The following is a 60948-nucleotide window of genomic DNA, read 5'->3' on the forward strand; positions in this document are numbered from 1 at the left end:
ACCTCAAGAAGTCTTCAACCCATCAAAGAGGGTTTTATTCTGTCTTTAGAAGGCCTCAAGAGGTCTTTGGTGTATATAGGTGACCTCAGGAAGTCTTATGTTGTCTCTAAAATACCTCAAGAAGTCTTCAACGCCTCAAGGGGGGTCTTATTTTATTTTTAGAAGACCTTTATGGAAGGTGTCAAGAGATCTTCTCTTGCCTATAAAAGACCACAAGAGGTTTTACGTTGTCTTTAGAAGACCTGAGGCTGTATTTGTTTGGTCTATAGAAGTCCTCAAGATGTCTTCTGTAGTGTGCAGAAGACCTCACGTGGTCTTGTGTTTTCTCAAGAAGATCTGAAGAAGTTTTCAATCCATCAACGGGTCTTATTTTGCTTTTAGAAGACTTCAAAAGGTCTTTGGTGTATATAGGTGACCTCAGGAGGTCTTCTGTTGTCTCTAGAACACCTCAAGAAGTCTTCTATTGTCTATAGAATACTTTAAAAGGTCTTCTGTTGTCTGTAAAAGACCGTAGGTGGTCTTCTGTTGTCTATAGAAGATTTCAAGAGGTCTGCTCAACAGGTCTTCTGTTGTTTATAGAACACCTCAAGAGATCTTCTGTTGTCTATAGAAGACCACAAGAGGTATTCTCTTAACATCTCGAGATCTCTTCTGTTGTCTCTAAAGACCTCAAAATGCCTTCTATTGTCTATAGGAGACCTCAAGAGGTCTTCTAATCAAACATAGAATTTTCGATTTGCATAGCATATTATGTATGGTGTATACACCATCTACGCATATCAATGTTTACTGGGAACGTATTTTAAAATCTCCAGTGGTTTGTAGAAAATTACTTATGCGATGCTAATCTCACTTTGTAATTTTAAATCCCTTATTAGCTTTTTGATACAAAAAACCCACCAACATAAACTGTACGATTTGCTTACTTATTCTAAATACCAATTTAAATAAAAAACAATACCCAATACAATAATTTCACAGAAAATTCCCTTTTGAATCCCATGGAAAAAATACTCTCCTTCCATACCCTGCGTGTGCGTATTTTTTGTTGCTGTAATCGTAAGCCAGAAAACGATTAACATAAAACTGTTTGGGGATTATACAGCTATTACTGGAATTAAGGCAACAAATCGTTTGTTCATTCATTTTGCTACCCTTAAATGTTGTTGTTGCTGCCTGCCCTGCCACTGCTGCTGTTCTAAACATTTATTCATCACACACAAGTATGTATTATTGTTATGACTTTTTGTTGTTGTTACTGCTGCTGTTTTCTTTCTTCTTTATTATGAAAATCCTGCTAAAAGGATTTATTGTGGTGTTCAAGCTACTACAGCTCTGGCAATAAGAATGGCTTAACGTAAATGTATTTGTTCTCTACTCATGCCACAACAACAACATCATCTCATTTTATTACTTTTACAATATTGTTGTTCTCTTTATTTTCTTTACTTCATTTTATTGGTTAGAGAGGAGACAAGTGTGACGGGCGGTGGGGGCTTAACTAAATGTTAATCTTTTACCCATTCTACTTCTTTTTATGCTACTTCTTCTTCTTTTATATGACTCTTGTTAATAACTAATTTACACTTACTTTTGAGGTTTCTCTCCATTATTGTGCTATGTGAGTGTGTCACTGAGAGATTATGGCATGGAGGAGAAGACAATTAAATGGAGAATTAGACATTTATGGTATGTTGAACTGTGTGTGACATATCAACATATCTATCCGACATATAATGAGAGTGAGAGAGTGTGTTAAAATGACATTTTTGAAGAAAATACGTTTTGAAGGAAAGCTTTTAATTGTCAACATTTTGTTACACCTTGTGCTAATGGTGTTTGTTTTTTTTTCTAAGTGTATCAAAAAGTAGTGCATACTTTTTGGCGTTATTGAATTTATGTTAATCATGATGCAATAACAAGGTGTCTCCCTAAGCCCAGCTGATGTCTTCTTTTGCTGTCAAAATACATTTTTGTTTTAAAAAATATTAAAAAATATTTCAGTTCAACCAAAATTATACTTCCACAGCTTCTTTATTTGAATTGTGCCAATAATATTTCTTAGTTTTATCCTTTTTTGTGCATTCCTCGCTGCAAAAACTTTTGACATCAAGAGAAGACAAAGGCCTGAATTTGCTTTCTGGATAACCTTACTAACTGAACCGTGTTTAGTATTTAGTAATTTAAAACTCGATAACACAAAGAATGGAAAATTAAATGCCATTAAAAATGATTAATTCCGAGTATCACTTTTTAAGGTTGCAATGAATTGTTGCAAATCTCCACTTTTTTGACTTCCACTTACCACTGTGAAAAGGCAATTTGGTCTTTGCTCTCGAAGAATAAAACAATAGACCTTTTCATAGAAGGCCATATGGAAAATCAATTGGTATTCTTATGGAAAATTTTATAAAAGACAATGTGGGTCTCTTTAAAGAAGAAAAGCATTCTTTTAGAAGACCAATAACTCGTCTGCTAGAAGATTAATAACACTGTGAACACAAATTTTGAGGCAGAGATAATTCCTTTTGTAGATGAAAGCCCTTGGTGTGTATATTAAGAACCCCGAAGGACAAATCCGCCGTGAGTCGAACTTCCGCGTTATGGCGTGATGAAGTTTTTGCTAGAGACCCTGTAAGCCATCAGGAATTGGCGTTATATCTTTGTTCGCTGTTACTTTAGCTTATTTTTGAGATGACATGCCTTCAGTCAAATCGAATGAGGATTATTTTCGTAGAGCACTTCGACTTTCTAACTCGATTCCTTCAATGTCCTTTTCGTCCTTTATTTTAAGATCCACTATAAAAGTACCACAATATGATGTTTTTCAGCTTCGAAATGTTCTGTAAAAATGACGCTCAGAAAATTTTAGGTACGGTTCTCATTGACAACTAATCGATTTTGTCGCGTTTTCGTGGAAGCGAGTTAGAAGGTCTAAGTTTTCTACTAAAATAATCCTCATTCGATTTGACTGAAGACATGTCATCTCAAAAATAAGCTAAAGTAACAGTGAACAAAGATATAACGATAATTCCTGATGGCTTTACGGGTCTCTGGCATAAACTTCATCACGCCATAACGCGGAAGTTCGACTCACGGCGGATCTGTCCTTCGGGGTTCTTAATATACTCACCAAGGCCTTTCTTCCCCAAGAGGAATTTTCCGTGCCCCAGGCTTTCACCTCCACTTTGTGAATATCACTACTAGGGCAGGGTTTTGAAACATTCGGGCCATTATCGAGAAAAGTTTTGAGAATAAAAATACAGTGTTGTAACAAAAACTGCTAAAAACTTTACTGCGAGAGGTGTATAAAAGAGTTACCCTAAATATTGAGATATTTCGGTCTTCTAAAGACAATTGAGGACCCTCTGAGGTCTCCTAAATATATACAACGTAAGACCTCTTGAGATCATTTACAGACAACAAAAGGCCTCTTAATGTCCTCCATAAACAATAAAAACCACTTGAAGTCGTCAACAGACAAAAGAAGAGCTATTGAGTTCCTCTTTATACAACAGAAGACCTATTTACGTCTCCTAAAAACAAAAGACCCTTTGAGACTTAATTTGGAACAACACAAGACTCCTGGACGTCTTCAATTGATAACAGAAGACACAACCAAGACCTCTTGGGGTGTCAGTGGACAGCTGAAGACCTCTTGAGGTCGCCTATATACAACAGAAGACCTCTTTATGCCTCCTAAAGACATAAGGCCCCTTGGAATCTAATTTGGGACAACACAAGACCTCTTAAAGTAGTCAATAGATAATAGAAGACCTCTTGGGGTCTTTTAAAGACAAAAATAAGACCCCTTAGATATTCTATAGACAATAGAAGGCCTTCTGAGGTCCTCTACGTCCCGGTCCACACTAGCGTGAATTTCATTAAAAAATTTCATGAAATTAGGCGTTCTTAAATCGAATTCCCCACTACAGCAATTTTATGATTTTACTCTACTATAGATGTCGATCTAGAGACGCATAATTTCATGTAATTTTGCAATGAAATCACTCTAGTGTGGACCGGGACTACATACAGGCATCTTATGGTATTATAAAGAAAACATAACGCCTCTTGAGGTCGTCTATATACAACAGAAGACTTCTTGGTGTCTTCCAAAGACAAAAGAAGACCCCTTGAGATCTAATTCGGGACAACACAATATCTCTTGAATTCTTCTATAAAAAACAGAAGACAGCTTAAAGTCTTCTATAGATAACAGAAGACCCATTGAGGTCTTTTATAGATAATATAAAACCTACCGAGGTCTTCTATATACAACAAACAGCTCTTGAGGACTTTTAAATATAACAAAGACCTCTTGAGGACGTCAACAGACAACTGAAGACCTCTTGGGCGGCAATAGATAATTTACGAATTCTTGAGGTCGTCTACATTCAACAGTACACCTCCTGAGGTCGTCCATATACAACAGTAAACCTCTTGAAGTAGTCTATATTGAACAGAAGACCTCTTGAGGTCGTGTATATTGAACAGAAGACCTCTTGAGGTCGTCTATATTCAACAGAAGACATCCTTATGTCTTCCAATGACAAAATAATACTCCTTGAGGTAGAAGACGTCGTCAATTGAAGACCTCTTGAGGTCGTCTATATACAATAGAAGACCTCTTGAGGTCGTCTATATACAATAGAAGACCTCTTGAGGTCGTCCATATACAATAGAAGACCTCTTTATATCTCATAAAGACAAAAGAAGACCCCTTGAGGTCTTTTACAGACAACAGAAAATCTTCTAAATTCGTCTATATAAAACGAAAAAGACAACATACGACCTCTTGAGGTCGCCTATATTCAACAGAAGACCTCTTTATATCTCTTCAAGACAAAAGAAGCCCTTTTTGAGGTCTTCTATAGACAGTAAAAGACCTTTTGATATATTCTATATACAACACAGGACCTCCGCGGCCTTCTATAGACAACACGAGACCTCTTAAAGTGTTACACAGGCAACATAAGACCTTTTGAGGTCTCCTAAGGGCAATACAAGACCTCTGGAGGTATTCTAGAGATAAAATAGGCCTCTAGAGGTCTGCTATAGACAAGAGAAGAGCTCTTAACGTCTTGAGATATTCTAGAGACAACAGAAGATACCTTGAGGTCTTCTAGTGACCTCAGAATATCTTTTGAGGTCGACTATATACAACAGAAGACCTCCTTATGTCTCATAAAGACAAACGAGGACCCCTAGAGATCTTCTGTATGCAATAAAAGACCTCTGAAGTCTCTATAGACAGCACGAGACCTCTTGAAGTCTGCCAAAGCTAACATAAGACCTATTGTGGTCTTCTATAGCCAACAGAAGTCCTCTTAAGGGCTTTGTAGACAGTTTCTATAGACAATTGAAGACCTCTTGAGGTCTTTTTAAGCAACTTAAGACCTCTTGAGTTCGCCTCTTTATGTCTTCTAAAGGCAAAAGAAGACACCTTGAAGTCTTCTATGGACAACAGAAGATCTCTTGATGTCTTCTAAATACAACATAACACCTCTTAAGGACTTTGCAGACAGTTTCTATAGAGAACTGAAGACTTCTTGAGGTCTCTTTAGGCAACTGAAGACCTCTTAAGGTCGTCTCTTTATGTCTCCTAAATGCAAAAGAAGACACCTTGAAGTCTTCTATGGACAACAAAAGATATCTTGAGGTCTTCTATAGACAAATTAAGACCTTTTGGAACTGATTCTAATTTTGAGAGTCACTCCTATCCATAGTTACAGCATCCACCAGCCATTTCAGTTGGTATTCGTGGTCTTTCTTTAGTGTTTTGGCATCATTAGTGTTTTTTCAAGGAAGCATGGACATGCCCACGAAAAAAATACATCGTTGTAAGCAGAATCACAAGGACTACCTTCTTTCAAAAATGTCAAAACAAACCTCGAACGATGCTTAAACTACTCTTCACTGAAAATTTTGAACTTTTGTGAGGGAATGCCCTCCTTATAGAATACAATACAAGGACAATAGGTCAATTTATAGACGAATGAGAAGTTAACCTTATGGTTTTTCTATGGAGATATCCATTATTGCAATCTTAATAGATGTACATTGGGCTGTCTACAAGGGAGAAGATATGTCGTTCATTAGTTGATAACCATTTTATGCTCCTCTACTATACAGTAGATGTCCATTATGGGAGTCTACTATAGACTAGACGTTAATTATATGGGAATCTAACATAGAGTAGATGTTCATTAAAGGCTTCTAATATAGAGTAGATGTTTATTATGTACACCTTCTTTAAAGTAGATGTCCATTAAGGGCATCTAATATAGATTAGATGTTTATTATGTACACCTTCTTTAAAGTAGATGACTATTGTGGGCATTTGCTGTAGAGCGAATGTCCTTTATGGACTTCTACAAAAAAAAATAGATGTCCACAATGCTCTTCTATTAGGGATTAGAAGATCATTTTAATCTTTTAATCTTATACTACTATTCAAATGTTCATAGAATATATTCCTCAATTTATATTTCCCCTTTGTTTGTATACCAAAATGTGTTGCATACTTTTAGGCAAATGATGAAATTTTATTTAAATTACATGAATATTTGAGGCAATATTAAGAATTTCATCAAGAAATTCACTATCAAATCATGAATTAATAATATTGCGATTAAATATAAAATTCAAATTTAATATTATTATTAATATTAATATAATTATGTGTGTGTTTGTTTGTTAATTTTCACATTTGTTATTCTTTTGAAGAGTATTTAACAAAATTTCAATGACTTTTAAATGACACATAACATGATGCCATTGATTATGGAAGAGAACCAAGGTGGACTACTTCAACTCCCCTACTCCTTCTCACCATCCTCTTCGGCACGTAATATTGTTTGTGGTTGTAATTTGTGGCTACATTATAATGCAAAGGCCCAACCTGGAATATTTGGATCGCTCCTACACTTGACCATGCATGAAAAATAATTGAGTTGTAATAATTTATTTATTATTGCATAGAAATAAATGTGTGAGGCGGAGTGTGTCCGTCCGTGTGGCAATGGTTGTGTTGACTAGAATATTTACAAAAATTATAAATAATGGTGGTCCATATTATTATATCACAAACACAAATCTGATGATAGAGGCTATGATGGGCTGTTGTGGTATGATTACTATTTCAATAACATTTAATATTCCTCATGTGTTTGTGTGTGTGTGTTTACATACATATGTTTATAACATTTTTGGCTTGCATCCAATCCATCTAATAATATTTTTAATTAATTTAATGCAATTACAAACCAATATCATCATCCTCTCATAATCATATGGATATTGTGAATGGATGTGGATGGTCACTCACTCACACACTCGCTCGTTCGTTCGGCATTGGACATCATCCTATCAATTTATAATCATTTTGATAACCGCAACAAATACAATAATTACTAAATGCCAATATAAATATGTAGGGAAAATTATCAACACACACATACACCCACTGCCACATGTATGAATATATGCTTTTATTCCCCCGAGGCAATGTTGTTGTTTATGTTGTTCTACCTCCATTTAATATGGACACTTACATGAGGATTTAACTAAAACTCAAACATCAATAGCTTGCTGCTTATGCTCCAATGCGTATGGAATTAATAGTATCCCAAGGAGACGACCAAACATGAATTTGCCACCCAGCAGCCTATTGCCTACCATTACCATTTTCCTGCAAAAGCTAACCTTAATCAGTTACAAATATGCAAAGATTACCGCCTGAACATGCAGCAAACCCTTGTTGTGCTTCTTCTTTTACTCTTTCTCAGCCAAAACAATGGTCGTTCAATCCCTTTAACATTGCCTCGAGAGTTTAGGAAACCACAAAATAGTCCATATGAGTTTCATAGCAGCAATTACAGGCAGGCTGGCAGGCAGTTGCGTATACATTGACGCACAAGAAATACCTGGTCACTTGCCTCAATATCTGCTGCTTAAATTTGCCGGGCTGGCCCTGGCATATCTAATTTCTAACCACTTTTATGAACGTATATACTTGAACCATCAGCAGTAGCAGCAGCCAACTCTGTGCCTGATGACACTTTCCAACACAATATGTGGTGGTGGTAATGGTGGTGTATGTTTACAAGTAAAGCAAACCGAAAAATATCCTGCCACCACACAACAAACCACCCACCTCCTCCCTTAGGCACATGGTGGCAAACCAAGCAATGCAAAATCGCCACCCAATCCAGAAAGTAACCTGCCCTGCCTACTATTGAGTAGTAATTATTAATGGATGAATTGCAAAACCATTGACCACGTCCAACCAAACAAGAAGAGAAAGTGAGGGAGGAGGGAATACGTGTGGAATACAAATTTAGACAGTGGGTATATATAGGAAAGATATTGGGACGTAAATCAATGGAAAATATTGTGAAAGGTTCACTACGGTGGTCCAGAGGGACATTTTTAAAGATATATGGACATGTGCAACAGAGTAGATGTCCATTATGGGCGTCTATCACGGAGTAGATTTCCACTGTAGGCATCTACTATGGAGTAGATGTACATTATGGTATTTTACTACGGAGTAGATGTCCATTATGGGAATATACTATGGTGTAGATGTTCAAATTGGATATCTACTATGGAGTATATGCCCATATTGGTCATCTACTATGAAATAGATGTTTATCTTGAACATCTACTATGTGGCGTAGATGTCCATCAGGAGCATTTACTATGGAGAAGATGCCCATCTTGAGCATCTACTATGGAGTAGATGTCCATATTGGGGATCAACTGTGGAGTAGATGTCCATTTCAGGTATCTACTGTAGAGTAGATGCTCATATTGGGCATCTACTGTAGAGTTGATGTTCATATGGGACATCTACTATGAAATAGATGTCCATATTGAGCATCTACTATAGAGTAGATGTCCATTTCGGGTATCTACTGTAGAGTAGATGCTCATATTGGGCATCTACTGTAGAGTAGATGTTCATATTGGACATCTACTGTAGAGTAGATGTTCATATTGAGCATCTACTATAGAGTAGATGTTCATATTGAGCATCTACTATAGAGTAGATGTCCATTTCGGGTATCTACTGTAGAGTAGATGCTAATATTGGGCATCTACTGTATAGTTGATGTTCATGTGGGATGTCCATCTTGAGCATCTACTATAGAGTAGATGTACATATTGAGGATCTACAGTGGAGTAGACGTCCATTGGGGGTATGTACTATGGAGTAAATGTCCATATTGGGCATCTATTATGGAGTAGGTGTCCATCAGGAGCATTTACTATGGAGTAGATGTACATCTTGAGCATCTACTATGGAATAGATATCCATATTGGGCATCTACAGTGTACTATATATTCATGTTGAGCATCATCTATGCAGTAAATGTCCATCTGCTATGGAGTAAATGTCAACCTTTTGCATCTACTATGAAGTAGATGTCCATATTTGGGCATCTAGTGTGGAGCAGTTGACTGCTTTGTGGTCATCTACAATGGAACAGATGTCTCTCACGGGTCATTTACCACATTTACTTGTTTACATATTGCCAAAAAATGTCAACAATTACCACCAACATAACATGCCTTGGCTTCCCAAACCCCCACCTTCCGCCTCCCCCTACAACTCTTACTAAGGATTCACATTCACAAACCCACAGTTCAAAGGATTATTTACGCTTATGTGTCTCTTGTTCTGTTTTGTGTAAACTAAAACTATGTTTAAATGGTGGCATATGGTTAAGTGATGATGGACAGAAGATATCTATGCCAATCTACGTAAACATGGAAGGGCAGCGACTTGTTTGAACAACCCTTAAGTTGCAACTTAACTAAAATCCACTTACCCTGTCTCAAAACACTTGAAACATTTACTAAATATTATCTCTCTGCTTCCTTCTCTCTTTACAGTGCCACCCAAAACAGCACAGAAACGGCCAGCCACAAGTCCAGCACCTGCCATACCCTCACCCCACCACCTACAGTCACCTTCCACAAATACTAGTGTAGTGGCTGGGGCGGCTGCAAATGCTGGCGGCGTTGTCAATCCAACCACAACAATTACACAACCACCTGGTTCGGTAAATCCTGGTGGAGGACCTCCAGGTAGCATTATAAATCATACATTGGCGGCTGCCAATCATTTGGTGGGTGCCCATTCGCCATCGGCATTGGTGCAACAACAACAACAACATCAGGCCCATCAACAGGCGGTGGCTGCTGCAGCGGCCGCTGTACAAGTACAACAACAATTGGCCGGAGTACCACCAGGAGCACTAAATCAAAGTTCAGCCCAGGCTAGAGGGCCATTTGCCTCAGCTTTACGCAATTTAGCCAAACAGGCAGATATCAAGGAAGAAGAAGAGGTTTCATCGAGGGATCGTCAAGATCGCAATGTTTCAGGAGGCATAAATGCCGGAAATGCAGGTGGAGGTGGTGGTTCCTCACAGCAATCATCCGTTTCATTGACACCAAACAGCAATTCACAGAGTCGTGGCCCCGAACGTATTGCCGGTTCATCATCATCTCTAACACCGAATTCCAATAATGATGAACGCTCCTCATCGGCGGCCAAAAAGAGATCGGCACCCTCACCACAGCCAGCCGAGAAAATTGCTCGACTCAATTCACAGCCACCCAGCTCAAGCTTGCAACCTGAACTATTGGCACGTAGTGGTTTCCAGCCATACAGATCCGATGAAAGGCTGATTCACCCAGCTGGAGCCTTTCCACTGGATGCATATTCGCACTTTGCAGGTATACCAGGCATGCCTCCAGGTAAGTTTTCCCCACTAAAACAGACAGACAAATTTGATAACTCTTCTTCTTCCTACTTTTTTCAGGTGCCTTCTTGAATCCTGCCAGTCTGCCTTATAGCGAACAAATGTATTTGGATCAACGTTTTCAATTGTTAAGGGCAGCCGGTGCCCATCCCGGTGCTCATCCCCATGCCGCCTTATATCCTCCATTGGCTTCACCCTATGCCTCACATCTGTACTCCATGATACCAGGTGCTGCCCTTGGCCTGCCTAGTCTACATGAACGCATCAAACTGGAGGAGGAGCATAGGGCCAGAGCCTTGGCACGTGAAGAGGAGCGAGAACGTGAGTTACGGGAACGGGAAAAGGAACGTGAATTGCGGGAACAACGAGAACGTGAGCAGCGTGAAAAAGAACAAAGGGAACGTGAACAACGCGAAAAGGAACAGCGAGAAAAAGAACAAAAAGAAAAGGAGGCCCGTGAAAGGGAAATGCGTGAAAAGGAAAGGGAGGCCCGTGAAAGGGAGAGGCAACAACAACAGTTACTCTCGGCCTCACATCACTATTCGAACCCTCTGTACAATCCCCTTAGTCGTAACCTTTTGGGTTCCATGATACCCCACTTGAATTTGGGTCTACGTGCTCCACCCGCAGGCTTGCATGGACTTTCGGGTATTTCTCCTTATCATGCTGCTGCCGCCAACCAAAGACAAAGTCCCCACGGAGCTATGGGTATACCGGGTTTGGGTTTGCCCGGTCTCACCTCTATGCAACATGCAAATCTACCCCATCACCTGCAACAGGCGGCTCTGGGACTTAGTCCAGCTGGCTTAGGACATCCTGGATTTTCGGCAGCTGCCTTGGGGCTGGCCCACCACAGCATGAATTTGACACACCCGCATATGTCGCCTCATCATCCAGCCATTACATCTAGCCACCAACTGCCACCCCATTCCACATCCTCGGTGCTAACCTCAACCGCAGGTTCGGGATCAGGCTCTCCACATGGCAGTCTTAGCCTGGTTAGTTCCTCTGCTGCAATGCCAATGAGAGTATCGGAATCCAATTGTGTTACCTCCTTGGCACCCACACTACAGTCCACGGGTAGCATTGCCCAACCCACCTCATCTTTGTCCTCAGCCTCGGGTCATATGTCCTCCATGTATTATTCTCATCATCCTAGCCATTTGGCGGCCATGCATGCAGCTGCGGCCGCCAGTTTGCCCACAAGTCAGTCACCGCATTCATTGCCACCGCTGCCTTTGGGTACGGCGGGACTAAACCCATCGGCGTTTAGTGCTGCCTCCCTGGCGGCAGGTGGGAAATTGACACCCTCATCAGGAGCACCAGTATCTTCCACACAGGCACAAAATGGCAGCCAAAAGAGTGGTGTGCCCCAACAAAGTCCCCATGCCATGCGCCATCAAATAGCCAATATGGTGCCACAGGCAACGGCGATGGATAAACCCAATAATCCAGGCATTGCTGCATCTACTCACGAACCAACCACTCTCGATCTGACTGGATCCAATTCGAATTCCAGTAATCATGCTCCATCCACTGTCAGTAACACAGAATCAATAAGGGCTGGACAGTTGGCCAATAACGAAGCCAATGGACTGGAAACAACGGCGGGTAGCAATGACAATGCCAAGGAACAAGAAGAAGGAGGCACCAATAAACCACCAACAACAACGACTACAACGTCATCATCAGCCGTCTCTGGAACCGCCGATATGCATTTAAGTGATAAAAAATCCTCACAATCACCCAGTACAACAACCAACAATAAGGAAAGCGATGCAGAGGGGGCAAACAACAATGATATGATGCGACGTCATAGTCCTGGAACAGGACAACAAGGTAAACAACAACAACAACAACCACAGCAATTTACAGCAACACAAATGGCGGGTCCACAATCTGCAACAACAACCACAAATTTGACAGAAATCTCTTCCCCCAACCAGCCAGCTTCTCCAATGCACATGGAAAGTGGCAAAAACTCTTCTAAATTACCAACTCCTCCCAGTACCACTACTACGACAAATATGACCAATAAGGCAATGGACCAGCAACAACAACAATTGTCACCTCCAAAGCCTGGCACTCCCATAAGTTCTATGGCAAATGTTGCACCTCCTCCTCCAACTTCATCTCGAACCAACCAAACATTGGCAAATCAATCGCCTGAAGTGGTCTCCACAACTGGTGTTACCTCAACCACCAGCGGCACAACCTCACCACCTGTGGTGAGTAGCAGTACCAATGTTGTTGGCTCTTCGCCACAAACAAATTTCATAGATGAGGCTGCTGTTACCAGTGCAACATCATCATCTAGCAATAATAACAACAGCAACAACACCAATAATAATGCCGCCACCACCTCAGCAGTTCAGGCTGAGGTGAGTAGTAGGTGATTGGTGGATGGATGGAATGGGATTGAGTGATGATTGTATGTAAAAAAAAGTCACACACACACAGATATAGATAGTCCCCCGCTAATAGTCACTTGAAAGATCTTTTCAAAAATATACATACATTTGAAATGTGTATATAAAGGTGGGAAAACTCAATGCCTTTGCAAATCCGGGGAATTTGGTTTGATCATCATCCATCTACATATCAAAAAATATACTTATATACATACATACATATACATATTATCATTATTATTATTTTTATTAATATAATTTTAAAATCAATTAAGTTTTAGTTTTGTATTTATACGGGTTTTGAGACGAGTCACACAAAATACACACAAGCGCCGAAGAACTACCACAATTTCTTGTGTCCTTAAAGCTTTACTTTTTTCATATCCCATAACCAAAAGAAACAAAAAAAACGCAAACTACATCTCCTCTCCTATAACCTCCCCCCATTCTACCACCACTACTCTTCTAAAGATAATTGAAATATAAAAAATAAAAAAAAAATATTTTCTTTAGGTTTTTTCTTTTGTAACTTTCAGTCATTTTTAAGAGGTTTTTCAATTTCTTTTTATTTTGTTTTGTTATAATTTTTTATTATTATTCATTTCTGTTTCTCTTAATATAAATATGTAACTATTAAAGTAATTTTGTATAATGTTTTTAATAATGGATAATAAATAATTAATAATAAAACCAATTTGCTTATAATAAAACAGACGCATGTTCAACATACATTATTTTATTTAAAATCAACCAACACACACACCCCACACATGTTACATACATACATAAACGTATTTTGATTTTGTTCTATTATTATTTTTTGTAATAAGCTGTATAAGAAAAAGAATTTTTAAAACGTCTATTTTAATTTTTAAGTTTATCTCTCTGTTTGATGATTTCTCTTTTATTCTCTTCTTTATTACTATAATTACTTTTACTGCTTACTACAACAACAAGAACTACTACTATAACTATTATTATTAATATTATAATTATTATTTTGTAAAACAATAAATACCAATTATATGTAGCCAGAGAAAATGTTTTTGTTTTTTTTTTCTTTCTTTTGTTGTTATACTTTTTTTATTTTTTTAAGGTTATGATCAAATGGATTTGTTGGTGAAATGTCATGTTCTTCTTCCCTTTGGAAATGGTGTCTGTTGCAAAACAAATCGAACAATCCTTTGAAAGAAATTGTAATAAAATATTTTTTTTTAAATGTTAATATTTGCAGGTTATATAGTGTAGCTAGAGAAAATTGTTGTTCGGCGACCCATATTGAAATTATACGTAGAAACTTTTTCCCATTGCCGTCGAATTTCTGAAATGAAGTTATCCGGAAGAAATTGACACACGGTTTCCCAAAAGGTCCAAATTACCAAATGCAGAAAATGTGCAATTTGTTAGGGGTATATTATTATATAAATATTATATTTAGGTATTTCATATGTTCAGTGACCCATAGTGGAATTTTGCGATGAAGATTTTCTCCATTGACACCAAATCCCTAACTAGAAGTTTTGCGGAAGATATTGACCTCAGTCGAAAACCTTACAAAATTAAAGAATATTTTCCACACCTTTAGTGGAATTTTCTGAAGAAGGTTTACTCTTTTTGTCAATATTATACCGATATATATTATAGATACAACTTTAGTTTATTCGGTGACCTATAATGAAATTTGTTGAAGAAGATTTTCTCCATTGAGACTAATCCGCTAAATAGAAGTTTTGTAGAAGATATCGACTCAATTCGAAAACTCATTAAAATCACAAAATTAATATTTTTCTTTATTAGGTACCAAAATTTTCACCAGTATTGTCTGATTGTATAGCTACAGCTGTTATTTGTTCGGTGACCCATAGTGAAATTTTTGAAGAAGATTTCCATCGTTGAGACCAACCCGCTAAATAAAAGTTTTGTGGAAAATATTGATAAAATTTAATATTTTTCTTTATTATATGCCAACACCTTTGCCACAATTACGTGGATATATATTATATATACAGTTTCAGCTTGTTCGATGACCTATAGTGAAATTTTCTGGAGAATATTTTCTGCGTTGAGACCAGTATCATAAATTGAAGTTTTCTGGAAGATATTGACTGAATTCGGAATCTCAATATATTTAAGAGGTTTCTTTAATATATTTCTTTCTACCAAATTTTTGGCCACTATTTTGTGGATGTATATTATAGATACAGCTTTAGTTTGTTCGGTGACCAATAGTGAAATTTTCCGAAGAAGATTTTCTCCATTGAGACCAATCCGCTAAATAGTAGTTTTATAGAAAATATCGACTCTATACGAAAACTCATTAAAATCACAAATTTAATATTTTTCTTTATTACGTACCAGTATTGTCCGGTTGTATATTATAGCTTCAGCTGTTATTTGTTCGGTGACCCATAGTGAAATTTTCTGAAGAAGATTTCCTCCGTTGAGACCAACCCGCTAAATAAAAGTTTTGTGGAAAATATAGACACAATTAGAAAAATAATAAAAATAATCAAATTTAATATTTTTCTTTATTATATGCCAACACCTTTGCCACAATTATGTGGATAAATATTATAGATACAGTTTCAGTTTGTTCGTTGACCTATAGTGAAATTTTCTGAAGAATATTTTCTGCATTGAGACCAATATCCTAAAGTGAAGTTTTGTGGAAGATATTGATTGAATTCGGAATCTCAATAAACTCACCAAATTTAAGAGTTTTCTTTAATATATTTCTTTCTACCAAATTTTTGGCCACTATTTTCTGGATGTATATTATAGATACAGTTTCAGTTTGTTCGATGACCAATAGTGAAATTTTCCGAAGAAGATTTTCTCCAATGAGACCAATCCGCTAAATAGTAGTTTTATGGAAGATATTGCCTCAATTCGAAAACTCATTAAAATTACAAATTTAATATTTTTCTTTATTACGTACCAGTATTGTCCGGTTGTATATTATAGCTTCAGCTGTTATTTGTTCGGTGACCCATAGTGAAATTTTCTGAAGAAGATTTCCTCCGTTGAGACCAACCCGCTAAATAAAAGTTTTGTGGAAAATATAGACACAATTAGAAAAATAATAAAAATAATCAAATTTAATATTTTTCTTTATTATATGCCAACACCTTTGCCACAATTATGTGGATATATATTATAGATACAGTTTCAGTTTGTTCGTTGACCTATAGTGAAATTTTCTGAAGAATATTTTCTGCATTGAGACCAATATCCTAAAGTGAAGTTTTGTGGAAGATATTGATTGAATTCGGAATCTCAAACTCACGAAATTTAAGAGTTTTATTTAATATATTTCTTTCTACAAAATTTTTGGCCACTATTTTCTGAATGTATATTATAGATACAGCTTTAGTTTGTTCGGTCACCAATAGTGAAATTTTCTGAAGAAGATTTCCTCCGTTGAGACCAACTTGCTAAATAAAAGTTTTGTGGGAAATATGGACACAATTAGAAAAATAATAAAAATAATCAAATTTAATATTTTTCTTTATTATATGCCAACACCTTTTTCACAATTATGTGGATATATATTATAGATACAGTTTCAGTTTGTTCGATGACCTATAGTGAAATTTTCTAAAGAATATTTTCTGCATTGAGACCAATATCCTAAATTGAAGTTTTGTGGAAGATATTGACTGAATTCGGAATCTCAATTAACTCACAAAATTTAAGAGTTTTCTTTAATATATTTCTTTCTACCAAATTGTTGGCCACTATTTTCTGGATGTATATTATAGATACAGCTTTAGTTTGTTCGGTGACTAATAGTGAAATTTTCCGAAGAAGATTTTCTCCATTGAGACCAATCCGCTAAATAGTAGTTTTATGGAAGATATTTCCTCAATTCGAAAAGTCATTAAAATCACAAATTTAATATTTTTCTTTATTACGTACCAACATTTTCGCCAGTATTGTCTGGTTGTATATCATAGATGCAGCTGTTATTTGTTCGGTGACCCCTAGTGAAATTTTCTGACGAAGATTTCCTCCGTTGAGACCAAACCGCTAAATAAAAGTTCTGTGGAAAATATAGACACAATTAGAAAAAAAAATAATAAAAATAATCAAATTTAATAATTTTCTTTCTTATATGCCAACATCTTTGCCACAATTATGTGGATATATATTATAAATACAGTTTCAGTTTGTTCGATGACCTATAGTGAAATTTTCTAAAGAATATTTTCTGCATTGAGACCAATGTCCTAAAGTGAAGTTTTGTGGAAGATATTGATTGAATTACGAATCTCAATAAACTCACAAAATTTAAGAGTTTTCTTTAATATATTTCTTTCTACCAAATTGTTGGCCACTATTTTCTGGATGTATATTATAGATACAGCTTTAGTTTGTTCGGTGACCAATAGTGAAATTTTCCGAAGAAGATTTTCACCATTAAGACCAATCCGCTAAATAGTAGTTTTATGGAAGATATTGACACAATTCGAAAACTCATTAAAATCGCAAATTTAATATTTTTCTTTATTACGTAACAAAATTTTCACCAGTATTGTCTGGTTGTTTATTATAGATACAGCGGTTATTTGTTCGGTGGCCCATAGTGAATTTTTCTGAAGAAGATTTCCTCCGTTGAGACCAACCCGCTAAATAAAAGTTTTGTCGAAAATATAAACACAATTAGAAAAATAATAAAAATAATCAAATTTAATATTTTTCTTTATTATATGCCAACATCTTTGCCACAATTATGTGGATATATATTATATATACAGTTTCTGTTTGTTCGGTGACCTATAGTGAAATTTTCTGAAGAATATTTTCTGCAGTGAGACCAATCCGCTAAATAGTAGTTTTATGGAAGATATTGATTGAATTCGGAATCTCAATAAACTCACAAAATTTAAGAGTTTTCTTTAATATATTTCTTTCTACCAAATTTTTGGCCACTATTTTCTGGATGTATATTATAGATACAGCTTTAGTTTGTTCGGTGACCAATAGTGAAATTTTCTGAACAAGCTTTTCTCCATTGAGTTCAATGTCCTAAATTGATGTCTTGTGGAAGATATTGATACAATTCGAAAAGTCGTTGAAATAACTAACTTTAATATTTCTCTCTATGATATACCAACATTTTTGCCACTTTTATCTGGTTATATGTTATAGATACAGATTTAGTTTCTTCGGTGACTTATAGCCAAATTTGATGGAGAAAATGTTCTTCTTTGACACCAGTTACCTAAAATGAAGTTTTGTGGAAATTTTTTGTATGATTCGGAAACATTAAAAAATGACTAAATTAAACAAAATAAAGAATTGTTCTGTTTATGTGTCCAAACTGGTAGGGCCTATAACTTAGCAAATATAATATTTAGAGACTTGTTTTGTTCGGAGGCCTATGGTAAAATTTGATAAGGAAGATTTTCTCCTTTGACACCAGAAGGATAAATTGAAGGATTGATGCAATTGGGAAACTTAAAAAAATGTAAATTTACTAAATATTTTTTATAGTCCCACACTTTTAGTACATTTCTCTGCATATATATTGAATATACAGGATTAGTTTGTTCGGTAACCCATAGTCAAATTTTATATAACAGCATTTCTCCTTTGACACTGGTCACATTAAATGAAGTTTTGTGGAGCATTATTGCTCTATTTGGAAATATTTAAAAATGACCAAATTTAACAAAATAAAGAAATTTCCAACCCAACATTGTTCTAAATTTTGGCGGGATGTGTGAACAGTAGCAGTTAACTTTTTAAGTTAACATCAGAGCCAACAAGTAGGGTGCTCCTTTCATAGGTTAGCCTTGGTGGATGTTTAACCCACCTTGAGGTAGTTCTTGCATGTGGACAGGTACACAATATAACTTTAAGCGAGTGCCAGTTGTGACTGACTAAACTTCTCCAGATTCCACCAGTAGCCAGGATATAGGTTTTTGTGGTCTCTGGCCTTTTAGCTTATTAGTGCCTTCACAGAGTTCTTTGGTGGAGTGTCAGTTGTGACTGACTAAACTTCTCCAGGGACAGGATATGGGTTTTTGTGGTCTCTGGCCTTTTAGCTTATCATTGCCTTCACAGAGTTCTTTGGTATTACTTTTGCCTGATTGAAAGCCCTGTTTTTGTTTGACTTAGTGGAGGTGTTCTAAGATATGGGATAATGTGGATGACTCCAGAGTGTTTGGGAACTGTGTTAAATGATTTTGGGAAACACAAAGGTTTCTGTTTAATCGTGATGCTGTTAAAAAGTGTTTTGGTTGTTGTCAACCAAATGGATTTTTGTCTGTGTTTTTAATCGTGATGATGGTGACTGGGAATATTTGTGTGTTTTTAAACAGCCGTGTTGTTGATTGTGAAGCATTCTTGTCGTTTGGGTTCATAAAATCGACTGTAGATCATTGGAAGTTTTCTGCTCCACCACCTGTAAAACATAACCTTAAATTAATTACAAAAATTATTTGTTTTTTTTTTTTCTCTTACAGAGACGGAAACAAAGCATACCTCACTGCATAATGCGTTAAGTGTTAGTTTTGCAGCTGCCGCCGCCGCATCATCCTCCAATAACAGCAGCAACAACAATACCAATACAACAACACAAGATGAAGTGTCTACAAATAATCAAACATCACCGGCTGTTACAGGGTCAGCAGCAGCTACTGGACCTGTTGGAACCGGAACATCATCATCAGCCTTATGACATCATCTTTTCAAGAATCTAAACAATTAGCAGCAGCAATAGTAAGAGATGAAATGATGGTGGTAAAGAAGAAGAAGAAAAAGAATAATGAAAATTTCCCATGAAAGAGGGAAATGCAATAAGGAGGCTGAAATACACAAATCACCCAAATCATAACATGTGGTATATTTTGATCCATGCTATTTTATGATGTTCACAATGGAAAATTGAAATGGGAAAAAGAATAGAACTCATAAATTTAAGTGACAATTTAAATGACGCGTTTCTGGGCTGTTTTCTGTTTAACCTCACAACTTTAAGGGAGCCCAATGTTTTCTTTTTACTATTTTTGAAATGTGGACTGCTTTCTGTATAACCTCACAGAACTAAGGGAATCTAAATAATGTTATTTTCTTATTTTTGAGATGTGCATTTTTTGCATTTAAAATAATTTCAAAATGGTCCACGTCTTGGCACTGACCCAAATCTAAAATGAGGCGATAATGCCACGATTGAAGGTTTTTGAAAGTTTCTGATTTCCAGTGTGTAGATCCCATTATTCCCTTATCTTTTATGGCAAAATAAATCCTCTTTCAAATTTGAAGTTATTTAATAGATAATATTGAGTTTTCTGAGACGTTTGTAATGTTATTCAATATCTAGCCATTCCGGAGCGTAAGTCAGATTACTCAATTGACCTTTTTGTTTAGTTGTGGAAAAATATCCATCCCCTTGAAATTTGAGGTTATGTGTCCAATTTGAGGTTATGTGATAGACGTGTTACCATGAATTTTTTTGTCATACATGGATCAAAATATGGGTGATTTTCTTTACAACAACCTAAAAACGAATTGAAAACAGACTTAAAAAATTAAATTTAAATGAAAAAATGTAAAACAAATAATATTATTATTTTTTATATTTTTCTTAATTTCTATAAATAATTTATTAAAAAAAGAAAAACAAAAATACATATAAATATTAATGTTTAATTATAAATAAATACAAATAGAGATTATGCCATAAACGTAAATGTGTTTAAGCACTTTGAACTACTTATATATAAATAAATAAAACTTATTGTAAAAATAAATAAAATAAAATTAGGTTAAATAAATTCAATGTGATTTTAATGAAAAACAAAAACAAAATATTCAAAATAAAAATAACAAAAAATATTATGAATTGAAAAACAAATATTTTTTTCTTCTATATATTGCAAAAACCCAAACAAAAAATAAAAAAAATATTCAAAATAAATACCAAAAAGAGATTTTCAGTGGACACATTTTAATATTTAGAAATTATTTGCATAGTATGAAAACCAAAAAAACGAAAAGAAAACACAAAACTATTTTGAAAATCTTGAGCCATCTGTGATAAAACTTAAGAACAAAAAACAAAACAACAACCAACACAAACGAAAAGAAAAAGACAAAAATGAAAAAGTAAAAAAAACACTCATTCAAAATTAAAATTCCACAAAAAAACAACTTCGAATAGTAGACCATAGAAAAAGAGGGAAGCGGTGCTTCATAATTTGAATCTGAAAGTACCATATTCGATTTTTTTTAAATTTGTACCGCCTTCCCTCTCCCAACAACCAACCAGAGTTTAAGTTCAAAGCCAAACAAAAGTAACCACTTCACCACTAACCACTTTAAGTTTGTTGCTAATTATGTAAAGAAAACTTAACAATAAATGTGTAATTTAGTCCGTTTTATATATGTAGATATATATACACAAACATACATAATAAATATACAAACTTAGATAATAAACTTAATTATTTGCCACATTATTTTTTTGATTTTTTCAACAATTCCTCAGTTTAATTCCTCAAAGCTACTTTCATTTTGAATTAACCCAAAAAAAAACTAAAACCACAAATAATTCCTCCTCTTCTCTAGAATGCAAATAATAGTTAATAAGCTAAATCATCTGCCAATAATATCACAAGAACAACAACCACAACAATTGGTAATTTAAATTAATCAAACAAAAAACGAAATATAACGGAAATTATTTCAAAACCTAACTCCAAAGAAAAAAATAGATAACCACCAAAATATGGACAAATTTAAATAAAAAAACGCATGTCAGTCAATCTCTTTCCTCATCAATCAATCAAACTCAAACACACACAAGCCACAAAACTCTCCAAAAAAATCAATTAATGTCATAATCAGCTGTTTTGCTATATAAACAACAACAAAAATGTAAAATAACAAAAAAAAAACATGTGAAATACAAATGAAAAACTTAAAAAAAAACTTTTGATTTTATGAAATCAATTTGAAAATAAATTTCAAGAAAAAAAAACGATCGTGTGTTGGGTTTTCTGAGTGTAAGAAACAGGGAACGGCAATCAATTTTTGTTCTCAATAAAATACGTGTTTTAGTTATAAATAAATCAATCAACAACAAAAATATAACGGGAATTATTTCAAAGCCTTACTCGCAAAGAGATCTTCGAGAGACAACAGAAGACATCCTAAGGTCTTCTGAAGGCAACATCAGATATCTTGAGGTCAGTCTCTCAAAGACGAAGGGCAGGGCGTTCTATATCTGCAACGCAGTAACCTTCAAGACTGGAAGGGCAAAAGTCGGAGAGGAGGAAGATGCCCAACCACCTAGCCGGGAGAAAAATCTACCGAGCGAAGACACAGAGGGAGACGAACCCATCAGCGCCTCCCAAGAAAACCGTCTACTGGACGACCAATGATTGAGGTCATCCAGATCAACCTCCATCGGAGCGAAACGGCAACTCATGCGCTGATGGAGAAAATTAACAAAGGTAATATACATATAGGTCTAATCCAGGAACCTTGGACAGTGAAGAACAAGGTCTCTGGATTGAACCATATAAATTATCAACTTTTCTACGCTAGCACAGTTACCCGTATTATAGTCCATACAATTTATGCTTTCTTTTCTCTCCAGAGTTGTCATTGTCGGACGTCACGGTATTGAAGCAAGGGAATGGTAATATATACCTAGCGTCTATATACCTACCTTTCGACTCCCCGACATTACCACCTACGTCGGAATTGTAGCAGCTGGTGAGGAAAATCAAGCAAAGTGGTAACGAAGTACTAGTAGGTAGCGATGCTAACTCACACCACATTTCGTGAGGTAGTACTAACACTAACAAAAGGGGTCAAGCCCTTCTAGATTAATTGAATACTAACGACCTAATAACTCTTAACGTACACAGAAAAAAAATTGTAGCCATTTGATAAAGAAATTCAAAGATTCAACCAAAAATTTATCGATTTTCCGGCAATAAAAAAAATTGTCATATTGACAAAATTCGATAAAATTTTGTGATCACAAAGTAAAAATACATGTTGATAAAATAAAATTGTAATATTGATTAAAATATTTATCGATTTTTTTTATTTTGAACTGATAAAACATTTCACATATTGACAAAAATATTTATCAAAATATTCCACATTTTGCTTGATAAAAACAAAATATTTTTTTGATTAAAAAATTGTTGAATGCATTTTTTCCAATCAATAAAAAATATTCATATTTACAATTATTTTGTTGTTTTTTTGTTAAATACAAACCCAAACGCCACAAAAAAAGATACACACATTTATAAATGGTGGTGGTTTTTTAATATTTGAAATGCAAAGAACAAAAGCAACACCAGACGCATAGGTACATAAAAAATAATAGATGAGAGAAAGAAAAACGGAATGGAATAATTAATAACAGAGGTACATAATTATTTAGTGCCACACATTAATTTTAATATAAGAAAACAAATAAATCACTTTTAAATATAAAATACAGGGAACATCATTAAACGTTGGGAAATAAAACACGTTCTTCTGCCACATCGAAAATCATCAGCGGAAAATGGGTATCTGTAATGTGAGAAATAGTACATCCATATATATTTCAAATATATAAAATGTTTTGATGTTATTACCAATATCACATGCGGTTGCTTCTTTGTCCAATAAAATATTCTTATTGCCCTTTTTCATATTCATGAATTCAATTATAAAATGTATTGGCCATTTAATTTACTTGAAAAGCACCTTTACTTTAAGAAAACACACAAACACAGATTTATGCACTACCGATCCACATACCACGACTGCTTTAAAGGAACTGCCAAAATAAACCAAACTGATGGTTAAAAAATGTTATCTGCCTTCCTAAACCACTAAGCAGAAAAAAACATGAGAACTCGTACCGTTTTTTTCTTTCCCTCTTCGTTTGTTAGGTTCATAAAAATCAGCAACAAAAAACAGTAACAAACTTACATACAACCCCAGCACAAATAAATAAACAAGCCAAATGCCACACAAACGCTCCATCCCTTCATGCCGCCAAAATTCCATGACCATGCTTTGAAATATACATAGCAACGACACTCACATCTCAAGAAAAAAAACACAGCACATTGTTGTAGCGCTCTCTTTATGCCCAAAAAATGTTGTTTCTCTCGCTCTTGAGAGCGAGAACATGCGACAAACCTTGAAAACCATTTTAACTACAGAAATTTATTAATAACCATAAACAAATTTCAATAAATTATTTGTTTGAAATCGTTTATTGATCGCTTTTTAGTAACATTTTCATGTTTGATAAACATTTTCCCTATATATTCGTAATATTTTATCGCCATTCGACAAAAATATGGTGATAAAGCTTTTAATCAAAATTTTCTGGGTGGCTTTTTTTCTGTGTAGGAAATAAACCTACATTTTTTAACAAATTAGGGAGGAAGTACTAGATATAACAATATGTTCAGAAAACCTAATAAACGAGGTACATGACTGGAGGGTCTCAGATGACCACTCCTTCTCTGACCACAGGTATATTAGGTTCAAAATATCAAGGCCACCGCCAAACCCGATAACATTTCGTAACAAATCCAAAACAAACTGGACCAAGTTTGCAATTAAATTAAGGTACAGACTAGGGCAAGGAGAAGATGAGGAATGCCTAAGTAAAGAGGACATTGATGAAATGGGAAGGAAGATGGAAACAAGCGAGGAAACCTTAGGCCTTCTGATGAGAACACACTGCCCTTCGAGCACTGCTTCCCAAACAGTGCTTTCGACGGAAAAATGTCCACACATCAGAAGAAGTACCAAAAATAGACAACTCTATGGTTAAGAAAGCCATAATGAGCTTCTCACCAAACAAAGCAGCAGGAACTGACCAGATCTTCCCGGCCTTACTTCAATAGGAAGTGGACTACATATCAATAGGAAGTGGACTACGCGTGCTTAAAATTTGCATATACCCCCATAGCCTGGCAGGAGGCACGGTTGGTTTTTATACCCATACCAGGTAAGGCAAGTTACGCAGTACCAAAATCGTATCGCCCGATAAGTTTAACATCTTTTTTACATGATCAATAGCAAAATCCCCAACGACATGTTGAAATATAAACAACATGCATACGTAAAAGGTAGATCAGTGGAAACGGCATTACATGAGGTACCACATAGAGAGGACCTTAGACGAATGTCGTGTAGACAGAACGCTGAGGAACTGGATAAACGACATGCTAAGGAACAGATGGATAAGCTGCGCGCTACATGACGTAACAAGAAGAGACAAAGTGGGGCAGGGAACGCCAGAGGGTGGGATTTTATCGCCGCTTCTGTGGGTCACTACCATAAATAGTCTACTAAGGTCCTCGGGGGAGCCTGTAACCCCTAGAGGACGCGTCCCCAGGTGGCGGATAGGGGAATGCTTCCCAGATATGGGTGGTAAGAGGGAAATCAAATACCTCTCGCGGACCAACAGGTAGCGGTGTCTGTTTCCACAGTGGGCGGCTGCAAACAGCGTCTGTACTCTAAGAAGAGCGGCTGAAACGAGGACGGAAAACTTACAACCCATCAGAAGATAAGGGGAAATCACTGATGTATTATCCCTTGAAAACCATATTATAATGAATGCAGAAACAAACATATGGCCCTCAATCTCCGGTAACTCGAGGGTGCTAAGAATCCCCGGAGGTAAAACTAAAAAGACGCTTAACATTGGTACTTGGAATGTTAGAAGCCTTTATGAGTCAGGCAAATTAAGCAACACAATATCTGAAATGGAAAGACTGAATATAGATATCCTAGGTGTTTGCGAAACCTGGTGGCCGAATGTTTCGGAATTCGTATCCCATGGTGCCAAAATCTTCTTCTCTGGAAATTCGAACAAGAATCATAGGAATGGTGTTGGGATTATCATTAGAGGGAACATTTCCAAAAGCGAGGTAGGATTTTTTCCAAAGTCAGATAGGACCATGATGATCAAAATAAAAGCAAGGCCGCTCAACATCAATATAATTCAAGTATATGCTCCCACATCAGACAGAAGCAATGAAGAAGTAGAAATGTTTTATGAGGAAATAGAAAGTCTTGTTAAACTTACAAAACCCCATGATATAAATATCATCCAAGGTGATTTTAATGCAAAAGTAGGGAGAGGTGAAGTAACTGGTGTTACAGGACGATATGGATTGGGCGAAAAAAATGAAAGAGGTGAACGACTCATTCAATTCTGTCAAGAATTCAACATGAAGATAGCAAATACACTTTTCACTCTACCGCCAAGAAAGCTCTACACTTGGAAATCTCCACAAGACAGAATTGGCAACATCATTAGAAACCAAATTGACTTCATTCTTATCAACAGGCGACACTGCTCATCAATAAGGAAGGCCACAACATATCCGAGTGCTGATGTACCATCTGATCATAACCTTTTAATGGCAAAGATACGCATAAAACTAAAAACTCATACTAAAAAGGCACAAAGTAAAAAACTTGACTTAGGAAAACTTCAAAACCAAACACTAAAATCGGATGTATGTACAAGAATAAATACAGAGCTGAATAATGTCGACAGCGAAGATATAGAAAATATATGGAATAATGTAAAGAATACTATAAACTCAATAGCCAGTAACACCCTAGGCAATTTTATAAAACCAAAGACCAAAAATTGGATGACTCAAGAAATCCTGCAGCTAATGGATGAAAGAAGAGCATTTAAAAATAAAGATTACGAAAAGTACTGGGAACTAAATAGAGAAATTCAAAGGGAGATACGTAACGCAAAAAATAATCACCTAAATACTCAATGTCAGGAAATTGAAAGACTTATGAGCCTACATGACGATTTCAACCTGCATAAGAAATTGAAAGAAGCATCTGGACAATATAGGAATACAAATCCATCTATCCTTTTCAATAACAACAATGAACCGGTCTTTGAAATTGCAGAAAAGAAACATATCTGGAAAGAATATATCCAAACACTATTTAAGGATGATAACAGATCAAGCTACGTTAACAATGCACCAGATTATATGACAGGAAACAGCATCACAAATAATGAAGTAGAATCAGCAATAAAATCCCTTCGAGATGGAAAAGCTACAGGGCCTGATGAAATTCCAGTTGAATTATTAAAAATGCTAAATAACAGCAACATTGAGCTACTGACAAAACTGTTTAACTACATCTACGATACTGGTATATACCCACAGGATTGGCTAAAATCCACCTTTATAACAATACCAAAAAAACCCCATGCCAAAAAATGCAATGACTATCGGCTCATTAGTTGAATGAGTCACGCTCTTAAAATTTTTCTTAAAATTATCCAGAAGAGAATATATGAGACATGTGAAAAGGAAATGGGAGGAACTCAATTTGGTTTTAAGGAAGGAAAGGGAACCCGTGAGGCTTTATTCTGCATACAAATACTCGTTCAAAAATGTAGAAGTGTCCACAAAGACGTATTTTTATGCTTTATAGATTACGAAAAAGCATTCGACACTGTGCAGCATGATAAGCTCATGGAAATTCTCACAGCAATTGGAATCGATGAGAAAGAGATAAGATGTATTAAAAGCTTGTACTGGCACCAGACTGCCCAAGTCAACATAAATGGAGATTTAACTGAAGATGTAGCAATATCTAAAGGAGTTCGGCAAGGATGCATTTTATCCCCACTACTCTTCAATATTTACTCCCAAAAAATTTTTCACGAAGCAGTAGATGGCATCCAAGAAGGTATATTGATAAACAACAATTACATAAATAATATCAGATATGCTGATGACACTACATTAATATCCGACAGCATATCAGGCCTACAAAATCTTGTTGATAGACTAACATCAAGTAGTGAGTTGTATGGGCTAAAAATAAACACCCTCAAAACAAAATTTATGATAATAAGTAAGAACAACGCTCACAACGAGCTGATTTTAAAAATACAAAATTTCCATATTGAGAGGGTACAAAGTTTCAAATATCTGGGAGTTTTGCTAAACGATCAATGGGACTACTCAAAAGAAATCAAATGTCGCATAGAAATGGCAAGAGATGCATTTCATAAATATAAAAAAGTTCTAATAAGCCATGATATAAATGTTGCAACAAAATCTCGTTTAATAAAAGCGTATATATGGCCAGTCTTGTTATATTCAGTCGAAGTGTGGACGTTAAAAGCGGCAGATATCAAACGACTCGAAGCATTTGAGATGTGGGTGTACCGTCGAGCACTAAAAATACCATGGGTCCTGCATGTATCAAATACTGAAGTATTGCGAAGAATGAATACAACAAGAGAATTATTAAACAACATAAAGAAACGGAAAACGGCGTATCTAGGGCACATTATGCGAAACCGTAAATACATCATTCTCCAGGAAATACTGCAAGCAAACATAGAAGGAAGACGTACCAGAGAAAGAAAAGAGATGTCATGGATTCAAAATATCCAACAATGGACAGAATTCCAGAACGCCGAAAATCTAATAAGCATAGCGAGAAATAGAGATATATTTTCCTATTTTGTTAATAATTTATAAAAAACATAAATATGTAATTTTTTTGACAATTGTAATATGATCGCTAACATTCGAAAATCGAATAAGCAATAAAGAAGAAGAAGAAGGTCCTTAACTAAGTAAGGATTTGAACCAGTCTGTTATGCAGACGACGTTATAATACTTCTAAGGGGAAAGAATCCAAATCTACTTTGCAGGAGAGCCGAAGAGGCTCTAAATATAGCTTACAACTGGGCTAGACCAAGAGGTCTTAATGTTAACCCGGAAAAACAGAGTTACAGTTTTCCTGAATAAGACATTAACTATATCTCCAACAGTTAAATATCTGGGGGTAATTCTAGATAGGAAACTCAAATGGAAAGACCATATTCAGGAAAGGGCTGCCAAAGCACACAGATGTTGGTCAACTTGTAGAAGGACTATAGGCTCAAAATGGGGTTTTAATTCTAGAATGATACACTGGCTATACAGAAGCGTAATAAGAGCGATTCTTACTAACGCATCTGTTGTATGGTGGACAGCTATGGACAAAAAGTACAATTTGGAAACATTGCAAAGAGTCCAAAGAATGTGCTGACTAGGTATTAGCGGGGCGATGAGGACTACACCAACTAGGGCTTTAGAGACAATTATATTTGTCCACCCGATAGAAATACAGGTAAGGTATGAATCAGCCATCGCGGCTATAAGACTGAAAGCGATGAGCGAGTGGATCGAAAGAGACCAACAAACATACCACCAATGCATATTACGGTTCAAAACGAGTAAATATATAAATCAAATAGTATCGAACCGGATACCAGAATCAAGTGAAGTAGCTCTGTGTGAAGTTCTAATACCGGACAGAGATATGTGGATCGATCGAACCCTAGCACAGATTCCCGCTGGAAGCTGCGGGTTTACGGTCGGGGCTGTGTTTGGGGGGAGAACGGGACTGGGTCTTTATATCGTAGACACGGAAACGAGGATCTCCCTTCGGCTGCCGGATCATAACACGATCCTTCAGGCCGAAATACGCGCGATCACAGAATGTCTGAACTGGTTTAAAACAAATACAAGGCCACTCACAGTTAACATCCTTACGGACAGTAAAGCAGCAATTAGAGCTATAACAAGTAAGGCTCGGTAAACATTATATGGGTACCAGGACACATAGGGATTACGGGAAACGAAGTAGCAAACTCCTTAGCAAAACATGCCAGGGAGCTACCTATAGTAAGTCTAGACAATGCCAAACCTTAAAAGGCGGCGCGTACAGAACTAAAAGCTTGGCAAAGAATGCTCATGTGTCCCTATCGAATAACCAGGAAAAGGGAAAAACTACAAAAATCCTATAGGGAAACCCAGACCAGGACAAAACAAGTGACCTCCTAGTGATGAGTAAAAAGGATATCAGTAGACTGATCGGTGTCCCTACAGGGCATCTAGGACTACAAGCGCATCTGCACAGGATAGGCTGTGCAGAGAACAGTGAATGCAGGGCATGTGGCGAGGACAACGAAACGTTGGAACACTATCTCTGCCACTGCCAAGCTTTCACAAACTTGAGAACTCAGCTAATGGGAAACGACATAATTACAGGACTCGACCATATCAAGCACATCGGGTTCAAAAACTTGAGGGACTACGTCAATGGGACGGAACTCCTAAACTAACAACAAGAACTTCCAGGACACATAAAATTAGAGCGCACAACAGGCCTCTTCTGGCTTAACTGTATGCCCTTTCTTTTTAAGGACATGTGGTGATCTTGAATCAACCCTCTTCTCAACCTAACCTAAACTCCATCTTATCCTGATATTCGAGTTTCAGATTTGCAGATCATGATCCTTAAGATGGTTGCCATTAAAAGTGACAAGTTAATTTACTACCTTGGTAACAACTTACATTGAAAATTCCTTTACTTCTTCCTTTTTCAGGTTTAACCAGTAAGGAAAGGATCAAAGTCGGGCGGGGCCGACTATATGATACCCTATACCACTGTGAATATGTAAAATATAAATCGGAGCTATATCCAGATCTTAACCGATTTTGATATAATTTGGCACATTTATTTCCAGACGGAATTCAGTCACACATTCCAAATATCATTGAAATCGGACTTATATAGCGTATTTGGAGCAGCAAATACCCGAAATCGGCCGAAAATATATATGGGAGCTATATCCAAATCCGAACCGATTTCGATATAATTTGGCACACTTATTTGTAGACCGAATTCAGTTACACATTCCAAATTTCATCGAAATCGGACATATATAGCGTGTTTGGTGCACCAAATATATATGGGAGCTATATCCGAATCTGAACCGATTTTCACCAAAAGCAATAGCGTTCTTCCTATGGCTAAAAAAGTTCTAGTCCCCCAACTGCGACCTGTACGTTGCGAACAAAAATACATGGACAGACGGACATGCATAAATCGACTCAGAAAGTGATTATATGTATATCCCCAAAAGGAACTATGGGTCTATTTCGTTTCCTTTTGTATGTTACATACAAATGCACAAAGACATAATACCCCTTACCACTGTGTGGTGTAGGGTATAAAAACCAATCAAATTTTGATCTCAATAAAATTACAACAAAAAATAATTATTGCACATTATAAAAACTATATATTTATGTACTCATATATGGAAAAACAAAAAACATATTTATATAAAACAACAAAATAACGAAAAAATCACACCTTATACTGATTCTTGAGCTTGACGATATTCATAGACGGAACCACGTTCTAAAAACACAGATTTATTCTGACCAGTAGCATCATTCTTTGGTTGATTTTCACAAGTTTTTGTACCATAACCACCACCACCTGGAGTTTTCATGGCATAAACGTCCTTAAAAGAAATACATCACAATGAACAATCACATCTTCAATCTAAATGTTTCTCAAAACTTACCCCAGCATCCACATTAATGCATGTTTTGCCACCCAACGATATAACCCTACCATCAGGTTTGACCAAAAGATTCAATCCCCTCTTGCCGGGTTCACCGCCATTCATGCCATATGGCTGCAAGGTACGACGTTCTGTCAATACCGACAGTGTAACAGGTTTGCGGAAGAGTATATGCCGCTCAACACCTTCGCCGCCGTGATAAAGTCCCTTACCGCCAGATTCATCGTTGCGCAGACAAAACCTTTGCAAAATCATGGGATAACGTAATTCCATAATTTCGGGATCAGTAATGCGTGTATTGGTCATATGGGTGTGGACACCACCAGCACCATGCCACTTGGGACCAGCCCCAGCACCACCAGCCACCGTTTCATAATAACCCCATTGTTCATCTCCAATGGTGATGTTGTTCATGCAACCCTGAGAAGCGGCGCAAACGCGGAAAGCCTTGAGCACAGTGTCCACAATACGTTGAGAAGTCAAAACATTACCACCCACCACAGCTGCTCCCTCCGATGGATCTAATATGGAATTTTTGGGTATAATAACGCGAATGGGTGCCAGGCAACCTTGATTCAGGGGAACATCATGACCGACCATGCAACGCAAACAGTAGATCAAAGCCGATAAGGTAATGGCTCGGGGAGCATTACAATTACCCCATACCTCCGTGCCGGAACCGGTGAAATCACACACTGCCGATCCCTGTTGTGGGTCGAGGCTTACTCTCAGCTTTATGGGTGAACCATTGTCCATAAATTCCTCTGCTTCCAGGACATAGCCACCGGTGCGCTCGAAAGTATTTTTGGCAATTTCTTTGAGCATATCTCGCACAGCAATTTCAGCATTTTCTTGTATATAACCCATATAGGCTTGGACTACATTTAGGCCATAACAATCGATAAGTTCAGAAACTAATTGTATACCCTTTTGATTGGCAGCAATTTGGGCCTTCAAGTCGGATATGTTATCCGAGAGGTTACGGGTGCCAGTGGCTCCCTCAGCTTCAGTGGGTGTGGTAAAACGCCTTACCACCTCTTCTTCTTGGAATGTACCATTTTCGACGATAAGGAATGATTTAAAGGAGGCACCTTCTTGAGCCAGCGATGTGGAATGTGGTGGCATTGATCCTGGTGTAATGCCACCAATATCCGCATGATGACCGCGGGAAGCAACAAAGAAGACAGGTGTGTCATGGCATCTAAAGGAAGAAATATATCAAATGTTTTTTTGTTACGTAGAGCGAAGAATGTGATGAACACTTACTTATAAAAGACAGGCGTAATAACAGTCAAATCCGGCAGGTGAGAGCCTCCTGCTTGCGGATGATTGGATAAAATAACATCACCACTTTTCAAGGATTTGCCTCGAACCTTAAGCTGATATTGCACAGTTTCTTGCATGGCACCCAAATGCACGGGTATGTGGGGAGCATTACTTACCAGGCCACCATCTGGACCAAATAGCGCACATGAAAAGTCCAACCGTTCTTTGATGTTAGTGGAGATGGATGTGCGTTGTAGAACTCTAGAAGGAATATACATATTCTTATTTTAGGACCTTAGGTTTTTCCTACAGATAAAAGGTTTTAGAGGACTTAAGGATTTTTTTTTATAGGAAAACGACCTCTGATTGCCTGAGGAATTTCTTTCTATAGAAAAAACTACCTCAGAGGACGTGAGGAATATTTTTCTATAGAATAAAAACGACTTCAGAGGACCTGAGGATATTTATCTATAAAAGAAAAGGCCTTAGAGGACCTGAGGATTTTTTTTTCTATAGAATAAAAACGACTTCAGAGGACCTGAGGATATTTATCTATAAAAGAAAAGGCGTCAGAGGACCTGAGGAATTTTTTTCTGTAGAAAAAAACGACCTGAAAGGACCTGAGGATTTTTTTCTACAGAAAAAAACGACTTTAGATGACGTGAGAATTTTTTCTATAAAAGAAAAGGCCTCAGAGGACCTGAGGATTTTTTCTATAGCAGAAAATGCCTCAGAGGACCTGATGATTTTTTTCTATGGAAGTAAAGGTAAGACCTGAGGATTTGACATGAGGATTTTTTTTCTGTGTGCGAATCCTTTAGGAATCTGACGATTTTTTATTGGAAAAAATACCTCAGACGATTTTTATAGAAAATGGATCTAAGAGGTCCTGATGATTTTGTTCTATAGAAAAAAATATCTCAAAGACATTTTTGGAGAAGAGAAGGCCTCAGAGGACCCGAGGAATTTTTTCTATAGAAAAATGACCATAGATAGCTTGAGGGAATTTTTTCTATAGAAGAAAAGGCCTCAGAGGACCTGATGATTTTTTTCTATGGAAGTAAAGGTCTTACATAACATGAGGATTTTTTCTGTGTGCGAATCCTCTAGGGATCTGACGATTTTGTATAGGAAAATATGCCTCAGACGATTTTTATAGAAAATGGCTCTAAGAGGTCCTAAGGATTTTGTTCTATAGAAAAAAATATCTCAAAGACATTTTTAAAGAAGAGAAGGCCTCAGAGGACGTGAGGAATTTTTTCTATAGAAAAATGACCATAGATGGCTTGAGGGACTTTTTTCTAAAGGCCTCAGAGGATCTGAGATTTTTTCTATAGAAAGAAAGGCCTCGGAAGACATGAGGAACTATTTCTATAAAAAATTCCTCAGAGGACCAAAAGAAGTGCATTTTTTTCTATATAAGAAAAGGCCTCGGAGGACCTGAGGAATTTTGTTTCTATAGAAGAAAATGCATCAGCTGACTTCAGGATATTTTTTCTATAGAATTTTTTTTAGAAGAAAAGGCCTCAGAGGACTTTAGGAGCTTTTTCTATAGAAGAAAATGCATTAGAGGGCCTCAGTATTTTTTCTATAGAAGAAAATGCCTCAAAAGACCTGAGAAATTTTGTTTTATATGTAAAAAAGGCTACAGAGGACCTGAGGATTTTTCTATTGTAGAAAATGCTTCAAAGGACCTCAGAATTGTTTTTTATAGAAGAAAATGCCTCAGGACACCTGCGAATTTTTTAATATAGAACCAAATGCCTCAGATTACCTGGGGAATTTTCTATTCTATAGAAAAAAAGAGGGCCTGGGGAATTATTTTAGTATAGAAAAAAAGGAATCAAAGAACCTAAGGATTTTCTTCTATAGAAAACAAGGGTTCAAAGAACCTGAACATATTTTTTTACATTTGAACCTACCTTCCCATTTGCTCGGCAATACTCATAAAACGATGACTGAAGATGCTCAACTGCACCGCATCCAACTTCTCATCAACTTTAGTATCCATTGACGATTTAATGTTGACCACCAAATCACCAAATTTGGTAACCTCTGCTTCACAATTAGGTTCGACCAAAATCGTAGACAATTGATCGATAATTATGGCTGGTCCCGCTATCTTGTGTTTGTAGCGTAGTTTTTGCGTTAAGTAAATTGGTGCCTCCAGGTTGCCTTGATCAAAACTAACCATTGTTATGCCTTCATTGGATGGCACTTCATTGCTGGCCACTTCAATTTCCAGCTCGGGAGGTGTTTTATTTTTACCCAAACCTCGTACGCGTATATCATCAACAACAATGCGACGATTTTGTAAAACAAAACCAAATTCAGTGCGATAACGATCAAGGAAGGTTTTTTCAAAGGCACCCAACCAATCGTTGGTATCTTTGGATTGGGTACACATTAAGGCACAATCGGTTCCCTCGTAGCGTAAATGTAAAAATGTTTCCAATACAATTTCCTCAAATCCTTGATCCTTAAGGCCATTGCGGCATTTCTCTTTAAGTTTCTCCAAACTCTTCTTAAGCTGTGATTCGTTATTGAGGCAAAATTCCAAACCACTGGGCTCCTGTATTTCATTTACCACATCTGCCAAGGCCATGCCATAGGCTGACAGAATACCCGCATATTTGTGTATCAAAACTTTCGTTATGCCCAATTCTCGGGCTATTGCACAGGCATGTTGACCACCAGCACCACCAAAACAGCTCAAAACATGTTTAGAAGTATCCAAGCCACGAGCCTGGGTTAAAGCTCTGATGGGCCTACACATGGCCTCATTGGCCACACGTATAAAACCCAAGGCGATCTCCTCCAAGGACATTTGCTTGCTGCTGCCTTGCTCCCTCAGACTGGCATTGATTTCCTTTTGCAGTTCTTCAAACTTCACCTTGGAGGCTTCATAATCCAATGGTTCATTTTCATGGGGTCCAAAGATTTTGGGAAAATATTCTGGTTTAAGGCGTCCCAAAATCAAATTAGCATCGGTCACTGTTAGAGGACCACCTTTTTTATAACAAGCAGGACCAGGATGGGCACCTGCACTTTCAGGACCAACCACAAATAAACCCGAACGGAAGAACAAACGCGAACCACCACCAGCGGCAACGGTGTTAATATCCAATTGTGGAGCCTGGATGGTTATGCCAGCCGTTGTACTTTCCACAACATGTTCATAGGAGCCTGCATAACGAGAAACATCTGTGGAAGTGCCACCCATATCGAAGCCAATCAATGGCAGTTCAGTTTCTCGGGAGCCCGTTATGCCATAGCCCACTACCCCACCAGCAGGACCAGATAATATAGCTCTAGAGGCACGAAATTTGTTGATTTGCGTCAAGCCACCATCAGACTGCATGAAGAGGACCTCCACGCCCTCCAGTTGTTTGTCGAAACCAGATTTGAAGCTGCAAATGATACATCAATGTTAAAAAGCTTTCAAGCATTGTTGAAGGTTACCTACCTATTCAAATAACGTTCCACATGTGGTGTTAGATAGGCCTCAGCACATGTGGTATAACCTCGTGGTACCAATCTAAACATAGGCATGGCCTGATGAGATAGCGTTACATACTCAAATCCCAACTCCTTGGCAATATGACCAATTTTCAGTTCATGTTCAGGACAAGAATAGTTGTGGGCCAAGGCGACAGCCACTGAGGTAATGCCTTCTCCTTTGACTTTTTCCAGAGCACAGCGAACAGCGGATTCATTGACGGGTGTCATTTCCAGGTAACGAGAATCTCCAGCACCTTGCAAGACACGCCAGGATTCTTCTACAAAAAAGCAAAAAACATGGTTATTAAAGGTCCAAAGCGATCCTATCACATCGAGTAACTTACTTCCTTTCAGTTGGCATTTCTCTTCGGACATAACCGGCACAATTCGACACTCTACTTCTACGACAGCTTTATACAAATTTGAAGGTTTCTTTATGTCCAGTTCAAAGATTTTTGGCCTTGCCTGATTTCCTATGTAGAGTAGATCGCGAAATCCCTTATTGACTACCAAGGCAACGGGGTCTCCTTTACGTTCCAGCAAAGCATTTGTTGCCACAGTTGTACCCATACGCACCCAACCAATGCGTGAGGTATCAACAAGACCATCGGGGGTAGTGTCGATGCCAGTTTCCTGGAAATATAGGAGGATTTGATGTTATTTACACTGGAGTTAAGAGCAAGTGTTATTTCTAGCTAACATCCTGAGGACTGCATTTCAATAGAAAATACCCTTAAGTCCTCTTGCGACAACTTGCTGCAGAAAACAAGTAAAACAGACGCTAGCCTCAGCTGGATAAGACTTTCCTCCCAGACCCTGTAGCTACTCGAAACAAAATCTCTAAAGAAGCTACGATGACTAGCAAAAAAGTGGAGAAGACGAAACCTTCACTCTCAAGAAGAGGAACCAAACTCAACAGCAAAAAAGTTGTGAAACTTTGCGAAGGGACTAATATTAATGCTTGCTCGACATCTAGATACCCTTCAGAAAAGTGTTACGGAATGAGCTCCTCTACTTACCGTGAACCTCACAAGTTATTTGGAATACTTTATAAAAAAATATTTGAGTATAGGGTGTGCTTGTTGTGTTTATTCCTTTTGATTTATAGCAATGTCTTGTGCCATATCAAGTGTCTGAAGATCATAATGAATTGTCACTTTGCTTATCGCTCAGTTATCATTATCTTATAATCTATTTGAAGACAAATCTTGAATAAATAGAAAAATAAGAATGTCAGTATTAGAATCAGAATGTACATGTTGGAATTAACATATGTTTACCTTGTAACAAATTGCATAGCACTGCACGAAATGTAAATGGGGGAATTACATGAAAAAAGTCCCCTTTGATTTGGCTACTAATAGTTATGTATGTTTTGCAAAACATGATTTCGCAGAGTTTTGATTTCAACACTTCAACGAGTTCAAGGACAATTCACAAATCTTCAAAGGGGAAACATAAGATTCATCAAGTGTATTTAAACAATTTAAACAAAATTAATTGAAATCATGGAAAGTTCAATGTACCGGCATGTTATCTTTATGGGTTTGTTGGTTTCTGTTCATTAGCCTACATATCTACCGATAAAAATGAAAGGCCTCTAGAATATATCTACATATCATTCACATTATCACCTTCCATAACTGCTGGACACTATTTTTCTTTTGTACACGTAAAAATTAAGCTCAACTCATAATGGTCACAAAGTTCATATTAACAGAGAATCATCAAGATCATAATAATAGTCCTTAAATCCCCCTTAGAAAATGTCTCAAGGTCAACTGAAAATGCACTCCCACTCCCTTGCTTACCTCTTTCAAAATTCTACGTATACCTTCACGAGGGGCATCCGGATAACGCGCAGGGTCCTCAGATAACAATTTCAAAGTTCGCGTGCGTCCATCTGGACAAATACACATCACATCTGTAAAGGTACCTCCACGATCAATAGCAAAACAATATTTTCCACCTGTTGCCATTCCGATTGCTAAACTTAATATTTTACTTCGAGGTGTTGTGAACCAAACTGAGGCAATTGCAGTCTCTTTATAAGAATATAAAGGCAATTTTCTTCGGTGACTTGTTGATCACAAAGCCAGATAAAAAATCATTCGTCGATTACAAACAAAAACAAAATGTTTTGAATGATAAACGAGAGAGAGAGTTTTCCGATAAAACAGCTGTTTTTGTTTTGAATTTTAATAATGGGAAATCAATGGGAAATGTTAGCACATGTTGCTAATCACTACGAAAGGAGCATGCAGGGTTAACGAATTTATTATGTCCGTGCTTAGACACACAAATTTCTAGGGAAAGTAAATTCAGTTTTTGCAATAGGGGGTAGGAAAGAGTATTGAGGAGCTCTTTCCTCTCCGCTCTCTCCTAAAAAAAAATTAATTTACTTTCCCGAGAAATTTGTGTGTCTAAACACAGACTATTTAAATATTGAGCAAGGCCAATAAGCCCAGCTGATTATTATTGCTCTGTTCCTTTACGTTCCTCAGGTTACCATTTCTTACCATTTTTAACCTGCAAAGTGTTCCTTTACTTTTAATAGCATACAATTTATATGATAGCAGTTTACCACTTCTACCATTTTCTGCCACTGTTACCATTTTCAAAAGTAAAGGAACAGACCATATGTTTGATGCATGGCAGAACTACCAGGTAGTGGTATCACACCAGCTGATCGAATATGAAAAGTCAAATCACTTTATAAAAAAATTATTTTTGTTGTAATTTCTCCAACAACATAAAGAAAGTTTTGACATAACATATTCAAATTTTTACGATGCCACTAACTGGGTAATTGTGCCATGGTTTGATGTCAAAAACTTTAGCTTTGTTTCCGTACTTTTTAATAGTAAAACTCACAAAAGAGAGAAAGAGAGAAAAATTGTTGTCACACAAAAGTTTTTTGAAATAGTTCGGGAACGGAAAAATGGAAAATACGTCAAAAAAAACTGGAACAAATGTCAAAGTCGGCGTACCAGCCAATCAGACGCCGGCAACCATTTTACTATTTTTTACACTCTCAAATTAGTCGAGTAAAAAGTTTTTAAAGAGATCGTCATTCGGCGCCATTTTTGTTTAAAGAGGAGTGAACATTTTACAACTTTTTTGTGTACGGGAACGGGTTTTCGGATAAAATGTGTAAAAGTCGTAAAAATTGTAAAAACTTTTTAGTTCTGGAACAAAGGTATTATTTGATTTAAAATACAAAGAAACTAAAATCACAATAATGTAAAATCTGTTATGTTTGTTGTCAAATGTTGTTAACAGTACTCTGAATGGCCGACCTTCTGTAGGCATTGATAGTGAGATTGGGATTGCGCAATTTACCCTGTTGGCGATTACGACACTGAATTAAAATGATCCAGGGGGTGCTGGGCGTTGTCTGTTAACACAAAACGTGTGCAAATGAGAGCGATTCGTGACAGAAAATTTAACAGTTCTTTTACTAAAAGTTTGCAAATTCTTGTTGGGTAAATTTCTTTTTGCAACTCTTTTTCATTCTGAAAACAATCAAGTATCTGCTTTTAATTATTTGGTGATTTATGTACATATGTGCAAATTGACACAATTGGCCTGTTCCTTTACTTTTGAAAATGGTAAAACCGTAAAGGCCTACGTACATAAGCTGCCTCGCCTGGTTGCCTTGCTTACTTCTGATAAAAGAATAAAAAGAAAAGGGCAACCCAGGTCGAAATTTGCTCGGCCTCCTTTATTCCTTTCTTTTTATTATGTCAAAAATGAGCAGGAAAGCAAGGCAACCAGACAAAACAGCTTATGTACGCAGGCCTTAATGTCCTAAACACATCCAACGTAAAGTTTTGTGTTGAGCGTTGAGAAAAAAACAACAACAACACGGCGATGTCGACACCAAAGTCCAGCTTTGATCTGCTTGCATATATTCAATGGCATATATTCAAATGAATTTGAATTTTTGGGTATCATGTCCAAAACGACACAAAACTTTACCCAAACGTGGATGTGTTTTCAGCTTTAAGACGTCGGCGTCGCTCTGTTGTTGTTGTTTTTTCTCAATGTCCAACACAAAACTTTACTCAAACGTTGGATGTGTTTTAAGCTTAAGACCTTCTCAATCTTTGTATTTTTTCATGCGTCCTCGTACATGGTATGACCAGGGGTGCCAAGTTGGTGGTTTTCCCGCTACTTGTGGTGATTTTTGACGTACAAAAACCACTGTTTGAGCAGGAATATCAACTGTTTTAAGGTAAAAATCGCTACAGACCTATGGTGCGTATGTGGCTGTAGCGATTTTTACCTCGGAACAGTTGGCATCCCTGGGTATGACTTAAAAGACTCGAGCACAGTGGCAACACCCCTTAACCAACAGCTGATTGCCGACTGGCTTAAATTTCGATTTTAAGGCTTGCGTACATAAGCTGCCTTGCCTGGTTGCCTTGCTTTCCTGCTTCATTTCTGACATAATAAAAATAAAAGAATAAAGAAGGCCGAGCAAATTTCGAACTGGGCTGCCATTTTCCTTTTTATTCTTTTATCAGAAGTAAGCAAGGTAAGCAGACAAGGCAGCTTATGTACGCAGGCCTTTAGATCCCTATTTCAACCAGCCGTGTTGGCTGTGAGTGAGTGATTCAATTTATTCAACATAAAATATAAATAATAATACTTATTGTGTGGCGATGTATAAAACAATATTAATATTATTATATTACAAATAGTAAGTAAATTTAATAATTACAGAACACGCAAATAAACAAAATCCAACAAACAAACGAATGACAAATGGAACCTAGAGACAACAGAGACGGGAATACAAGCGCACACCCGATTTTTACCACAGGTAGGTCTCGTCGTCCTGAACACAAATATATATATAACATTTATTTTGGAAGTCCATACTTCCCGAGATATGGGCTTCGGAAGTTCCGAAAATTCCTTTGTATGTAACTTCGCTATTTTTGAACGGATAATATGGGTACTACTACTACATTTTCCCTAAATAGCCGGCCTTCGGCCCGTGGGTTATGATTTTCTCCTATGGACAGGTATAAATCTAGGGAACGGGAACCAACGAAGGCCCGCTATTTAGAGGAAAATTTATGATTTTAAAGAAAATTTTGTTTCCGTTCCCTAGATTTGCCCCTGTCCATAGGAGAAAGTCTTAAATGCCCGGCCGAAGGCCGGCTATTGCAAAAGAAAATTATAATGTAAAAGACAATTTGGAACTTTAATGGCATATATCTCGGGAAGTATGGACTTCCCAGAGATGGTATATATATTTTTGTGTTCAGGACAACGAGACCTAGCTGTGGTAATTTCAAAAAAATAGGGTGTGCGCTTGTATTCCCGTCTTGTCCTAAAAAAACAAACAACATGAATGAATGTAGTTTTGTAACAACTACACGGATACTTACTCATTATTTACTTATTTTAGTAAAAATAATAATTAATTATAATAATTATACTTTTTTATTGCAGTTTGGAGCAATAAGATGGATGGATAAGATGGTGATGATGATTCCATTACAACAAAGCGAAGAATAATAGAATTTTAATTACCCCCATTATTATAAGTCTGTTAAAGTTTGGATTTTCCGAACAGACTTATAGCGTTCCGGTTAACTAACTTTAAGTTAGAAGTTTAACAGAAATTGCAAACTGGATGGCTGTGTGCCTTTAGAAATTTTTGCTGAAATTTATTACTTAACTACGCAAAGTCGTAACAAAGTAAACAAAATCAAGAATTGAATTTTATTTCGTAAATGAAATAATACCCAAGGATCAATTGGGAACATTAGACAAAGTCTACATATAAGTGAAACACAATTAAATTGTGTTCTTCGCAGAAGGGGCACACATTGACGTCACATGGCTATATGCCTTAAACTTGATACTGAATTTTACTACAGAACCAACGCAAGAGGAAAATAAAAAACACCGATTGGATAATATCAACTTGTTTCGGATCTTTACCGTTTTCAATCGCCCATTTTTGGCTTTATGGTGGTAGCGGTCGTGATCTAAGTGTTTGAAGAAGGAGTTAAAAGCCAAAAAATGTTTAGAATAAATAAAACTCAATTAAAATGTTTAACACGGGTGCTGTTAAACAGCCGTTACCGACTAGTGCACACATCTAACGAACTTGCCAATGTGTATGATGTCTTGATAATTGGTGGTGGTCACGCTGGATGCGAAGCCGCCTCCGCTGCTGCTCGTATGGGTGCCAGAACTGCTCTGGTGACACACAAAAAGGAAACTGTGGGCGAAATGTCATGTAATCCTTCCTTTGGAGGCATTGGCAAAGGCCATCTGATGCGTGAAATTGATGCCTTGGGAGGAGTGTGTGGGCGAATGTGTGATAAATCTGGTGTACAGTATAAAGTACTTAATCGTCGACGTGGCCCAGCTGTTTGGGGTCCGAGAGCACAAATCGATCGTAAGCTCTATAAGAAGGCAATACAGGAAGAGTTATTCAACATGCCCAACTTGGATGTCCAGTGTGCCGCTGTTGATGATTTGTTAATAGAAGCAATGGATGATGGGCGGGCTCAGCAATGTACAGGAGTTGTTTTACAAAACGGCCAGGTGCTAAGAAGCAATGCTGTTGTCCTAACCACGGGAACATTTCTAAGGGCTCACATCAATTTTGGTTTGGAAGTAAGGCCAGCGGGAAGAATGGGTGATGCTCCAGCCATGGCACTGGGACAAAGTATAGAAAATCTTGGATTTGCAATGGGTAGACTTAAGACCGGTACCCCGCCCAGATTGGCGAAAGATAGTATAGACTATAAACGGTTGGTAAAGCATCTAGGCGATGATCCGCCCACACCATTTTCATTTATGAACGAAGAGGTTTGGATAAAGGCCTCAGATCAACTGCCCTGCTACTTGACCTATACTACGCTGAATGTGAATAAAATTGTCAAGGATAATTTACATGTAAATCGTCATGTTACCGAGGAGATTACTGGACCACGTTATTGTCCCTCCATAGAATCGAAGGTTTTAAGGTTTGGTGAAAAGCAACATCAGGTGTGGTTGGAACCTGAAGGATTCGACAGTGATTTAATATATCCCCAAGGTCTCTCCTGTACCCTACCATATGAGCAACAAGTGGAACTGGTCCATAGTATAGAGGGTTTGGAAAATGCCAAGGTGGTGCAGCCAGGTTATGGTGTGGAATATGATTTCATTGACCCCAGGGAATTGTATCCCAGTTTGGAAACAAAACGTGTGCGAAATCTTTACTTTGCGGGGCAAATTAATGGCACAACCGGTTATGAAGAGGCTGCTGCCCAGGGCATTATTGCGGGAGCCAATGCAGCGGCCAAGACAGTGCGAACAGATGGCGCACAACTTTCCATAAGTCGTACGGAGGGTTATATTGGTGTCTTAATTGATGATCTCACCAGTTTGGGTACGAACGAACCATATCGCATGTTTACCAGTCGTGCTGAATTTCGCCTAACCCTTAGACCCGATAATGCAGATATACGTTTAACCGAAAAGGGTTACAAATTCGGTTTGGTTACCCAGGAACAATATGATCGCTATACAAAAACCAAAGAAGACTTGCATGCTGCCAAGGAGTTGTTACGGAACATTAAGAAACATACCAACTATTGGCGTGAGGCTTTGGGGGGAGTAAAATCAAAAACCTCTGTGGAGAAAACAGCTTTCGATATGCTGGGTATACCTGCCGATAATGTGACATTGGATAAATTAATTGCTCTTATGCCCCGAGAATTGGGACATTTAAAAGATCAACGTTTACTGGGAGAGAGAATTAAAATTGAAGCCCTATATTCCCATTTTGTTGAGGAACAATTTAAAGATGTCGAAGAGGTTAGACGTGAAGAAAGTCTGCTGATACCCAAAGATATTGATTACTTTGCTAAAAGTTTAAGTCTTTCCAATGAAGAACGTCAAAAGCTGACAATGATACAGCCGCAAACAATAGCAGCAGCCAGCCGTATACAGGGAGTAACACCTTCGACAATTGTTCGGCTATTGAAATATGTAAAGCGTTTGGACGAACCCCCAAAACATAGGCAGCATGAAAGTACGGCACTAAGTTGATGTGGGATGGGTAATGTTTTTAACTTTCTATGTAGTTGTTGATCGAATTAATTGTAAATAAAGTAAAACTTGTTTATAGTATAAAGTGGTTTTTGTGTTTTAATTATGGAAAATGGGAATAAGAAATTTTACAAGAAATCATTTACAAGAAGGCGCACAGAGGGGAAATGCATGTTAAAAGTCGATTAAAACTCCTGAAAAGCTCATTTATACTCCTATTGATATAATATTTTGCACAAATCATTTTTTTATATTGAGTTTTAAGCAACTTTTGGCCTATGTTTCCCGTATGTGAGGCGTTTTAAACCAACAGTCAAGAAGTCTATAAATTCTTCCGGCGATTTTAAGTATTTTTAGAGCTTTTGGACCATTATATTTGGAAGTATGCATGTGGAAATAAATTAATTAGCCATATAATGAGAACGTGTGGAAAGTGTTATGATCGAAATAGTCTGACAACTTATCGCGGAAACTGCAATAAATTCATCTTTGCAAACGTTATACCGAAAATATCCCATGTGGTTTAAGGAAAAAGTGACTGCAATTTTACACAGCATCTTAATGCAAAAACTCGAAGAAGAAAGGTTATGCGTACTTAATTTTGATGGCTAAGAATTATCTAGTCATTTCGATATTGCTCATGTATTCTTGTTAAGTGGCCTTGTCATTAATTGGAACATTTTTATTGGAGTTAATTATGCGGAAATTATACAGTTGACGAAATTATTCAAATATTGACCACAATATACAATGCGGCAACAAATATAAATGCGAAAGTAGTAGGTTTACCTCCATTAAAGCTTTTACGCGACTTTACAATCCCACCGTACGTACCCTTGTTGTCAATTTAATATTCTCTTCCACTTCACAACCACTGTCAAAACTATCCTTTTCCATTCAATGGTAATTTTGCCCAACCTCTAATAGAATTTGCCACACATTTGCATTTCATATTTTTAATTATAGCCTGGAATGAACTTCATAAAAAACGACCGCGACAATTAAAATAAAATTTGATATAAAAATGTTCAATGTCTGGAACAAAAGAAAACAAATATGTATGCCCTCTATCACAAGAAACGCGTCATAGGTCATTTGTCATAAAGTTTGTTTATTTATCATTTATGTGGCTATGAAATCATTGGGCATGTCCCAGCCAAATTAAATTCCATGTACCTTGGGCATGTCAATGAAGTAATTTTGCAAAAAATGTTTCGTTATTTATAATACTAAACGGGAAAGCATAGGTTGTAAAAGTCGCAGCAGGAAAAAGTAAACGGAAAATTTCAAAGCAAAAAAAAAAAAAAAAAATAAGATGGCATTGCCGGCAGGTAACCTAACTGACGCCACTTCAATCAACTTGAAGGAAAACCCAGCTCCCAAAGGCACTACACCTGCGAAAAAATCTCTTAGTCAAAGCCTAAAAGAGATTTATGAAGAATTTTGTTCAAACACTTCTATACACGGCTTTCAATATTTTGGCCAAAGACGTCCCCGCAAAGAGATTGGATTCTGGATAATTATTTTCATCATAAGCATTTATTTTTGTAGCTCTATCATTGCGAAAATCTACAGCAAATGGTGTGAAACACCGGTGATTGTGAGTTTTTCGGAAAAATCCACACCCATATGGAGTATACCATTTCCGGCTGTTACAATATGTCCGGAAACAAAGAGGGCTCTCAAGGAAACGGGTAAATATGAAACTACTGTGCAAATTTTATTTTCAAAAATTACAAGAACAACTGGCAGAACATGAACGAACGATGGGTGAAAAAGTATTAGACACGTGTATCAGAATAATTCCCCGAAAGTCTACAAGAAAAAATTTTTAATAGAAAATTCCGCTGAATCCTTTAGGCGAAGGCTTCACAATGAAAATTCCAAAAATTTATATAACAAATTCTCCGGAACCCTCCTAAGAAAGCTTTGCGCGATTTTCTAAAGAAAATTCTACGAAGCCCCCACGGAAAGTTTCACAAAGTGTTCTACAGAAAATTCCACGGAATCCTCCTGGAAAGCTTTGCAAAATTTTTCTAGAGAAAATTGCAATTTTTTTATTGAAAATTCCCCTGAAGACTTCTAGGAAAGCTTAACACAATTTTCTGCAGAAAATTCTTCGAAGCCTCCGGGGAAGGCTTCACAAAACCTTCCAAAATTTTCTATAGAAAATTCCCCCGGAAGCCTCTTGAGAAGGCTTTACAAAATTTTCCATAAAAAAATCCACGGAAGCCTTCTAGGAAAGATTAACACAATTTTCTATAGAAAATTCTCCGAAGCATTCAGGGAAGGCTTCACAAAACTTTCCAAAAAATTCCCCGAAAGCCTCTTGAGAAAGCTTTACAAAATGTTCTATACAAAATTAGCCGTAGCCTCCTATGGAAAATTCCACGGAAGTCACGGAATTCCCCGGAAGCTTTTAGGGAAGGCTTTATACAATTTTTTAGAAAAAGGAAGTCTTTAGGGGAACTTCAGAAAACTTTCTATAGAAAAAAATCTCTAAAGCTTTCAGGAAATGTAAATAACAATTCCAATGAAAGCTTTTAGCTTTGACTTCGAAAAATTTTATAGATGATTATAGATGATCAGGGAAGACTTCACAAAATGTTCAATAGAAAATTCCCGGAAAGCCTTCAAAGGAGGCATCATAAAATTTTCTATAGAAAGTTTTTCAGAGAATGCTTCACAAAAATTCCCCGGAAGCATCCCAAAATTTTCTGTAGAAATTTTTCCGAAGTCTGCAGGAAAGGCTTCACAAAAATTTTTATAGAAAATTCTCGGAAGCCTCCTGGGAAAGCTTCCCAAAACTTTCTACAAAAAATTGCCAAAGTCTTCTTCACAAAATTTTTATAGAAAATTCCCCGGAAGCCTTCTAGGAAAGCTTAACACAATTTTCTATAGAGAATTCTCCGAAGCCTAAAGGGAAGGCTTCACAAACCCGGAAGCCTCTTGAGAAAGCTTTACAAAATCTTCTATAAAAAATTACCCATAGCCTCCTATGGAAAATTCCACGGAAGTCAACACGGAGTCGTCTCAATATTTTCCATAGAAAATTCCCCGGAAGCTTTTAGGGAAGGCTTTAAAAATTTTCTAGAGAAAGGAAGTCTCCTTAAAGCTTTCAGGAAATGGTACAATAAATTTTCGTCACAAAAATTGTCTAGAAAATTCCAAGGAAAGCATGCAGCTTTGACTTTAAAAAAATTTATAGATGATTCATCGCAAACCTTCAGGAAAGACTTCACAAAATTTTCTATAGAAAATTCCCGGAAAGCCTTTAAAGGAGGCTTCATAAAATTGTCTATAGAAAGTTTTCAAGAGAATGCTTCACAAAATTCCCCGGAAGCATCCCAAAATTTTCTGTAGAAATTTTTCCGAAATCTGCAGGAAAGGCTTCACAAAAATGTTTATAGAAAATTCTCGGAAGCCTCCTGGGAAAGCTTCCCAAAATTTTCTACAAAAATTGGCCAAAGTCTTCAAGGTAGGCTTCACAATTTTTTTATAGAAAATTCCCCGGAAGCCTTCTAGGAAAGCTTAACACAATTTTCTATAGAGAATTCTCCGAAGCCTAAAGGGAAGGCTTCACAAAACTTTCCAGAATTTTCTATAGATAATTCCCCGGAAGCCTCTTGAGAAAGCTTTACAAAATCTTATATAAAAAATTACCCATAGCCTCCTATGGAAAATTCCACGGAAGTCATCACGGAGTCTTCTCAATAATTTCCAAAGAAGATTCCCCGGAAGCTTTTAGGGAAGGCTTTATAAAATTTTCTAGAGAAAGGAAGTCTTTAGGGGAACTTCACATAACTCCTTAAAGCTTTCAGAAAATGGTACAATAAATTTTCGTCACAAAAATTGTCTGTAGAAAATTCCACGGAAAGCATTCAGCTTTGACTTCGAAACAATTTATAGATGATTCACCGCAAACCTTTAGGGAAGACTTCACAAAATTGTCTATAGAAAATTACCGGAAAGCCTTCAAAGGAGGCTTCATAAAATTTTCTATAGAAACGTTTTCAGAGAATGCTTCACAAAAATTCCCCGGAAGCATCCCAATTTTTTTTGTAAAAATTTCCCGAAGTCTGCTGGAAAGCTTACCAAAATTTTCTACAAAAAATTAGCCAAAGTCTTCAAGGAAGGCTTCACAAAATTTTTTATAGTAAATTCCCGAAAGCCTTCGCAACATTGTCCATAAAAATCCCCCGGAAGCCTTCAAGGAGCCTTTAGAATATTTTCCATAGAAAATTCCCCGGAAGCCTTCGAGGAGGCTGCTTAATATTTTCGAAAAAAACCCCGAAAGCCTTCAAGGGAAGGCTTCACAAAATGTTCTTTATATAACACTTCAGGAAGGTCTCCATCGTGTACAAAAGTGAATTATCTGTCTATAGAAGACCTATGGAGGATTTTCTTTGCCAATTGACGGCCTCAGAAGAGTCTTTTCTGTCTATAGAAGACCTCAGATAGGCTTTCTCTGTCCATGAAGAAGAATAGATTTTTGCCCATAGTAAACCTTATAAGCATATTCTCTGTCTATTGAAGGATCCTCTTTGTCCACAGAATACCTCAGAAGAGTCTACTCAGTCCATAGAAGAGCTCAGAAGGGCCTTCCTCCACCATCGAATACCTCAGAAGGGTCTTCTTTATCCATGGAAGTTCTCAGAAGGGTCTTCTATATCCATTGAAGTTCTCAGAAGGGGTTTTTTTGTTCATAGAAGTCCTCGGAAGGGATTTCTCTGTCCATAGAAGACCTAAGAAAGGTTTTCGTTGTTCATATAAGTCCTCAGAAGAGTATTCCTTCTCGAAGAAGATCTCAGGAGAATCCTCATTACCCATAGAAAACTTCAGAAGTGTCCATTAAAGACCTCAGAAGGGTTTTCATTGTCCTCAGCAGTATATTTTCTGCCAACAGAAGACCACAGAAGGATTCTCTTTGTCCATAGAAGACTTCAGAAGAGTATTCTGTCTATAGAAAACCTCATAAGAATCTTCTTCGACCTCACACCGGTTTTCTTTGTCTATAAAATATCTCACTCAAGTTTGTTCTCTGTCTATAGAACAACCATCTTTGTCCACAGAATACCTCGCAAGAGCTTTCTCCGTCCATAGAAAAACTCAAAAGAGTCTTCTTCGTACATAGAAGACTTTAGAAGCGTCTTCTTTATCCATAGAAATTCTCCGAAAGGGTTTCTCTGTCTCTTGAAGACCTCAGAAGGGTCTTGATTGTCCATAGAAGACCACTGAAGTATATTCTCTGCATATAGAAGACCTCAGAAGGCTCCTCTTGTCCATAGAAGACCTCAGAAGGGTATTCTTTGTCCATAGAAGACCCCAGAAGTGTATTCTCTGTCTATAGAAGACCTGATAAAAATCCTCTTTACCCATAGAAAACCTCTGAATAGTCTTCCCTGACCATAGATGACCTCAGAAGGATGTTTCATGTCCTCAGGATTTTATTATCTGTCAAAAGAAAACCCACAGAAGAATACCCTTTATTCACATAATACCTCAGAAGAGTCTTCTCTGTCCATAAAAGAACTTAGTAGGGCCTTCTTTGGCCATAGGAGACCTCAGAAGGGTCTTCTCTGTCTATAGAAGACCTCAGTAGTGTTTTCATCTTCCATAGAAGACCTCGTCAGGGTATTCTCTGTCTATAGAACACCTCGGAATGAACTTCTGTCCATGGAGGATCCCAAAAAGGGCTTCTTTGTCCACATAAGACCTCAGAAGTGTTTCCTTTTTCCATAGAAGACCTCAGCAGTGTATTTTCTATCTATAGAAGATTTCAGAAGAATCCTCTTTACCCATAGAAAAAAACTTAGAAGTGTCTTCCCTGCCCATTGAAGTCCTCAGAAGTTTAATTTCTGCCAATAGAAGACCACAGAACGATTCTCTTTGTCCATGGAAGACCTCAGAAGGGTCTTCTTTGTCCATAGAAGATCTCAGAAGGGTCTTCTTTATTCATGGAAGTCTTCAGAAGGGTTTTCACTCACCATAGATGACCACAGAAGGTTCATCTTTGTCCATAGAAGCCATCAGAAGTGTATTCTTTGTCTATAGAAGACCTGAGAAGGATCTGATTTACCCAAGATAATTTCAGAAGAGTCTCGCCTGTCCATAGAATATCTCAGAAGGGGTTTCGTTGTCCTCAGAAGTTTATTCTCTGTCAATAGAAGACCACAGCAGAATCCCCTTTGTCCATAGAAGATCTCGGAAGGGTCTTCTCTGTTCATAGAAGACTTCAAAAGAGTCTTCTTTATCCACAGTAGTTGTCTTCCTTATCCATAGTAGTTGTCAAAACTGTATTATCTGAAGAACTCAGAAGGGTCTTGTTTATCCAAAGAAGACCTCAGAACGGGTTTGTTTGTCCATAGAAAAGCTCAAAAGGGTTTCCTCAGAAGTGTATTCTCTGCCTGTAGAAAAGCACATAAGGATCCTGTTTGTCCATGGAAGACCACAGAAGACTTTTCTTTGTTCATAAAAGACCCCCGAAGGGTCTTCTTTGTGCATAGAAGGGCCTTCTGTGTTCATAGAAGATGTCAGAAGGGTATTCTCTGTCCATAGAAGGCCTCAGGTCTTCTTTATCCAAGGATATTCTTAGAAAGGTCTTCTCTGTCTGTCAGAAAGGTCTTCTTTATCGATAGAAGACCTCGGAAAATCTTCTGTGCCCATAGAAGACCTCAGAAGGGTCTTCTTTGTCCACAGAAAACTCTGAAGGGTCTTCTTTATTCATGGAAGTCTTCAGAAGAGATTTCAGTCACCATAGATGACCACAGAAGGTTCTTCTTTGTCAAAAAGAAGCCATCGGAAGTGTATTCTTTGTCTATAGAAGACCTGAGAAATCAAGAAAATTTCAGAGGGGTTTTGTTGTCCTCAGAAGTTTATTCTCTGCCTATAGAAAAACACATAAGGATTCTCTTTGTCTATGGAAGACCTCAGAAGACTTTTCTTCGTTCATAAAAGACCCCAGAAGGGTCTTCTTTGTGCATAAAATACCTCAGGAGGGCCTTCTCTGTTCATAGAAGACGTCAGAAGGGTGTTCTCTGCCCATAGAAGGCTTCAGGTCTTCTTTATCCAAGGAAGTTTTCAGAAAGGTCTTCTCTGTCTGTCAGAAAGGTCTTCTTTGTCCATAGAAGACCTCGGAAAGTCTTCTCTGTCCATAAAAGACCTCAAAAGGGGTTTCATTGTCCTTAGAAGTTCATTTTCTGTCAATAGCAGACCACAGCAGGATCTCCACTGTCCATAGAAGACCTCATAAGAGTCTTCTCTGTCCATAGAAGTGTATTATCTGTCTCACCTCAGAAGGGCCTTCCATGCCTCATAAGGCGTTTCTTTGAACGGGTTTCTTTGTCCATAGAAAACCTCAGAAGGGTTTTCAAAGTCCTCAGAAATTTATTCTCTGCCTATAGAAAAGCACATAAGGATCCTCTTTGTCCATGGAAGACCTCAGAAGACTTTTCTTTGTTCATAAAAGACCCCAGAAGGGTCTTCTTTGTGCATAGAAGACCTCAGAAGGCCCTTCTCAGTTCATAGAAGATGTCAGAAGGGTATTCTCTGTCCATAGAGGGCCTCAGGTCTTCTTTATCCAAGGAAGTTCTTAGAAAGGTCTTCTCTGTCTGACAGAAAGGTCTTCTTTGTCCATAGGAGACCTCGGAAAATCTTCTCCGTCCATAGAAGACCACAGAAGGGCCTTCTCTGTTCATAGAATATGTCAGAAGGGTATTCTCTGTCCATAGAGGGCCTCTAGGTCTTCTCTGTCTGTCAGAAAAGTCTTCTTTGTCCATAGGAGACCTCGGAAAATCTTCTCCGCCCATAGAAGACCTCAGAAGTGGTTTCATTGTTCTTAGAAGTTCATTCTCTGTCAATAGCAGACCACAGCGGGATCCTCTTTGTCCGTAGAAAACTTCTTAAGAGTCTTCTCTTTCCATAGAAGTGTATTAATTGTGTCACCTCGGAAGGGCCTTCTATACCTCATAAGGCGTTTCTTTGTCTATGAAAGTCCTTAGAATGGTCTTCTCTATGTATAGAAGATCTCAGAAGGGGTTTTTCTGTCCATATATGTATGCCGAAAGGTCTTCTCTTGTCTTCTCTGTCTATATAAGATCTTCCCTGAAGTCTTCAGATATGTTTCACAATTGATCGGAAGACTTCAGGCAAGTATGCATAAACTTTTCATATATGTATAAAATTCCCCCTAAAGCTTTCTGTGTCTTTTCAGATAAAAATTATGGCCAACTGTTTGAAACTTTCTGCAACGACTACCTGTCTCAGGGAGAAAAGCTCACCACCAACTTCTCTCTCAATGAGTTACAGCAAACCTTGACGTTGATGCATATATGCCGTTCGGAAATTGATAAATTATTGTTAGATATACCCAAACTCAATCATCAACCCTTTGATTATATCCAAATCATGAATGAAATGTTACCGCCGATGGACAGATATTTGGTAATCTGCAAATGGTTTGGTGAAACACAAAAGTGCGAAAAGCTTTTTACAAAAGTTTATACAGATGGCGGGATATGCTATACATTTAACAGCTTAAAACCGGCAGATTTATATCGCTCCAATGTGATCGTAAATACCCAACTGAACGCTACCATGCCTTTACAGTGGTCTTTGGAAGAGGGCTATTCGGTTGAAAATGTAAATTTAACAACATATCCTGAGCGAGTTTTAAGTTCTGGTTCGGATGCTGGTTTTCAAGTCTACATACAAAGTTTCCCCCAAGAAACGGATTACACTTGTAATGGGGCGGTGCAGGGTTTTAAGGTGCTGCTACATTCTCCAGACGAAACACCCTCGGTGGCCAAACATTTTGTAAGAGTATCAGGGAATAAGGAGACACTTATTGGTGTAAAACCCAAAATGATTACCACCTCCAAGGATATTGCAGCCTATCACCCCGAAAAGAGGCGTTGTTACCTTAACAAAGATAGACCTTTGCGTTTCTATAAAACCTACAGCCAAGACAACTGTGAACGGGAGTGTCTAACAAATTTCACCTATTCCCAATGTGGCTGTGTACGCTTTTCTATGCCTCACACTGCCGAAATGGAGATTTGTGGAGAAAATAAAATACGCTGCTATCGTAGGGCCAAAGAACAATTGCAGTTGCAACAATTTGCAGAGGGTCTTCAAAAAGTCAATGGTGTTGAGGGAACTGCAGTTGCAGCTGATTGTAACTGCATGCCTGCCTGTACCTCTTTGGATTATGAAACGGAAATTTCCGAAGGTTACTTTGATGTGGACAGTACCCAAAAGGCCTTTCAGGTTGACAACATGTTTAGCGGCAAAGTTTCGTTGGTGCAAATCTATTTTAAGGAAAATCAATTTATTACCTCAAAACGTTCCGAGCTGTATGGTGTTTCCGATCTGTTGGCCAACTTTGGTGGTGTCTTTGGTTTATTTATGGGCATTTCGATTTTAAGTGTTGTCGAGCTATTTTATCATTTCACCTTGCGTTTATGGTCCAATATGACACGGACAAGTCGGGGCAATTGAAGTGAATAGGCGAAGTCAAGGCATGAATGAAGTTATTTTGAATAAATAGATTTATAAACAAATAAAGGAGAATCAGTCGAATATATAACCTCAAGCACAATGTTTTGTCTTTACTTTACTGTTGTGGGGGTAACATTCGTCAGCATATTCGCGACAGGCTGAGAGGAAGGAACAAGGTCCTTGTTGACCACATATAACGTTATAGCGGTCTGCGGTAAGTTATATGGCGCCGGTGTAAGTGCATCGCTATGAAACATTATTTAAACCTGTCAATCAAAACTTTTTGAAATATTGTGGGGAAGGTATCCGAAGGCGCTGTTTGATACAGCCCTTCGTAGAACGTGATGGAAGTTAGCAATAAATTTTTCAAAGTGAAAATAGGAAACTTAATTCGTAAGTTATTTTGATCACCACTCATTTTAGTTGATGTCGGCAGGGTTTTTAGAAATCAGGAAGTATAAACTTGCCCTAAAAAAATTTTTCCGTCGTACATTGAATGATGCCTTGGGTGTACAGAGGATTTCTTGAGGTCCTCTATGAACCGAAAAGCACATTAAAACTACTACAGAAGACAACTTGAGGACTTCCAAAGGCAACAGAAGACCTATCGAAATCTTCTATAGACTATAAGCAAAGAGGGGTTCTATAGGAAATAGGATACCTTTTCAAGAGAGACAGATGAACTTTGATGTCTATAGGGGACATAAGAGTCCCTGGATTTTTCTATATGAGCCCATCAAAATGCAACAGTGGACCCCTCCACAGGCGACAGAAAACATTTTTGGGTTTTCTTTAGGTAATATATTACCACATAATTTATTCCATAGATAACAGAAGAACACTTGAGGTTTTCTTTGGAAAATAGCAAACCTTTGCTTCAATAGGCAACAGAATACCTCTTGGGGTATTCTAGAGGCAACAGAAGACCTATTGAGGTCACCTATAGGCAAAAGAAGACTTCTTGCGGTCTTCGACAACAAAATACCTCTAGACGACTTCTACAGGTAACAGAATCCATATCGTGGTCTTCTGTAGGCAAAAAAAGATCTCTTAACGTCTTCTATTGGGAACAGTAGACCCGTTAAAACCTTCTATAGACAACATAAGCCTTCTCGTGGTCTTCTGTAGGCAACAGAAGATTTCTAAGGTATTCTATAGGCAACGGTAGATCTTTTCAGGTCATCTTTAGGCAACAGTAGACCTCTTGAGATCTTCTATAGGCAACCAAAGTCCCCTTTACGTCTTCTGTAGGAAACAGAAGTCCTCGCGATGTCTTCTATAGGCAACAGAAGATCTCTTGAGGTCTTCTATAGGCAACAGAAAACTTTTTGAGGTCTTCTATAGGCCACAGAAGACCTCTTGATGTCTTCTATAGTCAACAGAAGACCTCTTGAGGTCTTCTATAGTCAACAGAAGACCTATTGAGGTCTTCTATAGGCAACGGAATATCTTTTCAGGTCCTCTTTAGGCAACAGTGGACCTCTTGAAGTCTATATAAAAGGCTTGCCTATAGAAGGCTATAAGAGGTCTACTCTTCCCTATAGAAGACCTCCTGAGGTCATCTATAGGCAACAGAAGACCTCTTCATAGGCAACAGAAGTACCCTTGAAGTCTTCTCTCCTCTTGAGGTCTTCTATAGGCAACAGAAGACCTCCTGAGGTCTTTTATAGGCAACAGAAAAGTCTTCTATAGGCAACATAAGTCCTCTTGAGGTCTTGAGGTCTTCTATAGGGAACAGAAGACCTCTTGAGGTCTTCTATAGGCAACAGTAGACTTCTTAAAGCCTTCTATAGGCAACAGAAGTACCCTTGAAGTCTTCTATAGGCAACCTAAGTCCTCTTGAGGTCTTCTATAGACAACATAAGTCCTCTAGAGGTCTTCTATAGACAACATAAGTCCTCTTGAGGTCTTTTATAGAGAACAGTAGACCTCTTAAAGCCTTCTATAGACAACAGAAGTACCCTTGAAGTCTTCTATAGGCAACATAAGACCTCTTGAAGTCTTCTATTGGCAACAGAAGACCTCTTGAGGTCTTCTATAGGCAACAGAGAACTTTTTGAGGTCTTCTATAGGCCACAGAAGACTTCTTGATGTCTTCTATAGTCAACAGAAGACCTCTTGAGGTCTTCTAAAGTCAACAGAAGACCTCTTGAGGTCTTCTATAGGCAACGGAAGATCTTTTCAGGTCCTCTTTAGGCAACAGTAGACCTCTTGAGGTATATATAAAAGGCTTGCCTATAGAAGCTTTAAGAGGTCTACTATTCCCTATAGAAGACATCTTCAGGTGATCCATAGGCAACAGGGGACCTCTTGAGGTCTTCTATATGCAACAGAAGACCTCTTGAGGTCTTCTTTGGAAACCAGGAAACCTTTTGAGAACTCCTATAGGCAACAGTAGACCTCTTGATGTCTTCTATAGTCAACAGAAGACCTCTTGAGGTCTTCGATAGGCAACAAAATACCTATTGTGGTCTTCTACAGGCTATAGAAGAACTCTTGAGGTCTTCTATAGGGAACAGTACACCTCTTAAAGCCTTCTATAGGCAACAGAAGTACCCTTGAAGTCTTCTTTAGGCAACATATGTCCTCTTGAGGTCTTCTATAGACAACATAAGTCCTCTTGAGGTCTTCTATAGACAACAGAAGACCTCTTGAGGTCTTCTATAGGCAACAGTAGGCTTCTTAAAGCCTTCTATAGGCAACAGAAGTACCCTTGAAGTCTTCTATAGGCAACCTAAGTCCTCTTGAGGTCTTCTATAGACATCATAAGTCCTCTAGAGGTCTTCTATAGACAACATAAGTCTTCTTGAGGTCTTTTATAGAGAACAGTAGACCTCTTAAAGCCTTCTATAGACAACAGAAGTACCCTTGAAGTCTTCTATAGGCAACATAAGACCTCTTGAAGTCTTCTATAGGCAACAGAAGACCTCTTGACGTCTTCTATAGGCAACAGAGAACTTTTTGAGGTCTTCTATAGGCCACAGAAGACTTCTTGATGTCTTCTATAGTCAACAGAAGACCTCTTGAGGTCTTCTATAGTCAACAGAAGACCTCTTGAGGTCTTCTATAGGCAACGGAAGATCTTCTCAGGCCCTCTTTAGGCAACAGTAGAACTCTTGAGGTCTATATAAAAGGCTTGCCTATAGAAGCTTTAAGAGGTCTACTGTTCCCTATAGAAGACCTCTTCAGGTCATCTATAGGCAACAGGAGACCTCTTGAGGTCTTCTATATGCAACAGAAGACCTCTTGAGGTCTTCTTTGGAAAACAGGAAACCTTTTGAGAACTCCTATAGGCAACAGCAGACCTCTTGATGTCTTCTATAGCCTGTAGAAGACCTCTTGAGGTCTTCGATAGGCAACAAAAGACCTATTGTGGTCTTCTACAGGCTATAGAAGAACTCTTGAGGTCTTCTATAGGGAACAGTACACATCTTAAAGCATTCTATAGGCAACAGAGGTACCCTTGAAGTCTTCTATAGGCAACATAAGTCCTCTTGAGGTCTTCTATAGGCAACATAAGACCTCTTGAAGTCTTCAGTAGGGAACAGAAGACCTCTTGAGGTCTTCTATAGGGAACAGTAGACCTCTTAATGCCTTTTATAGACAACATAAGACCTCTCGAGGTCTTCTATAGGGAACAGAAGACCTCTTGAGGTCTTCTATAGAGAACAGTAGACCTCTTAAAGCCTTCTATAGACAACAGAAGTACCCTTGAAGTCTTCTATAGGCAACATAAGTCCTCTTGAGGTCTTCTATAGACAACATAAGTCCTCTAGAGGTCTTCTATAGACAACATAAGTCCTCTTGAGGTCTTCTATAGAGAACAGTAGACCTCTTAAAGCCTTCTATAGGCAACAGAAGTGCCCTTGAAGTCTTCTATAGGCAACATAAGACCTCTTGAAGTCTTCTATAGGCAACATAAGACCTCTTGAGGTCTTCTATAGGGAACAGAAGACCTCTTGAGGTCTTCTATAGGCAACAGTAGACTTCTTAAAGCCTTCAATAGGCAACAGAAGTACCCTTGAAGTCTTCTATAGGCAACCTAAGTCCTCTTGGTGTCTTCTATAGACAACATAAGTCCTCTAGAGGTCTTCTATAGACAACATAAGTCCTCTTGATGTCTTCTATAGAGAACAGTAGACCTCTTAAAGCCTTCTATAGACAACAGAAGTACCCTTGAAGTCTTCTATAGGCAACATAAGACCTCTTGAAGTCTTCTATAGGCCACAGAAGACCTCTTGAGGTCTTCTGTAGGGAACAGAAGATCTTTTCAGGTCCTCTTTAGGCAACAGTAGACCTCTTGAGGTCTATATAAAAGGCTTGCCTATAGAAGCTTTAAGAGGTCTACTGTTCCCTATAGAAGACCTCTTCAGGTCATCTATAGGCAACTTGGGAACTGAAGACTATTAACTGAAGACTATTAAGGTTTTCTTGGCAACAGAAGACCTCTTGGTATCTTCTTTAGGCAACAGAGGACCTCTTAAGGTCTTCTTTATGCAAACGTTTTTCTTAGGCAACAGAAGAGCTATAGACAAAAGAAGACCTCTTGAGGTCTTCCTTAGGCAACAGAAGACCTCTTTAGGAGCTTTATAGGCAACAGAAGACCTCTTGAGGTCTTCTATAAGCATCTGAAGATCTCTTGAAGTTTTCTAGAGGTCTTCTATAGACAACATAAGTCCTCTTGATGTCTTCTATAGAGAACAGTAGACCTCTTAAAGCCTTCTATAGACAACAGAAGTACCCTTGAAGTCTTCTATAGGCAACATAAGACCTCTTGAAGTCTTCTATAGGCCACAGAAGACCTCTTGAGGTCTTCTGTAGGGAACAGAAGATCTTTTCAGGTCCTCTTTAGGCAACAGTAGACCTCTTGAGGTCTATATAAAAGGCTTGCCTATAGAAGCTTTAAGAGGTCTACTGTTCCCTATAGAAGACCTCTTCAGGTCATCTATAGGCAACTTGGGAACTGAAGACTATTAACTGAAGACTATTAAGGTTTTCTTGGCAACAGAAGACCTCTTGGTATCTTCTTTAGGCAACAGAGGACCTCTTAAGGTCTTCTTTATGCAAACGTTTTTCTTAGGCAACAGAAGAGCTATAGACAAAAGAAGACCTCTTGAGGTCTTCCTTAGGCAACAGAAGACCTCTTTAGGAGCTTTATAGGCAACAGAAGACCTCTTGAGGTCTTCTATAAGCATCTGAAGATCTCTTGAAGTTTTCTTTAACAACAGAAGACTTTTTTCAGTCTTCTTTAAGCAACAGAAGACCTCTTTTGGCCTTCTTTAGGCAATAGAAGACCTTTTGATGTCGCATATGGGAAAGGCAAACATTTTGAGAGCAACAGAGGACTTATCGAGGTCTTTAAAAAGAGTCTTCAAGAGTTAATTAAGGGAAGTTGCCTTTAACAATTTTTTGAACAATATCCACGTTTAAGAGTCCTCAAAAAGTACCTAAAAATTCTACAAAAAATTTCGCTGTTAGGACTTTGAAAATCCCTTAAATACACTTTAAAAGATCCACCTACTAAGGATTCTTTAATAAGAATGAGATTTAACCCACTTTTCTTTCCTAAAAGAAATAAAACAAATGTTCATTTTTAATATTTTAGGACATTTATTTAACTCTTGTTATGTTTTGTTTTATTTAAATTTATTCCCTTTTGATGTTTAATTTACGTTTATATATATTTTGTATATATTTATATTGATTTAATGTTAATTTTAATTTTATTTGTTTTTATTTAAAGCAAAGCACACTGACAAAAAATTGAAACATTTGCCCGAGCCAATGCTTATAAATTTGTTTATTTGATTAAGTGTAAATGTTGTTTGTTTATATTTTAGTTATATTACCATTTATTTAAACACTTTGGTTTAAGTAATTTTATTTAGCACATTTAGTTTTAAGTATTTGATTTAAGGTTTATTTTGTTTTATGTGTTCAGTCTGATTGTGAATGTCAAATCCCCGTGAGTTTTGTCTCTCTGCTGTTTTAACTTAAAAGGGAAAATGAGAAAACTCACGGGGAATTGATGTTCATTATCGAACTGATTTAATTTTAAGTTAGAGGTTAGAAACGAAATAAAGGCGTCAAGGCAAGTTGCTGAACTTTCGCAAGGAGTACGTTTATACTTGCGTTCATTATCGTGATAATCATTTTATCAGATCTATGCGAAATATAATTTTTGTGACATAAGGTCTGTGCGATAACTTGGAAAATGGAACAAAAACATAAATTTTAAAATTGCATTTCACTTATTTAAAGCAATAATCCTATCCACAAAACTTTAGAATCAAAAAAATTTGAAATTGTGAAATTTTCTTTGTCAAAATGTTAACATTTGAAGTTGTTTACATTGAACAGCTGATTAAAAGTCAGCTGGCCAAACTTACAAGTTTTTACGGGACAAAATTTTCCCAGCAAAAATTGTTAAGTTCTCATTCCCAGAACTGTCAAAAAACCTCTCACAACTCGCTCTCTTTTACTGGATAATTTTGTTATCGAACAGCATTCAGTAAAAATTTGATGTTTAACAGAATAATAAAATGTAAAAGCACGTTTACATATACGAAATCGAGTGAATTTCAAATGTCAAATCTTTATATGATTTCTAACCTCAATTTATCAAAAAATATTTTTTTTGGATTAAAAAGGAAAAAATAATTAAATATATGCAGGTTTAGTTTTTGTATATAATTAAGTAACAACGACTTTGGGTTTTGGTGTAAATGTGGTTTAAATTTTCTTCTTTATTTCGATAGTTTATTTGTTTGTGGCAAGTTTGTTTGACATTTATGCAGGTATGGTGAAATGTTATCTTTTTGTTGTTTGTTTTTATTTTATGGTCTTTGGTGGATAAATTTCTAGTTAATAAATATTTTTGTTAATAATTATAATTTATATTTAATTTATATTTAATTTATTTCTTAGTTATTTAAAAACCTTGTTTAATATACTTTGTTTTGTTTTTTTGGGGTTTTGCTTTATTTTTCTTTTTTATATAAATAAAGTAACATTTATTATT

General features: G+C 37.3%; 4 protein-coding genes and 1 long non-coding RNA gene across 11 annotated transcripts in view; 3 read left to right on the forward strand and 2 right to left on the reverse strand.

Annotated features, from left to right (window-relative positions):
• Positions 1-21369, forward strand: part of px (MAP7 domain-containg protein plexus) — a 184558-nt gene extending 163189 nt beyond the window's left edge. For 6 of the 7 annotated variants that reach the window (XM_073954950.1, XM_073954953.1, XM_073954956.1 and 3 more), the window contains 2 exons: positions 9904-10770; positions 10836-14227. In XM_073954950.1, the coding sequence (XP_073811051.1) occupies positions 9904-10770; positions 10836-13171 (3203 nt within the window). In that variant the 3' untranslated portion in view covers positions 13172-14227. Of the gene's footprint in view, positions 1-9903; positions 10771-10835; positions 14228-19656 lie in introns of those variants that run through there. The other variant, XM_073954951.1, reaches the window with a different exon arrangement.
• On the reverse strand, positions 13204-19779 carry LOC141386458 (uncharacterized). Its single transcript, XR_012408384.1, has 2 exons — positions 19676-19779; positions 13204-19609 (listed from the first exon to the last, which is right to left on the reverse strand). It is a non-coding gene; the product is annotated as an uncharacterized lncRNA (long non-coding RNA).
• Positions 21370-31281: 9912 nt separating the features above from the next.
• Positions 31282-38569, reverse strand: LOC141387656 (5-oxoprolinase). Its single transcript, XM_073957634.1, has 7 exons — positions 38174-38569; positions 36707-36995; positions 36328-36640; positions 34784-36271; positions 32862-33122; positions 31596-32796; positions 31282-31532 (listed from the first exon to the last, which is right to left on the reverse strand). The coding sequence occupies exons 1-7, from the start codon at positions 38339-38341 to the stop codon at positions 31380-31382; spliced, it is 3873 nt and encodes a 1290-aa protein (XP_073813735.1). The 5' UTR covers positions 38342-38569; the 3' UTR covers positions 31282-31379.
• A 2122-nt stretch (positions 38570-40691) lies between these two features.
• LOC141405001 (5-taurinomethyluridine-[tRNA] synthase subunit MTO1, mitochondrial) lies at positions 40692-44514 on the forward strand. Its single transcript, XM_073988909.1, has 2 exons — positions 40692-41067; positions 41829-44514. Exon 2 carries the CDS (start codon positions 42405-42407, stop codon positions 44427-44429), a length of 2025 nt encoding a protein of 674 aa, XP_073845010.1. The 5' UTR covers positions 40692-41067; positions 41829-42404; the 3' UTR covers positions 44430-44514.
• A 755-nt stretch (positions 44515-45269) lies between these two features.
• On the forward strand, positions 45270-53927 carry LOC141386878 (pickpocket protein 28-like). Its single transcript, XM_073955779.1, has 2 exons — positions 45270-46123; positions 52642-53927. The coding sequence occupies exons 1-2, from the start codon at positions 45745-45747 to the stop codon at positions 53925-53927; spliced, it is 1665 nt and encodes a 554-aa protein (XP_073811880.1). The 5' UTR covers positions 45270-45744.
• The last annotated feature ends 7021 nt before the right edge of the window (positions 53928-60948 follow it).

Source organism: Musca autumnalis, unplaced genomic scaffold, assembly GCF_047663935.1.
Source record: "Musca autumnalis isolate F117 unplaced genomic scaffold, ASM4766393v1 scaffold_5, whole genome shotgun sequence".
NCBI classification, from domain to species: Eukaryota; Metazoa; Arthropoda; class Insecta; order Diptera; family Muscidae; genus Musca; species Musca autumnalis.

Bases quoted from the DNA above. Each gene is read 5' to 3' on its own strand.
- LOC141386878 (XM_073955779.1), top strand. From the start codon at position 45,745: ATGGCATTGCCGGCAGGTAACCTAACTGACGCCACTTCAATCAACTTG. The intron at 46,124-52,641 runs GTAAATATGAAA...GTGTCTTTTCAG, and splicing joins GAGGGCTCTCAAGGAAACGG to ATAAAAATTATGGCCAACTG.
- LOC141405001 (XM_073988909.1), top strand. From the start codon at position 42,405: ATGTTTAGAATAAATAAAACTCAATTAAAATGTTTAACACGGGTGCTG.
- LOC141387656 (XM_073957634.1), bottom strand. From the start codon at position 38,341: ATGGCAACAGGTGGAAAATATTGTTTTGCTATTGATCGTGGAGGTACC. The intron at 36,272-36,327 runs GTAGGTAACCTT...TATCATTTGCAG, and splicing joins GTGGAACGTTATTTGAATAG to CTTCAAATCTGGTTTCGACA. The intron at 33,123-34,783 runs GTAGGTTCAAAT...TATTCCTTCTAG, and splicing joins ATTGCCGAGCAAATGGGAAG to AGTTCTACAACGCACATCCA.